Source organism: Neopelma chrysocephalum, unplaced genomic scaffold, assembly GCF_003984885.1.
Source record: "Neopelma chrysocephalum unplaced genomic scaffold, ASM398488v2 Primary Assembly neopelma1_45, whole genome shotgun sequence".
Lineage (NCBI taxonomy): Eukaryota > Metazoa > Chordata > Aves > Passeriformes > Pipridae > Neopelma > Neopelma chrysocephalum.
The window spans coordinates 20,139,680-20,200,627 of NW_020897704.1; the positions used below are offsets into that span (position 1 = coordinate 20,139,680).

Here is a 60,948-nt window from a genome sequence, read left to right on the forward strand (position 1 = left end):
CCCTGTTGTAGTTTCTGTAGAAACAAAAAGCAACGTGGGAACACGGCCTTGTGTGAAAAGACAAAGGGCAAAATCCCTTATTCTGGGTTTTTAAGGCAAGCTCTTTCACACCAACCTGCTCTTTGGCTTTGAGCAAATCACTTCGCTTGCTTAAGTTTGTTGTTTTTTTAAATTAATACCGAAAATGGGTTTCGACACATTTTTCCTCACGGGGGTGTTGGGAGGCTGAGTTAATAAATGCTTGCCAAGCAGTAGGAGATTCTGAGATGAATCTCACTTCCCCTGGATGTGTACCATGCTCATTGTGGCCGTGTCTGAACGCTTACGCACGTATAATTAAGAAGGACCATGATAACAGAAAGTGCAAAGCGCTGCTCCTTTCTCACTGCATAATCATGTCTTGGAGGTGGGTGGCCCAAGAGGGAAGCATTGCATCAGGTGCGACAGAGTTTGCTGCTGAGGTATGTTCTGAGAACAGTCGTTTTTTTGTCTTTCCCCAAATTGGGGCTAGGTATAACCTTTAGATTTTTCACTATATGCTAATTAAACCTTCCCTGGGCATTCAGCTATTCCCTCCAGCCCCTGCTTGCTTTCTGTGCGCAAACCTTCTGCAAGCCTACACAAGCACCCATCAGCTTTCATTATAATTTACCTGCAAAATCCACACACTCCTGCTTTCATGTAAAAAAAACACTAAAAAAAAAAAGCCTAAGATATAAAAACCATCGTGAAAGCCAGTGAAATAATCTGTTGCCTACAAATCAGGTCTGTGATGGTAGGAATTAGACCTCCCACATCACGTTAGCTTGGAGGGTTCTCCCTTCCACTTTGCCTGCAGTGGAATTCCCATTCCTACCACCATGGTGGAAGCCAGCCCTGGCCCGGTGTCTGCATACCACCCTTCCTGTAGCTACAGCATGTTTACTTCAGAATTAAAAAATCAGGAGTGGGGGAAATGGTTGTGAACTAACAGCAGCCTCTTTGTTGTGTGTGGTATAGGCAGGGCAGGTGGAAGAATCCTGCCTTGGTTAGAGGCCAAGCTGCATGGCCCTGATCTGTTGTCACCAAGAGCTGAGTGAGCTCAGGTGAGTAAACACATTACAAAGAAGGAAAAGGCAGACTGGGTAAAGGCAGTCCAGCAAGGTGGGATTGATACTTTCTCAGACCAAAATACTCTCTATGGCATAGTCCCCACTTTTCTAAGATAACTCTTCCACTGCCCTTTATGATATGTAGGTTCAACCTGAGCTCAACTTTGCCTCATCACTGGTTATTATAATGTGTAGCTGTGACACTGTATCATCTCATTGCTGTTGGTTTCCCATTTTGCTTTGCCAGAGATAACCCTGCACACATGTAGACAGCTCTAGATAGTTATCATGACATGCTTGCAAAGTGGAGATAACTCCCAGCCAAGTGGTATAATTCAAGCCCATGACGTCCTCTCAGAGATGACGGCCTCGCATGGCCCAGTGGCCATGCCAGTGCTGGGAGCACTGGGTTGTTCTCTCCATCTGGGTGTTGTTTCCTTTTCCTCACTTGTGTCTCACCCCATCAGCCAAGATGGTCACCATCAGAATGGCTCCTGTCACCATCCTGGGCACTCGTGCACCAGCATCCTTGATGAAGAGAGGAAGGAGGATGAGAAGGACTGTGAGCAGAGCCAGTGCGCCAGGTTCCACCATCTGCAAAGCTGAGGGCTTGAAAATACTGACTCAAGTCAGTGGCTGCCAACTCACCATAGCCTGTACCGCACCCTCTCTTTTTGGCATACCCTAAGCAAACACTGAGGAGCCTTCAAAAAGAGGGCTGTGCAGTCATTAGGACCTACAAAATGACTTGCAGCACTCTGCCAAACTGGGTGCTGCAGCAAGAGTTTGGGGAAGGCTGGAGTCAGCACAACGTTTTCAGAGAAGAGATACAGTAGGATCTCGGATATTTGGGCATTTCACTCACTGAGGCTTCCAAGGGAGTATGTCAAGGACTAGGTGAAGAGAGAGACAGGCAGTAGACATAACCACATGCACTCATTGCCTCCTGCACATTCATCCACCACACATGCAACTTAGCAACAAAACCATGAGATGGGCATTCAATGGTGAAGCCAGTTAACCCCCCAAAACTCTCACTCCAAATACTCCCCTAAAAATACAGCTATATAGATACACTGTAAGTTCAATAGTAGCTTTCTTTCTGGGATCCTGTCCTAAAGAAAGGAAGACTGAAGAAAATGGAGCAGGAGCACCCAAAGAAGGACAAATAATTCAGTTTCAGAGGCGAAATGGGGTATAGAAGAAACCCAGTAAAGGAATAGTCTGATCAAGTTTCAGACTCCCTGAGCTAAGTGGGGACCCCACTCAATGAGGAACAGGCCATGCAGAGACACAGGTTCCCATCCAGACCCATCAAGCATTTTCCAAAGGACTTGAAGGGGATTTTGGATAACATGCTACAAAAGTGTTTACAACTCTACTGAACCCTGTTGTGTTCATTAGTGCAGTAGTAGGGAATTGTTTCACAGAATCAGAAAATATGTCAAGAATGTAATATTATAATCAGTGTGATATACTAAAATCAGTAGATTTCTGTTTTCCCGTTGCACACATTCGCATCTTGAGGGGGAAGACAACACACCACCACCACATGCAGGAGAAAAACAAACAAATGGACAGATGTCCTCTCCTTGGGAATTACTGGGTAGAGAGGGCATACAGAACTTGACCATGTAGAACATCACTTATAAAAATGGCAGACACTCATTTCCCTTGGATATGATGGGTCTGCAAGAGTAAAGATGCCTGTTAGCTTTTTTTGCATGGCTAAAGACTTTGGTAAATAAGATTATGTTTTAAAAAAAGCAGTACTGTGAAAAGCAGTACTCATAGACCTGTCAACAAGGCAAAGTTTTATCATTCTTCCCATTGAAGATTCAAGTCCTCACTCTCACTATGATTGCATTCAGAGTTTATATCTCTTTGGCCTCATTGGATTTTCCATAGGGTAGGAGGCCAGAGGGCTACCAATGCCCAGTGGAAAAGCAGCAACCCCAGCTATGAACCCAGGTTCATGAACCCCTTTCATAGCTGCATATTTTTCCCTTGTGGTTTGCTGGCAAAAGAGACACCTTCTCTGCCATTCCCAGCTATTAAAGGGTTGCCAGTTCTCTGACAAATTGAGTTCCTTGCTCATGATCCTCCTCTTTTCAGTTATCCAAAAATCAGATCATTATTTTCCATAATGGGTAACGGCTGCTTGCCCAAGGGGCAACTTGTGATCTCCTGGGCTTGCCATGTAACTAATAAGTAATTGGTGGTTTAGGAATACTATGAAGTCTTGTGTTTTTCCTTGGAGACATCAGACAAGACAAGAAATTATTTCTAATGATGAGAGTATTAATGGGAGGAAGAGGAGGTTTTAAGAACTGCTGACGAATATCAGCCCATATGGAAAAGAGATGAACCTGTCTTCAGAAACCTTGAGGTCAGAGGGAAGGATTGACTTCCTTTACCTCTGAAGTTTCTTCCCATGTTATTTACCGCATTTTCTACTTTTTAATGAAAATATTATATTTGCTCTCTGAGCATCCCAGTGCCACCTCCATCTGGAGATGTTCAGACACCTTTCGGTAACGCTGGCAGGATCATGACCAGTATCTCCTCCTTGAGTGGCACGAGCCAGAAGCAAGCTAATGGTAGGCAGCAAAGGCAACTGCCTTCGTAGACACCCAGCTCAGCAACCTGGGGGGTTCCCATAACCTCCAGCTGGAAACACTGCGACATTTCTGAGCCACCCAGGACCTCGTCTACCGGGACCAGTTTGCTGTGGTCTCTTGCCACCTAGCTGCACATAAATCAAACATAATTAAAGACATAATCAAACAGATTCCTGAAAACAAGCCCTGACTGTAAAGTCTCGTTACAACCCCTAACACACCTGCTAGTGCAGCTATCGCCGGGCTGTGCACTATCAAAGGTGTAATAACACGGCCGTATCCTGCTAAAGCTCCAGGGGAAAGCTGGAACAGAAAAGCCTTCATAGTCTTAAGGCAAGGAAAATATTATTGCACTTCCACAAAGCAGCTTCCCTTCCTCCAGAGCAACCACCTCAGGTCTTTCATCTCAGCGAGCTCTTGGCATTTATTATTTTAGAGCTTTTTCGCATCGAGAAGCGATTATTTTTGTTCTTGCTACGAGATCACTCTTTATTGTTAGTTAAATAAATCAAATTGTTGGAGAAAATAGAAAATGCTTAGCAAAAGTGTATTTCATCAAACTGTCTGATCCTGGGGATCCCAGGTATTTATTCAACATGGAAAACCTACTCAGCTGGATTTATATATGCATATATATATATATACACACACATATGCACACTTACACATAGGTGTGTGTACATTAATGTGATGGTTAGTATCAAGTCTCTCTCTCTTTGCTGCTGAAGTGATCATGTTTCTTGAGTACAGACCCAAAGTCTGCCTCTTTCATGGGTAACAAAGAGGGAAAGTCCCAGAGACTTCCATTGATTTCATTTCCCCTGAGAAATTTAAGTTTTGTCTGCAAGAGTGGCAAGCACTTCACTGGGAAAGGAAAGGAAATGAGATCATGTTCCCATTTGCCTCACTCTGTGCTTCTCCAGCAAAACTCTGACAAACTCTGGGAAGATTTATATGGGTGGTGAACCCTGAAAAAAGATAATTATCCTAGGTTTCGCAGGAACCTCAAAAAATCCTGCGTATGTCCCTGGATATACCATGACTTCTGGAGCATCCTTTTGTGCCAGGTGGCTCCCTGCTCCCTTTCAAACCCAAGGGTTCTGATTTCATGGAGCAGATGAATATTTGCTTTTTATTCACCCTTTGATCAAGACCAGCTCCAGCAGCAGCCAGTGGGCTCTGACAGCTTCCCTTTTGGATATGACCCATTTTGGGTACTGGTTTCTGCAGTAACCATCCGTGCATGCTTTAAGGCATGTTTTTGTTTCTTGTCTATCTACTCACTTAACAAATTAGCACAGTCTAGTCTTATGCAAATCGGAGGTTCGATTTCCTTGTGTACGTTGAAACTCTTCCTCTGCCTTCACCAGCCAATGCACAGCCTCTGTTATTTCCCTGCTCGGATGGGTTTTCATTGCTCGCTGCAGGCTGTAGGAGTTAATACATGGGAATACAATCCAAGTAAGCTAAGCATGTGTTTTACTATACACGGAGAGTAAAACACAGGGACAGCAGAGAGAGAAGGGATGGGGTGGAGAAGAGAAAGGGTCACATTTGTTTTCTTTCATGTGACAGAAAGCAAAAAAAACATTCAAAAAGTAGAAAATTTGGTAGTTGGAGAGGAGAGAGTACAACCAATTAACTGCACTCAAATGCAAATGCAAAATGGCAGCTCCAGGCTCAATGGCTTTAAAGAGAGATGGTGGGTCCCTTTCACGTGTGAGGGCAGAGTATGGGGAAAATAAGATGTTATTTCCTTTCAGTAGCACCGAGAGATCACAGAATCATAGAATCATTTCGGTTGGAAAAGACTTCTAAGATCGTCCAGTCCAATCATTAACCTAGAACTGCCAAGTCCCACAAAAACGTCTCTGAGTGCCACATCTACGTGTACCACAAAGTCCACAGGTCTGTTTTCTAGACAAAAAAAAAGCAGAAACCTGCTTATAGTGCTCACAGAAGACCTGGAGATCATAGAAATGAGGAAAAATGAGGAAAACTTTATTAGTACAGGAGAGACATTGCAAGGAAATAATCCCACAGCAGACCATGGACTAGATCCCACAGTCCCCAAACTCCAGCTTCAAGCTCTGACCACTGACAGTAAAATGTGCCACCCAAATGTTGTTTTCACTTGATTTTAGTCTAGTTAAAAACTGTAATTTTTTCAGGGAACTGTGATGTGTCCTTTGCCAGCACAGTTAAAGCTCCCTGATAGAAGCTATTCTGATGACAGACGTCAAAATAAGTAGATAGATTAACTGACAGATAGACAGAAAGAGTTTGAAATAAGGAAGATACATACAGGGAGAGAGTGAGAGAGATGGATAGATAGATGAGCAGGAAGAACTGGGAATATAAAAGATTATATAGATAGATAGACAGATCTTGGCATAAAGCACTCGCATCAAGGTGCAGTTGGCAGCCCTGATTTAATGCATCATTTGCTCAAAGTGCTCGTCTCCCTCCCTCTGAGTAAAATGAAGTTGTTTGTTATGTGTTACGGAACAAATCTGTGTGTGGGCTCCCTCGGGGTCATAGGATTGCACGAGGTGAAGGGCCTCATCCTGCCAAGTTCCCAGCACCCTTTCCTCCCTCTGAAACACAGGAGGAAGGGATGATGCTCAGCGCCAGCACTCAAAACGCCAAATGCCCTGAGAGCCCTGGCCAGTGGTGGAAGGAGCGCCAGGACATAAGGATGAAGGAAGGAGGGTGGGTTATGACTTACCCACATCATCTCATAACCTGCCTCAAGATGTATTCAAATTATAAATAAGTAGTAAGATTCCTTCTGTCAACACATTTCAATTTAGGACTTCTGGTTTGGCAAACAGTTTCACAAGAAAGCTTCTTACAATACCCAAGACAGTGTGAACACAGAAGACTCATGGCCACTCTTCTGCATCACAGAGCACCCTTTCCAATTTCACCTTAGAAATACTTCTTGTAATTTGTTTAAATTTTGAGGCTCTCGGGGGGCTGCCTACTCTTGACTTTCATTTAAAGTAACTATACCTTTTTTTTGTGCTGCATTAAACTCCAGCATAAAGATCTTTTTTTTCAATCCAAAACTGTAGCCCAACACAATGTTATAACAAAGACAGCTTTATGCAAAGCTTGGAGTTGGGGAAAAGAAACAATGCAAATAAAAGACTGTAATTCTCCTATTAAATAATCTTGGTTTATCCTCCCTGACTCCTCTGCTGCTGGTCCCTATCTGCTAGCCCACCTCTGCTCTGTTTTAAGGTAGGCGTAAAATTTACCTTGATTTCATTGAAAACAGAAATTCTCACAGCCTCAGTAAGGACTTGACCAGTGACTGGACTGAACTCTAAAATTAATTCTTCACTCAGAGAGTGGTTGGGCACTGGAACAGGTTACCTGGGGAAGTGGTCACAGCACCAACCCTGCCAGAGCTCAAGGAGCATTTGGGCAACAGTTTCAGGCACATGGTGGGATTCTTGAGGTTGTCCTGGGCAAGGTCAGGAGCTGAAGTCAATGATCCTTGTGGATCCCTTCCAACTCAGGATACTCTAGGATTTTATGGTTCTAGTTTAGGAGTGAAGATTTTATTTTGCCCTCTTTATATCCATAAGCCAGAACCATTCTCAGTCACCCACAACAGAGATTCAATTCTTACACCAAGGATGGTGAGGCTGGGGGGACGTTTCGACTCACGGGAAAGGCCCCACCTCCAAACCCACTCATGAACAAGAGCCATCCTGAGCTCTGCAGAAGTGTGCTGGAAACCTACCCAGACCAGACGACCCGTTGTGGTATTTCAGCACATCCTGCTTCTTGCCCTACCTTGGAGGAGTGAAAATGAAAATATGAATATACTTTCCAAAACCTCAACATAGTTTTGGTGCAAGGGTGGGGAAGGCAAAGCTGTGGTTTCATTTGCATTGCACATCCACAGAAAGTTCAGTCTTTTTTTTTTTTCCTTTATTTTTGCGCTGGTGCCTGATTACCCTTTGTGAAGTGTCCCAGACAAGGGACACTGGGGCTTGGAGTGTGTCATTTATCCATAGAAAAAAAAAACATAATTTCTTAACCAACATTACCTGTGGCTGCAGTCTTGACCACTTTACATGGACAGACAACCTCAATAGTGATGCGGAATCACCTATCATAGTTTGAGGAGGAAACAAACACTCCAAGAATTTCAGGTTAACTCCTTGCTGGGAAAAATTATGGTCCTGATATCTCCAACAAGGTCACATAAAATCCTGCATTTATTTAATGGTAATAGCTTTTTCCCTTGGCACTGTGTGGCAATGCTTAATTAACAAATGCTCAGACCTGAGGAAAGACGTGAAAGATTGGAGATGTTTGAGGTGTATCACCAAAATTGTTTTCAAAGAGGTCACCAGTGGTGATTCACTTCAGAGAATTACTGCATTTTCCAGCAGCAGAGCCAAGCATAATAAGTGCAGAGGAAAGAAAATGACAAGAGTCAAAGCAAAGCAAAACGGGAAGTTTAAAGGTTTTCATTTGGTTCTAATGAAACAAACAACAAAAAAGAAAAAATCGTTTGAGTCAGCCCAAAACATTTTCTTAATCTGAAAATGACATGTTGAGTATCATTTGGAAGTCATTTAAAAGTTTTCTTTCTTATCTTTATTTTTCTGAATTAGGTCAATCCTTCAAAGAAAATGCCATTTGGAAATGAAAAATGGAAAAAGCTTCAGTTTAAAAAAGTCAAATCCAATTGTTATTTTTCATAAAGGAAGCATTTTACCCCAAAAAATACCCATGTGCCATGATTTTTAAACACTTCCCTTATTTATTTTGGTGACAAATTTCTTTAGCAAATTCAACTAGTGTATAGTCCCTGGTAAAAATGTACTATTTATTAAAATGTATATATTGCTCTCCACACCATAGATTACAAAGTGCTAATTGCTTGTCACCAAAAGCTGAATTCAGTAAGCAACCATGAGATAAGACAGAGTTTCAAATCATCACCAGTACTCTGGTAAAAATACCCAACAATTAACAGGGTCTGTATTAAACCAGACCACAACTAGAGAGGGTTTTGTGGTCCTTATCTTAGGGAAGGGGCTCACAGACAGTGTAATGCCCAATGGCAGAAATTCAGGATCACCACTGAGCTTATACAATAATATCTGCACTCTGGTCAAGTGTCAAGCCCATGACCCTCACATTTTCTGTAGTGTCCTCACAGCATTAAGGGCCACAGGAGGCCCTGAGGATGACCAGAGGGATGAAACACCTCTCCTATGAGGAAAGATTGAGACAATTGAGTTTTTTCAGGCTGGAGAAGAGAAGGCTCAAGGCTGACCTTATTGTGGCCTTTTGGTACCTGAAGGGGCTTACAAGAGAGCTGGAGAGGGACTGTTTACAAAGGCATGGAGTCATAGGACAAGGGAGAATGGCTTTAAAGTGACAGAGAGCAGGGCTTAGATTAGATATTAGGAGGACAATCTTTCCTGTGAGGGTGGTGAGGCTCTGAAACAGATTTCCCACTGAGATTGTGGTAGTCCCAGCCCTGGAAGTGTTCAAGGCCAGGCTGGATGGGGCTTTGAGCAACTTGGTCTAGTGGAAAGTGACCCTGCCCATGGCAAGGAGACTGGAACTAGATGATCTTTAAGGCACCTTCCAACCCAAACCCTTCTATGAATGTTTGGAAATGTAACCAAAAAATCACTCGTCTAGTGGTCAGTTGGACATTTCTCCTAACTGAAGAAGCTCTCAGTTTAGTATCTGGGTATTTGCCTACCTAAAAGAGTGGTGATGGGTAGGGGAAATATTGGAGTGTTGGGGTTTTTTAACTTTTCCTTGAAACCTTGGGGTCAAATCGTGCATGTCCCACTTAGGAATATATGCCAATTTAAAAAAATATTTTTTAATAGAAAATGCTGCTACTCTGAAAGTGCTGTACAAAGTATGATTTATTCTTCCTAAAGGCTTTGGAGTGCTTTTGGCTGAACGTCCACGTGTGTGTGTGTCATGCTGGATGCTGGATATTTTGCCCCCAGGGCAAGGGGCACAACCCACGTGTTTATGCGTGTGCTGAAGCGCAGTTACCCTGACCACCCTATCAGCCTATCTCGCTATCAGCACCTCCATCTGCCCGTGTACTTTATCTCATCGTTCTCTATTTATTTATATTGCCATGATATCTGAGATCCTGCCTACACTTCAGCTGCCAATGTCTAGAGCTCGTGTGCTGCATGGGAGGGGAAGGCACGAGGAGAGGGTGCACGGCTCAGCCTGGCCAGACACAGTTGTATAACGAAGGCAGATTTGCCTCTACAAAGTGCAAAATCTGTGTGGGTTTGCCCTTTTCTTTTTTTTTTTTTTCTTGGCTGAGGGGTTGTTTTTCTGCAAGGTGATTGTGTGGGGAGGTGCAAAAAGATATTCAACTCGCTTCCAAACAAGCTCAAATTCACCCAAGTAGTGTCAGAGTTGGTTGGGTTGTTGGGGTTTTTTTCTCTCTGATATTTGTTTTTCAAACATTCGCTCCCCAGACGTGTTCTTTGCTCGACTCTGAGTGTTAAATACAGGGAGGCAACATCTAATTGTGGCTTTCCTGAGGGTGCTGAAACATTTAAAATGTGTATGGGCTCGAGGTCAGCATCCTGGAAGTGTCAGCTTTCTCCCTCAGAGGAAGCCGGGGCGAGTGGTACCTCGTGAATCACTCCTCCCAAGGCTGTATACCTGGGATTCTCGAATTCTGCCTGAAGGAGGGGAGAAACGTGGCTCAAATGCTATTCATCACCCCTGTCTTTCAACAGCACTAGCAGAGTCATCCAACATCTGCAACACTGCTGAGAGACTCCTGTCCATGTTTGCAGGGAAGGTCACGCAGAGGTAACTGAGCACTGCTGCACTTAACCATTTCTCTTGACCTGATGAGTTGTTCCCCTTTTAAATCAAACTTTAGACTTGACTTGATTATGTTCCCAAGGGATTTATTCTTTTTTTACTAGTCTTTCTAGAAATGGGAGATTAAAAGTAACATGAAAAAATATATGTGCATTCTCTTCTGGGGCTCTTCTGTCAGGAACCTCAGTTCCAGACCAGCAAGACCCCTAATAGCAAAAATCAGAAATGTCAGCATTGTTTTTACTGCAGAATGTTTGATTCATACTGTATCTTACTGGTAAGACCCAGATGGCCTCACAAATGTCAGTGAGTTATGCCCCATGTCTAGTAGGTGGAGCTATTATTAGTAGAAGAACAAACATAACCGAGATATTAGATTGGGATTTACACCCCTACACTCATGGATTATAGGGGAGCAGCTGAAGGACTTGTGAAAATATTGAGCTTTGGCTCATCTGGGCTGACTTAACTTTCCCTACCAGTACATGATGCCTTGGAAGAATCCATTGCATCAACATATCTTAGCAACCTTCCAAAAGTCTGTCCTAAAAAAGTAAAACAATGCACAACCCATGAACCTGCCAAGACACCTACCCTTCAGGATGAGCTTTCTGAAACCATTTGAGACTAATTCCCTGCATTGAACAGAACCTACTGCTGTTCTTGGAGTCTCTGTTTGAGATACACAACTTGTCTTGGAAAGACAGTGGTGAAATGTTGCTCCTTTGTTTATTTTGGGGGAAAGCCCACATGGGTCTGTCATACCCCAAAGGGGAGGAGAAAGGGAAGGCAAGGCAAGACAAGGCAAGGCAAGGGAACAGATGCAAACTCTCATCTCTTCTACATATTAATGCTCTTCTGGCAAGACGACAGATCTTCCAAAAATCCAGTGGGCAGTGGTATAATTATTTGACAGCTGAATTGATAACTATGTAGTTCAAAGCCTTTAGATTTATATGCTCAGCCAAGAAGAAGTCCAGCCCTTCACTCTCTGTGTGTGTGTGCACATGTTTTTTTTACATGGTGCCATTACTATTGTTCCTAGTTCTGCCTGGACAGAAATGTGCAATCTCATTCATGGGTACTGGTCAGTATGTCAGTCATAGGTAAAATAAAGCTTTTCTTACACAGGATATCTCTATTAGGTGTCTAAAAAGAGCAGTAAAATGTCACCATCCCTGTTAATGATGGGATTTCTGAAGTCAGGCTGTGTTGTCCTAGCTTGATTATTGATCACAAAGAGAGCAGATTAAATCCAAGAATGACCTGGGGAGAAAAAAAAATTACCCTTTGCTAGAAGGAGGGGATGGGTTCGATTCAGAAGCTGAATAAAAGAAATTAAGTAGAGTTAGCATTGATTTTTTTATTTTGTGCTGAATTTTTTTTTAATGCATTATAGGTCAAGGCAAAATACTGTGTTCAACTTGACCCTCAAATTTTCACATTAATTTGCCATATTAATATATTTTTCTCTCTTTTTTTTAGCTTGTTTGTGGGGGGGTTTTAAAGTAAGTCATGTTTTTACGAAGAGTGTCTGTACAAAATAAAAAAATCAAAACTTTTTTGCTTTGGAAACATGATAGCAAATACATTTCCATAGGAGAAACATTTTAAAAATGTAGAAGTTATACATTTGGGGATTAATTTCCCCACAGCTTTTTTCTGTCACCTTCAAGGTTTTGAAATGAGTCTCCACCCCTTTCATATGTTATTTTTTTAGTAAAGCTGATTTAGAAAAAAAACCTAGCTTCAGGGGGACTACAAACTTATTCAATTCACCACAAGCTTATCTCCTTCAAGATGAACCCAAAGCAGTACCACAGTCTAACACCACTTTTAGTAGCCAAAATTATTTTTCATGTTATTAGTCTCTAACTTTCTTAAGATTGGCAACTGAAACAACCACTGACTTTTGCACAGCCATGCTGAGTGTGTGGGCATGCTTGTAGGAGAACTATCAGGACTTTATCCCCAGAAAACAATATTTCTCAGGCAGAGCATCACCTAGTTCGTGCCATGGCAAAGTACTGCAGTATTAAGTAGGTTTATTGTAAAGGGGGTTTTGGCATTTCTGAGGTCACTAATTGGAGTTGGATGGGTCAGTATTGTTATGGTATCCACATTTTTAGCTTTGGAGCTCTTAACATCACACTCAGAAGTGCATTGTAATTCTGCATAATGAAAACGACACAACACTTTGCATGTCAAATGTTTGATTACATGAGGCTAATTAGCTTCGTTTTTCAGATCTACAGTAAATTGAGAACCTAACAGTTTACAGCAATAGGCATTGGAGTCTAAACCTGTCTTCCACCAATCCAGATAAATTCTTTAAAGCTAACAAGGGCAAGGGGAAAAAAGATATATAATTATTTAAGGGCCACTTCATAGATTTCTGTCTACATCACCACAATTTTTTGACTAGATAAACACACAAGTTAAAATAGACGTCAGGAGCACTGACTTGATTTTAGTGCTTTAACGATGCTTTAACAGTGAAATAACACCCCCTTAAGATGTGTGAAGCTTTAATTCTGTGTAGCTGAGAATCAAAGTATTTATGTGTTTGTTTATTTACATATACAATGGCATTTCAAGCTCCTTTAACATTATTGCTGTGTCTGGGTGCCCTCCAAACACATGCTTAGATGTTAGATAAGATAAATATTAAAATAATTTGTGTCTATAATTATTGCTGCTGCTGCCAGAAGCCCTTTTGATACGAAAAAGAAAACCTGATTAATGCAAATTAGTTGATCATAATAAACATACAGAAGAATCACTGCAGCAATGAACACAGTTTTGACATAAAAACAAAGATGCCCAGATCTAAAAAGGTTTGGGCATCAGAGACTTTGCTGGGATACCGTTTTAGGAAGAGGTTTTTAGGAGACGAGCAATAAGAGTCTCTCTTCTAATCTAGCTACTGTATTCCTTATAAAATCCCTTGCTGTCAAATGGTGCACAGGCACTTCCAAACTAACCAGTAAATCTTCTGTGCAAAGGTTAGGGGCCAACAAAGTCATCCTTGCTTTGCATGAGGTCAGTTCTTGCACATTTTGCACTGATGTCTGGGTGGGACTTATGTCTCTCACCTCCAGGTACTGGCAAAGCCCACATCTTCAGTAGAGGTACTCCATGAAAAGAAATGGCCACTTCCAGGGTGTGGGCGACATCCTAAAATGGCTGACTAAAATATGTATAACATTTAAACTTTAAAAGTGCCTTTTTCTCTCCCTTTACTGTCGAGAAACTCCAGACAACTGCCGGTAACTAAACCTCTTATTTGTAGCATCCAAAGTTGTCTGGGAAGAACCTTAAGCTTGATGACACAGGATTTGATTAGATATATCTGAAAAGGCATTTCCCAGGTGGATATTTAGCCTAGTCTAAGGACCTAATTCCAAGCATGAGGAGGTAGAGGAAAATACAAAATGGTCCAGGTAACACAGTAAGTACAGTCAGAAATCTGTTGTAAGAGACCTCAGCGGGAAAACTCAGTTATTTTCAGTGTTTCCAGTGAGTCACTGGCCAGCTCCTACAAACACCAATGAGGGTTTTGGGGATCAGAGGACTCTAGATACAAGCCTATTTTCAGAGACAGGAATATTGTTACTGGATACTCACTGCAAAGATAGCTTGAACACAAATGTTATTCCTATTTCACGCAGCTCAGCTAGTGGGTATAATTCAGATATAACTTCCTGGATTGATTCCAGGCTTAGTTTCACAGTTCTGACTCCACCAAAACCAATTACATTGATGCACCTGAGGACAGAGATAGACTTCTCCTGACCACCCAAAATTTTTAAGGACCAGCCCAAATGCTGACCCCTGTCCAGCATAAATAAGGTATAACTCCACCTTAGGTATAAAGGAGGAAAAAAGGTACCAGGATAATGGTACAAAAAAGGAGCAGTGACAGAGAAGGATTGGATGACCTCTTTCCCATCTGTTTTTTCATTGCCTGAGGCACATGTGCTGTAAACATTTGAAGGAAGACTGCCACCATCATAACCACCTCTCACTGAATGTCAGCTGAGTGTGGCCAAGATTACATCCCAGGCTTGAGTCTCCTCCTGGGAGTTCCTTTTTGAAAAGCCTCACATTCCAGGGCAGGCAATGGCATCTATTGATCACCTCTGACAGGTTGTCTGTTCCTTTGAGGATCGAGAATGGCTGACATCCCAGGAAATCCAACCCTCACTCAGGGCTGATCCAAAGCTGACAAATGAGGTGGGAGGCTTTGCATCAACACCAGTGGTTCTGGAGATGGATCTCAAGGGAGAGGAGAGGGACTTTTCAGAAGCAATCCCTTCCATAAGATCAGGATTTGAGTTGACCCACGTTTCTGAATCAACTTCTGAATCAACCGAATCTATCCTGCTGCACTTACTGCTGCAAGATGTGACTGCTTTGCTGAACACAGGTACCAAATCATTACTTGGGCAAAGACTAGAGGCCAGGAGAAAGTCTTAAGCATAGAGTACATAAGACAAGGGAATGGACCCAGAAACTAAGAAACAGACACTTGAGTGCAGGGTCTTTTGAAATGAAATTATGCATTTTTGTACACAGGAAAAGTTTGGCTTTGGTTTAGCAGAAGGGATGCAGAATAAATTATTTTGCAGGTCAATCTGATTGATATTTGTGGGTGCTCACCCACCTGGCATATCCTCTGATGTGCTAGAGCTCCTGTAGACTCACGTGTGAGCATTTCACATGTATCACTGCTCCAGATCCAATACTGCAGTTGGTGGGAACACAAAGGTCTCTATACCCATAAGGTGTGGAAAGGGCACATCCCTCACACAGGTAATCTAATCCACCCATGTTCCTAAGCCAGAGGCTGTAATCAAATCTGAAAATGGTCAAAGATTGTGTTTAAAATATATTAGAGAACTATCTGAAAGCACCTGCAAATCTTTGTGATTATTCTGCAACAGCAGGAATATGTTTATCTGGATCAATCAGATCAGGCACTTATCAAAATCAATAAACTTCTATAGGCACAATAGATGTTTTCCCTTCCATGTCACTGGATTGCCATTGACTGCAGACTTCCACTGCCTAAGAGGAAAAATGGATCATGTTCCTAACCCAGTAGATTTATGCTGGAGAAGAGAGAAAATTTCGTTATCCAATAGCCTGAAGGGAGAACTTAGTCAAAGGAACTCAGTAATCCCTGAGACTGAGCAGAAAATAAGACCTGGCAATTGATTTTAGCAATACTGGAATGAAGACCAGGTCGTCTAAGTTTGAAGACATTTTTGAGTTGGAGAGTTATTCCCTCTACATACGTAGCAAAGATGCATGACATCATGTCAAAGAGATAGATCAAGTAGACCAGAGGGAATGGAAAGAAAATTCAGTGAAAACACGGGATTTCCTCATCTCTCCAAACATCATAAATCATGTCTGAGCTGCTGACTCACTCCATGCTGATCTATCATACTCAAGTAAAGCAATCACTTACATGCTTGACCGTCTTGAGATCTTTGAGAATCCAAGAGGTTTGAAAAGCCTGTTGCCTCCTACCTGTCTTCTATCTCAATTCTCAAAAAAAAAAGAAGGAAATCTCCCAGAGACCAGCTGCTTCCACTCAGACAAGACAGGTCAGGAACAGTTTGAGCAGATTTCCTCTGGACCGTGGGCAAGTGAAATCTGAGACACACTGCTAAAACCAGAAGCCAAGGAAGACATGGGTGTTGTCCCCTCCAAGGGCAAGAGCTGAGAAACAGGAAACTGAAACAGTGAGTCAGAGGAGAGATGCTGAATTTGACGCTCCAGGTTTGTGTGATAAAACTTCAAGTCAATTTTCCAATGAAGTGACAAGGAGAGATGTTCTTACCAGAGTCTGCACCCTGGTTTGACATCCCCTGATGCAAAAGGACAACAATGTAGGGCAAACATAACAGCTATTCCTGTGGGACATCTTTGAAGTACCTACACATAGACAACAGGGACAGAAATACGTCATCAATTCCATAGGCTTTCACCTTCCTCTCCCATGACCCTTTTGGAAAAGGTCTACTAAATACAAACAAGGCTGCCAGCCACACATGGAAGCATAACTCCTTTTTCATGTCAAGGATTTTATAGAAAAGTCACCCCACAGAAATTAATAGACAAGAATATCCCTATTATGTCCATGCATACAGTGCACGGAACAAAAATCCTTATAGAAAGGTTATCAGTGCCTGACAAACTAATCGGGTTTTCATAAATGAAAACATCCTGCCTGCTATTAATGGAAAGACCCTGGGTGACTGTTCAGAAATCCATCATAGGTTCAGTCCCTCCTTCCTCATTTCTGACTTTCCCATGGGTCTTGTTCAATTCGTACTCGAGGATCCTCCTTTCTCTGGGCTCAGCATAATTTTATATTCCCCTCCACTTCCTGTCTCATACTGGTACTTTTAAAAAAAGTCTATTATAAAGCAGCTGCAATCAAGAATCACAGTTCAAGACCTGTGCCTATTCATTACTGTTTCCTCAGAGTCCCTAAATATAGTTTAAAATTTATCACAGAATCTATAAATCTACTCCAGTGCAACTCTGCAGGAAGTAAATTCATCAGCCATCATTTCTGTACTCATGGAGAAAAGGGGTGGCCTGCAATTGGCTTGAGGTTTTGCAAGGGGGACAACTTCACCTCTCACAGAGGGGGTTCCTCTGCCCTCCCTGGCCACGGAAAAGAAACCAACAGTCTCAAAAACAACACCCATGAACACCTGTCTGCATTCACAGCAGTTCATACTGCTTTCTTCTGAGTTCCTATGAACTTCCTGTGGACAATTGTTCATAATGGTTGCAGCTGAGAGAGGAAGCTCTTCTATGGCTGGTCAATATTAGGGAAGGGTGCAATTAAAGGCAGAATTGGAGCTGAAGGATTGTATTCTGACTTGGAATAAAGCAACCAAGATCTGCAAACAGCAGTGCTCCTTGCAGCCATGGGACCACCCCAGGTTACACACAGGGTGCTTTGTGGCTTAGAAAGAAAAGAGTTATCCAGTCAAGTAGTGTAAGAAGGTTAATGTGATTCTGACAGAGAAATAGTGAAGCAAACAGTTGCACTGTAATATTGCAATATAATATTAATTGGGAACTAAATTGGTCGTGGGCCAAATTTAAATACACACGCAGAAGGTCGGCTAATTATCCACTTTAGCATGAACACCAGCATGTGAAGCTCACAAACAAGCTTTCCCTGAGAATTTTAGTCATTTCTGTCTTCCAAGAGGACAGGTTTTCATTAATTATTACAGTGCCTCTGGAGTCGACAGTAACCCAGAGTGGAAATGTAAAAGGACAGGTTAAATAACCAGGTGTTTTGTACCTTGAAAGAAAAAAAAATGAGTTGAGCTTCAGGTCAAAGCCTTAATTTAAACTTATAACAAAGGAAATATACTTCTAAGATAGAGTGATCCAACATCCACCCGGGAGTCTGCGTAGCCTCAGGGAATTGTGTGAAACAGGTATAAATTTTCTATACATTTGTGTTGTGTCTTGGTTTCTGTAGAGCTGAAGGTTAGATATCCACACAGGCTCACACAAAGGCAGTGAAGACTCATAGGTGACAACAGGCATCATCCAGGTCCCTGGGTACTGACATAATTATGCATAGGCATGACACACATTGCATTTCCTTTGATGGCAAGGTATGGAGTCCATACCATCCATAAGCACCCATCTATACCTATATGTATATATTTATACAGAGGAATGCAACCAAAGTATGGATTAAAAAAAAAAAACAAACAGCGAGAATATTAAAAAATCAACCACTGACATGCTGGGAAACACCAGCTTGAATTATTCACTCTTCCTCCACCTCTATCGTTCCTTCTACATATGACAATCACACCTCGTGTTCTTATTCCTTTGCCTCATTCAGGACACAGGGAGGACATTGCCCTTCCTGAATCATGGACCTGTATTTTGCTTACTCCTGCTTTTCTGCAGACCTGCTGAAGCTGATGGGTTTTCCATGGTGCTCATCAACCTGCATTCAAGCTCTGCACAAGTGATGGATTTGTCTTCACAACACATCTTTGAGGAGGGAAGGAATTGTTTTCTGTTCTCCAGATTTAGGAATGGAAGGAGTGGAAGAAATGAAGCACTGGATTTGCAGTTCAGGTTGAGATAAACCCTGTATTTCTAAAGAATTTGGTATTCTGAAGGATTAATGCAGGCATGAGATTCTCTGGCTTAAAATGCCACTAAGAGTACTGCACATTTCTGCAAAGCAGACTTCAGAGTGTGAAATTTGGCATCTCCAAAGGGGATGATCACACATTTAGCACCTGTTCCCATGTAACAAGACTAGGTTGAGTTTTCCCATGCCATATAGAAAACCTTTGTGAAAGAAGTAAATATAAACAGGACATTTTAAAAGGTTTAGTTTGCGGGTTCTTTCAATGAGAACTCCTTCTGGTCATTTATCCCAAACATCTCTCAAGTTCTACAAAGAACAAAACAGGTTCCCTCCAGTCCCTTCATCACCCACTCAGATTATTCCCTTCACTACAAGTATTGAGTGAATCAAGAGTTTCAGTGACCAAAAAGGTGTATGACAACATGTGGTCTATGTCTATGTGTGCACTAGGAATACAAGTTATTCTGAAAGGAAAAACAACCTGTGCTGAGAACCCAAAGACCATATTTTGGGGGGTTGCTTCAGTGTAGTTTTAGTCTAGCCCTATGACCTGAGTTCCCATGAACATAGTAGCTGGAGGTCCAAGGAAACCATGCTGCATGAGTCAAGTTAAAATCTCACCAGTCTAAGGTGGAACTACTGGGAAATCACTTCACCCTGCTAAGCTGAATCTAAATGCAGGTCTAGATACATCCTAGGAGAACTCACAATTCAAAAGCACGGGAGAAAAATTGAAGTTTTGAAGGTTGTGTTAACTACAGCATTTCTGTTTTCTTCAATCTAAAAGCAATGAGGTTGATCATCTTAGAAATATCCCTTCAACACCATGTGTGTGCCTGTGTGAGGACATGTGTGCTGCCACAGGACCAGTGCAGCCAAAAAAATTAACTAAGATCACAGAATCCTAGAATATCCTGAGTTGGAAGGGACCCAGATGGATCATCAAGTCCAGCTCCTGCCTCTGCACAAGACACCCCAGGAATCACACCATGTGCTTGGGAGCATTGTCCAAAGGCTACTTAAACTCAGGCTTGGTGCTGTGGCCACTTACCTGTGAGCCTGTCCCAGTGCTCAACCACCCTCTGGGTGAAGAACTTTTTCCTAATATCCAACCTAAACCTCTCCTGACTCAGCTTCATGCCATTCCCTCAGGTCCTATCACAGGTCACCAGAGAGGAAAGATCAGTTCTTGCCCCTGCACTTCCCCTCCTGAGGAAGCTGTAGGCTATGATGAGGTCTCCCCTCAGCCTCCTCTGCTCTAGGTTGGATAAATCAAGGTGATAATGCCGAAAATAATACTTAGGATGTCTTGATTCAAGTCTTATTGCGTTATTCATGAGGAGCCTTTCCATTGATGTCAGTGGTTTTGCTTGGATCTTGAGTAAAATGTAGCTACCACGAACACATCAACACGGCAGCTATTACTCACTCACTTAGAGTACCAGAAGGAATTCTGCCTGCAAAAAGACCACAAGATTTGACACCACTAATGGCTTCCATGGTGTTTTCTTCACAATACAGATTACTGAAGTAGAGCCATGACTCTGAGGGGTTTCCTGCTCCAACCTGCCTATCATCAGCTCTCCCCTGCAATTTCAGCAATGAAGAAAGGCAGAGGTGCCATTCACAAGATATTTGCCCAGGAACAGAAGTTCTCAGTCTTTTCTGTAAGCCAGATTTTACTCATTAAAAGGAAGGGGGAAAAAAAAGCACCCAAGCAAACAAACAAAACAAAGCACACAAAAAACATAACAAATACAAACACACAAACAAAACCCTTCAAGACATTAAAATTCTGGAATATTTGCTAAAGGAGATTAAATTAAAAAAAAATAACTGAGAAACTGGTAGAACATTCATTAATTTAGCATCTCATGCAGCAGTTGGGGGGGATGTGATCTGAGGGATTCTGTTCATCCTCCTCCTGACATCAAAATATAAGATAACTGATGTAAGAACTCTCTAGACAAACTGTATATGTTTCCTAGAGTATATACAGACAGAGTGTCTCCATTTGTGTCCTTTTCAGGATGCTCATTCTCTGGGCTGGCCCCAATCCTGCTTCATCTCACTCAATGCCCCTAAGACCTGTGAAACAACATCAGAAGGAAACTGCAAGAAAGTGTTTCCACTTTTCAGGAAAAAAAGCATTAGAGAGTAAAACTCAAGAGCCAGTTTCATCTAAAGTAAATGGAAAAATAAAACACAACAATAGATGAGTGCAAATTCTGTTCTGAAAATCCTGCTCTTATTTTCACCATTGTTGAGGTCCTGGAATCAATATCTTAGTCCAACTGCAATCTGTTGATGAGTGAAAGGAGGGAAAGTTTGTAGCATCACGAATTAAAAAATAATAATCTCTCAAGCTTAATATCAGCAAAGATGATTATTTCCTTTGATTTGTCAGACTAATTGAAAATAGCTTTATAGTTCGCAGATGATTAATTAGGAGCCAACAAGATCTCCATTTGCATCTCAGTAATTCTTCACTCTGTTTTATTTCAACATTTAGTCTTTATGCTTAAAATATTAACTGAGAAAGCAGAAAGGTGATTAACATAGGATTTTAAATGTGTGCCATTTGTTCTGACTTTTTTTTTTACACATTTTTGTCAACAGAGAAGAAAGGAAAGAATATACAACATAACAAAACGATTACTGCCTGTTCCGCTTCCATCTGCTAAATGCTCCTTTATGGCAGACATGGTTTAAGTAAGTTCATTTTGAAACAGGGGAGAAAAAGCCCAAATAAAGGGCAGTTCTCTGCCCCTCCTCCCCCACTCCCAAATCATTGGCCATTTGACCTCATAGTCATCCTGAAAGTTTTGAAGTGACCTTTCTTACATGAAACACCCTCACTCATGAGCCATCCTGCAGCATAACATTAGACCATGCCACTGCTACCCCTTCAGATATCACCCAAGAGAGAGCGGGTTCAAAATAGCATCTGATAAATATAATGATAATTCTCCATCCACCTGGCACTGAAAGGCAGGAGTACACATGCTTCTGGTGGAAAGAACTCGGTTATTTCACTTGGCATTAAAAAAAAAAGTAATAATAATTTGCATGTCAAGTCTGTGGAGGTTTTCACATTTGGGGGTTGTATTTTTATTTGGGATTTTTCAAGCAGTTTATCACAGCCTTGGCAACCTCTGTCTTATCACAACACACTTAAATCTCCAGCAAATGGAGTGGGGTGATAAAACTCTTAATTTAGGAGGTGAATGCTCAACCCTTATGACGGTATATAAAGAAGCTGGATAAGAAAATTCTGAAAACTAAGAGAAGGATGGATTTCTAAGGATTAAACCACTAGAAATCAAATTATAAGAGCCCAACTTTGCTGTTATCAGCAATAATATTAATTAAAATTCCACTATTTCAAAGAAAGTTCTTGCAGGGAAGGACTGGCTGATGGCCTTTGAATTTTTGTGAATTTTCATCTATCACCAAATCCAGCCTTTTGAACCATAAGGTTCTGCCCATTCCTCAAAGCACAGGGACAGATCTGGTCCATCCTGATTTCATATCATGATCTCAGCTGTAGACTAATCATTACATCACTGAGTAGCCAAGGAGACAGAGCGGAAAGCGCTTTTCCAGATTCTGTCCAAAATCTTGGGGTCTTTCCTAGCACTGCCCAAAAAGCATCCAGGATCACAAGAGCTCTGCTGTACCTTTGCATTTATCTCAGTCTCATATTTCCCTCAACTCCAGTTTGGCCATGGTTGCCTGAGACCCAAAGGGACCCATTCCACGTGGGAACCCAACATCGCACAGGGGCAGCGGCTGGGCTGCGATTTGAGGGTCAGGGAGCACACACTGGACAGTGGGGTTACACTAACATGCAGTCCATTTATTTTTGAGGGGTTTTTTTCCTTTGTTCTGTGATATATCTTTTTTTTTATCAAGCCACTGCAAACATTGCTTTGGCCGTCAGCATGAGCGCAGAGACACACATTCCCATACCCGTGGTAACTATGCAATAAATACCATCCAAACAAACGTTAAGAAAAATCAGTAAAGAAAGAAAAATATTCCTTTTCCCACCCCCAAGCACAAAACACTGTTAAGTCAACAGAATTTAATCTAGTTTATTCTCCAAAAAAAAAAAAAGGAGGAAAAAATATGAAAACAAAACGAAAACAAAAAAAAAAAAAGCAGGTCTTATCACTAGCAGTAAATAAATTTGTACAACCATTCAGTCTGTATAATAGGATGAAATAAATCTACATCTTTCTTATTTTGGTGCGTTGAATTATACATACAAACAACAATTACAGGAACTTGTTCACAATGCGTATAGACCTGGAGAATGGCTATCTGAAACCCCCTTGTTGGCAATGTCCGCATGTTAACACTGATTGCCTGACACCATTGGTACTTCCTATGTAAAAGGCCCGTGGCCCCAAAAATGAATTATCTCCCTACAGCTTTTATTTATTTAGTTATTTAGTTAGTTAGTTAGTTAATGCATCATCAAAACCGTTCTAGCCAGCCCCCTCCCCCTCCCCGGAAACAAAGAAACCGAAAAGAAAACCAACAGAAAAAAAATAAAACCAAAATAAAAATAAAATAAAAGGAGAAGACATGACTGGCAGTTGGTCCATTTGTTCGTAAGACCGCGTTTCCTCTTGGTCTGCATTGTTTGTTTTTCTGGTTTTTAAATTGTCCTCCCATCTTCTTTTTTTTTTTTCTTTTCCTTTAAAAAAAAAATTCTCTCGGAGTCCTTCATGCCTTTTTTTTTCTTTACAGCTCCTCAGATGCAATAAAGTCTTCCTCAAATGTACAGTATTTCTTACAATATAAGTTATATGCAATGTTCAGCGTTTTTTATTTTATTTTATTTTATTTTTTTCACAGCACTAGAGATCCTGTCCAATAGGGAATGCAAGTTCTGAATGGCTTATTCACAAATGGTATCCAGATTCAGTGGGTAAGAATACATAGACGCCATAGTGAGTTCCTTTAAAAAGTGGCAAACATCACTTTTTTAAAACTTTTTTTTTTGCTTTTTCTCTTTTTTTCTTTTTTTCCTTTTTTGTGCTTTTTGTAGTTTTTTTCTGCGTTTTTAATTTTTTCTCTCTCTTATGCCTTCAAATAACTTTTTTTTTATTTTATTTTTTTTTAATCCTTTTTTTTCCCCCTCCCATTTGATTCAGGACGTCAGACCCATAACCACACGCCTGCAAAAATGCAAGTATATAAAGTAAATCTCATTTTGAGACTGTAAGCATTCAGCAGGGGAGTCTCTTGCTAACCCATGGCAGTGACCATACTGGAAGGATGGTGAGGTCCAAAGGAGAGGCTGGATGGAGGATGCATCGGTGTCGGTGTAGTCAGCATGTGGCTGGAGTGACTGAAAGGTGAAATGTGGCTGATGGAGGACATGTGTCTGGAGAGGGCGGCGGGGTTAAAGGAGCTGCTCTTGGGAAAGTCTTCGAGGTTGTCATGGACCTTTTTGCACTTTTTGGATTTGCTAGACATTTTTCGGTTTCTGGTCTGAATTCCTTCCTTCTTCATAGTCAGGGGTCTGTTAATCTAAACAAAAATCAATTATTTTTTTTGTGCTTCCATCCCTTCTCCCCAAATCACCACAGGATCCGTGTACCCCATGCCCCGTGTCCTGGGGGTGTGTCGTCAGCCCCCCCTCCCTGTACATCCCATTTGCCATCGTTACACAACCTCTTCCCCTGTGCCGTGGTTGCACAAACACTCCCCATCCATCCCAAAATTCAGATCCCACCAGAACAGGAGCAAAACATACCCAAATAACTCACAACGGATGAAAAATTTAAACTATCTGCACATTAGGTAATTGCAACATGTTTAGGAACAAAACCAATCATTATCACCTAGAAATATTCCCCACAGACACCATCTCACCCCGAGGCTTCCTGTCTGATCTAAAACCATTATCAGCAAGAGTTACTGGGATTTCAGTGCCACGAGAGGTCTCAAACTTTCACAGTGACATTAGGGAGTTGGGTAACTCTTCAAAAAAAGGTCAGGTCTTTGTCTTATTTTTCTGCTTTCCAAAGACTTTTCTCTAATCATCCTTTCTGGTTTACTTTAGTCAATCTGATTTTACTTCTAAAGCCTTCCAAGGTTTTTTGGGGGGCTGAAACAGGTATCTGTGCTGCCCAGCAGAGCATTTTCTACTTGCATACAGACATATCTGTAGTAAAATTAAACATTAAATTCTCCTACATGGATCTACACAGCAGCAATTATCATCCAGCAATTATCCATCAGGGTTAGGAAGGGGTAGCAAAAATCTGTTGGACCTCCTGTAAGAAACACTTATTACTCGAGGTTGTTCTGTGCAGGGATAGGATTTGGACTTTGATGATCCTAATGGGTCCCTTCCAGCTCAGGCTATTCCATGATTCTGTGACTCTGTGCTGCACAGAGAGACAGCATCACAACATGCACTAGCACATGTGACGTGAAACCCCCACAAACCACACTTGGGAAGGGATTTATGCATCCAATATCCGTAAACAAACTTAAAAATATGGACTTGGGGGTCTATGTGGGTGTTGCACTGGCTCCCCTGCAGGATTTCACCTATAGCAGAAGGCAGAGGAGCCCAGCAAACCACCCTGAGGCTGAACCATCTTTCTTAATAAATGTGAGCACATGATGGCACGAGGGGCATTCTGCAAGAGGGAGAAAAGGGAGAAAAGATGAACCTCCTATCCACCAGGATCTACTGTCTCAGACCCAGCAAAGGACAATGGAAAAATCTGCCTGCAAGGGTCCTGAGCAGCTCTTCACCCATAAGACCTTAAATCAGCACAAGGAGCAAAGCATTCCCTTCTTCCAGAACACAGCAAAGTTTCGCTTGTTGCTCCTCATTCCTGGTCCCTTTTCCCACAGCATGTGAATCATTCTTGTATTTCTCTCCCCAGGGAAGCCAGGAAACAATAACTCCCTGTTACATGCAGAAATAGAGGCACAGGAAGAGGAAAGACAAGGCTCATCTCCAGTTTAGGCATCCCAAAGTTCATCATGCCAGTCTGAATTTGTGACCCCAGGCTCTCTGTACCGGCAGTGATAGGAACCTTCACCTCACCTAAAAATGGGTGAATTTTTACGTGATTCCTCTGCCTCAGGATTCCTCTACCTCAGGATAAAGGGATCGGGAAGGAGCAGCCCTGCTTGCCAGCAGCTAAAGTTAGGAAGGATCTGCCCATGTGCAGCCCAACAAGAGCCCTGGGGCAGCAACAAGCAAAACTTCAAATGTGATGGGCTCCAAATGCAACACCACCTGTCTCCCTGGGTTCCTGTCCTCACTGAGGGAATGGAGATCCACACAAAGCAAGGCCCTTTGCTCCAGATCAGTGACTGGGATGGGAAAGATTTGTCTGGCCTGTTTTAAGTCAGCCAGCAGGGATGTGTTGCCCAGGTTCAAAATCAGGAAGAAGTACCAAGTGAGTCCCACCAGGCAGCAATGCTGGAAGGAACCAGGAATTGTGAATCCCTGATGAATTCCAGCTCAGATTTGGGGAGGCCCACACAGCCCCCAGCCTCCCCAGCTTCTAATGAGGATTTGTATCATGACACAAAGACCCAGGAGCAGCCAGAACTAATTTGCAGGTGAAGCAGCAAAGGTGCAAGCTCAGGAGCTGGTGGTGGCAAAGTGACATAAGCCTGGTGCTGGACTGGGGCTGTGCTGGGTCTTGGAGCAAGCATGTGGTCCTGACCCTGTGTTGCTTGGTGTCATGTCCCACAGGACAGTGAACACCTCCCCAGAGCAACATTTCTCATGTTTCACTCAGTCTCTCAGAACAGGTTGGCCCAGGCCATGATTTGACATAAAACTCAAGGATGGGAATACCGGTTTTGTTCAGGATGGTGGCAAAGCCATGGCCAGCCCCACCGCTGGGGTCAGAGCTGCCATCCAAGCTGTTGGCTGGACACATCATCCCAGTGTGCATGGTCTCACACTCCTGGCAGGTAACCAATCCAAGTGCAAATAGATAAGAACTCTGATAAATGCAAGAAAGCGTGAGACCGGCACAGCCAAAGCAGTAAGCTGGAAAATTTTTCCAGTGACTTCAAAGACCAGTCACAAGCAGGGTTAAAGTGGTCCCCAAAACATCAAAGCCATGGACCCATCTTTGTTTCTGGGGTAGAGAAATGAAAGACCCAGAGGGAAGACCTTGTCTGTGAAAATTCATTCTGATAAAAATGACAAACACATGCTAAATTAAAATTAAACCAGCCCAACGCATGTATATGAAATTCATTAATTTCGGATGGAGCCAATTAATTATGGGCAGGAATTATGCTCTTTGTTTTATCATATGCAAAATACTGACTGCTCTGCTCTTGGGACACACAGCTCTACTTTAGGGTATTGTGAAAGGGGCCTTTTATGATGAATTTTGCCAAAAACAGTGGCAAATCACTCACTTCTATGGGCACAGGTCAGTTTGCTGTGCACCTCCAGCAAGGTACACACTCCCACCCATCCCTGAAGTGCACAAAGGCTCATCCCGCTTCTAAGGACTGAAATAACAAGGATGAGAACCTCATATTCAACAGATCAAATGCAGGGGATAGTCTTAACCATTATAGGTCTGATCTTGCTCTGACTGAAGACAATGGGATTTTGCCATTGACCTCAATAAGGTCCTGTCAGTGAAGCGGATTTATCCTTCAGACATAGTCATTACAATGTTGGGTTAATCTTCCAGGCTGGCTGTATCTTAGAAAGCACTCTGGGATGCCACAGGATGAAAGGCACCGTATCAATGTGAAATATTAGTCATTGTTAATACTGGTGTTAATGGAGCCGGCTCTTGTTGAAGTCAGTGGGAGGAATGCCAACAGCTCCACTAAATGCACCCCAAGACTATTATGATTATTGCTTATATCCTACTGACAAATGGGTTTGCTTAAGCTGTGGGAATCAACAGTAAAACAAACTGATATAGCTCCGTGAAAAAAATGAACACCACAGAAAAAAATAGCCTTTTCACTGCAGTCATTCCCGGTGTGGACATAAAATCTGGGTAAGTTTCAACTGCGGATCAATCCGTGAAAATATCCTAATGATGTTAAGGTCCAAGAAAATTTCATTAAACCGAAAGAAAAGAAAAAAATGGGGAGGGGAATGGATAAAAAAGCAGCCAGGAATTTGCTACAGCCTAGCCTGAAACAGGTTTAAGGCATCTTCTGAGCACCCAGATATTCCACTGGCATTGGCACAACATCTATGCCGACACTCAGGTGCTTGGGAGGACATGCTACAGTCAGCCTCTCTATTCCTGACACCTCTCCTGATGTAAAACCCACACAGAAAAGATACACGTGGGGAGGAGAATGACACTTCTCACTGCAGTTATAACTAAATATTTGAAGAATTTCTTTTTTTTAAAAAGGATCTACCCACTCATATCTAGATTTTAGTACCCTTGCCTACTTATACTACTGCACACAGGATCTAAGTCCTCTGGGGGTTTCATTTAAACAGGTCCCATTAATGGAGTTGCTCATGAGGCAAGATACTACTTGACTTGGTAAGTAGCTCTGCTGAGCTTTTAAGCAGCTGTTGGAGTTTTTAATGAACATGAAAATGGTTCCAATGTGCTCAAGGCCTGCCCCATGTCACAAATTTCACAGCTGGATCTGCGTTTCCCTAAACAGTGGATCTAGGGGTCAAGTCAGGCCAACCAGGTTTGCAATGTCAGTGCGAAAAAGAAAAGGATGTGCTCTTGCAGGCACATTAGTGGAGAGCCCCAGCATTCAGACACCATTCCAGACACCTTAGGAGGGATTCCTCCAGTCAGATGTCTACAATGCAGGTAGACACATCGTAACTCATCATCCTGCCCTCTTTTTGGGGAGAAACTACATCATTTTCAAGGGCCCAAGTCATCTCACTCAAACACAGGCATCAACCAGTGCCATCTGGGAAGAGCCTATTTTCTACAAAAGGCTTTGCTGGATACAGGAGGAGTAGCTCAGGTATAGGTCTCCCAATAAATTTCCCAAACTACACATAATTTAAGTCCTACCACTGGTGGCTACAAGACCAAAATGAAAACAGAGCACAAGCACAGACTCCCCCAGTGAAGCTGGCTGACCTTGCTCCCTTCTTGCCAAGGAAATAGCAAACAGAATATTTTCTTGTGATATTCTGAGAGCTTTCACTCTGGGTCCAGCCTGTTTATTTGCAGTGATCACACTGAGAGTTTGATGACAAGCTTTGCTTGCTACATGGGACTCAAAACGTGCTGGGACACCTGCCTGCTAAAGGGTAAACACATTTTCCTTTTTTCCAAGAGAGATGCCTCCCATGAAACAGGTGAAAAATTAGCTTGGTTGTTTGCTGGCTTTTTTTTCTACTTAATCCAAACTTGTTTACTCTTCCTAAGAAACCAAAGAGCTTGAAATAACAAATGGAAGAGACTGAGACACAACATGGGTTGGGTGCCCCATGAAACACAGTATGTCTTTGATGTGTTTGCATGGGTGGACATAAGGGCAAAACACAACCCCATATTTCTAAACCAAATATAAAACAATCGACCACTTGGGAAAAAAAAAATAAAACAAAACTTTGTCAAAGCAGAGAAATTGCAAGCCTTTTCCTTCTTCTGACATAATTATTCTAATGCCACATATGGAATGAGAGTAACAGGAGTAGCCTTAAGTGTCCTTTATTAGTAGTATTATTCAGCAGAAAATTTTTCAGGTCCCTTTAGTTCTTTCCCTGGGGCACATATCCCTGGTTCCTGCAAGCTGGCTTTGCAGGGAGATATTAGATTAAATCTGCCAGCCATTTCATTTCATTTCTCCTTCCCTTCCATGACAGATGCTTTAAAATTCACATCACAGGTTGAGCAGACTCCGCAACCCACTAACTAAATCAAGTCCTTTTTTGGTTTAGGAATTGCTTGCGTCAAAGAGGGCAAACACAAGACCGAAATAAATCATCTTTGGGGACTGGACAAAGGCAGCCACAAACCCAAGAATGATCTAAATGCTGGCACATTTTGCTTTTCTCTCCGGAGTTTGTATTTGCTGGAGGAACCAAGCTACACATAGTAGGGGTATCAGCTTGCAGGACGGCGTGTTGTCTTTTCCAACCCTCTGAGCCCAATCAGCAACAGATAATGTCTCTCTGTGTTGATCCACCCCTCCTTTCTTGGCTCAGACATGGGAAAGCTCTAACATTACCCATGTATAGCCCTGTTTTATACCTTCCCAAGTTGGACAGGCTATGTTTGAAAGGCTGACGACTCATCCCTCCAACCACCAAGGTCCTCAAAGGGATAACAGGGGTCTCTTCCACCCAAGACCGGAAATCCTTAAGTCAAGGAAGAGTTTGGACCATCAAGCACTGGAGCTGAGGTCCTGTTATTGAGTGTTACAGTCACACTTACATTGTGCAGCTTGTAGTAGAGCCCGCAGGCGTTACAGACGGGATCGCCGTTGGCATTTCTCCTCCACAGGGTGGTAGTGGTGGTCTGACAGTTTGCACAGGACGTGCCCGCCCTCCTGGCTGCAGACTGTGGGAAGGAGGGAGAGAGACAGGGGAAGAGAAGGAGAGAAAGAGGAAAACACCCGTGTTAAAAAAAAAAAAAAAATTCAAATAAATGCAATCAGCAAAATTTCTGAGAAAGAAAACATCAACCCTGCAAGACTGACGCACATCGGCAGAGGCCTCCAGAAACTGACTTGTGAGAACAAATAATAATTGTGAAAAAAATCCCCGAGGTACTTTAATCCCAAATTATATGTGAACTGAATCAGGTGCCAAAGGGCATCCCAAAAGTGAGTGCTAAAACCTCTGATAGAACTCATCAAAATTAGCAGCGCTGGCACAGCCCATTCCAGAGGGGAAAATGTTATTTAAATGCCAACGTGTCTTTCCATCTTAACTCTCCCAGACCCCCCCAGGGGTCTAATTCTGCAGTCAGGGCCTGAACAGTCAGCGGGCATGAGTCACGGCGGCTCCGGCGAGCGCCGGGTGAGACCCGGGTGGGCAGCTGCTCGCCGGGACCGACCGCAGGCACAGCCCGGTCCTGCAAATTCAGCTCAGCTTCAAAGGATACAGGATCCAGATCGGAAATAACACTGTGGCAAAGAGCAAGAATCCCAACTTTTTTAATTACACCCTTTTTTGCAGCCCAAACCTTCATGTTTATTTAAGAACTGGTAAAGAGCCCGAGAGCAGAATTTACCATTTAAAAAAAGGGGTAGGAACGAGAAAAAAAAGTCTGCGTGTCAAAGTGTATAGAGAAGCTTTTTCTTTTAGCTGTGATAATGATTTAGCAAAGTCAAATTTAGTAAAGTCGCTCTCCTTTCACATGCATGAATTTGTGTTATCATTTAAAAATTGTAACTTTAGAAAACAAATTGCCCTTCTGCCACTGAAGGAGGAACAGGAGTTTTCGGACTGCTGTGTGAGCGCGTACGAGTTTTTGCGTGTGTGCAAGTGCCTACAGCTCCTAAAAAAAAAAAAAAGCCTCTATATCCCATCCTATCTCTTCTTCATCAATATGACACAGTCCCAGAGCTCTGATTTCATCCCAATGCATTGCTTTCAATGGGACTGCTCATGTGCTTAAAGTTAAAACATGTGCTTAAGCGATTTGCCAGATCATAGCAATGCTTGGCACCTTGCAGAACTGAGCCTTTAATGCTCTCTTTTGTGCTCTTACTGTTTCAAATTTACCCCTCACCCCACACAGCCGCACACTGTGGTGCATCCAACATTTAAAAAAAAAAAAAAAAGAAACAAAATACCACATCTTTGGATACCGTACAACAAACCCAAAATGCAAACATGGACACTGGCACAGCGTTAGCGTTAATACCAACTCTTGTTAGGTCATGTTGCAATTTTAATCATAATTGAATGCGGCGTAGGTGGAGAGAGAACGGGTTGGTTTTGCTTTAGATAGAGGAGGATTTTTTTTTCTTTTAATTAGACAAAAAGGACTGTCTAAAAAATAAATAAGACAATGCCCACGAGCATTAGGAAGCATCACAGAGGGCCTGGTCTGGCAGCAAGTGGCTCTCCTGGGCTGCCCGTGGGGACAGTTCCATTTTGCCTGAACATAAACCACTCTGAGCTGAGCCAATCCCAAGCCTGAGGAGGCCTTTAACTGACTTCTCCATGCTGATGACCAGCAGGAGCTGGGAACAGCAAATGGGTCTTTGGCTGCAAAAATCCCAGTGCCAGAAGATAAAGCATCCCACCATGAGAACAGCAGAGCCCCAAATTGATGTGTAGCACACACAGTTCAGTCCTGCCTTCCACCCGACCATACCATAGACCCAGATTTGGTTCCCATTAAAATCACCAGGATAATGAATGTGCTTTAAAAGCAGCTCAGAGACAACACCTTGCAGAGTTGAGTTCTCATTGAGAACTGGGGGATGAGTCTGCAGGTCTCACTCAACTCCCGCCAGGAAGCACGTGTGGCTCCGAGGGGCACGAGTGGCTCTGAGCTTGGATTGAGCCTTTCGGTGGCAGCTTTGCCCTTATCAGACCCAAAAATCGAGCCTAAGGAAATTTCTAAAAACCAGTGATATTTGACTCAGCCCACACAGGGGAAACATCCCCTTTGAAGATATTTGGGGTTTCTACATGGTGCTCACCGTAATTTCTCTTACTGCGAGCGCATTCAAAAGACACGCCTGGTCACCACCTTGCTGCCTTCAAACAAACTCTGACATTAAATAAGCAAATAAATCACAACATCCACTGTCTTCTCTAAAACCTCCTTCAACTCCTGTGTTTCCCCTACAAAAATTCAGCATCATTAGCTGAATATTTTAAGCTCTTTCAGTCCCAGACTGTACCTTTTATGCTGTACCAACTTCTACCGGAGACACCGGCAGTGGCCAGGAAACAATGAATAATAACACTATTGTAAAGCTCCCAGGAATGGCATCCACTGAGCTAATCACCGACCAGGGGCCTGGCCACGTCAGTAATGGGATGACTAATTAGCTGCCCCATATCATCTGCAGGACCAGACCCCATGGCCCAGATGCCTGTGAGTCCACAACTTCAGAAGTACTGGCACTGATGAGAAGGTGGAATTGAGGAGGGTGCAGTAGGGACCAAATGCTGATAAGGACGATAAATTAAGGGGCATTTTCAGTGTCTGGATTTATCCACAAAGCCACAAGCATCAGTTTCCTAAAATATGATTCCATGTGCATGGGCCTGCTGAGAAATTGGCTGTAATCCTTCCAAAACCAGCGTGACTGGACATGGAAATGGAGAGTTCTGCATCCACACGGGAAGGGAAAGGGAGAAAAACTAAAGGAAAGTTTTCTCAGCAGTGACAAGGCTATCACTGGCTGTGAGAGGGACAGGAATGGTCTCCAAGTAGGGTTGTAGACCTTTTACACAGAGTGGTGGTACCATCTGCCTGTTCTTGATCCCCCCACCAAAATCTCCACATCTTCCACCTTCCCCCAAGATGAAGCAGAGTTGTCTGAGCCCCCTCACCCAGCAAGGCTCCATCCATCTCACCTAAAGGACACCCTTGCAAAAACACTCATTGAATTTAACAAGGCTTGGGCTCCGTTCTCAGCACTTCAGAATTTCTTTGCCTCCTCTCTCCCACCCATTGAATCCAATCATTAGTTTCAGCTAATCATCAGCTGTGACCAGAGCCTACAAAACCAGCCCAAGGTCGTGCAGGAAACTTGAGGCAGAGAGAAGGAGCTGGATGCCCATCTTGAGCCTCCATCCACACGCTGCCTTCTGCCTACCATCACAAGGCAGGAGAGATCCAGTCAAGCCACAGCCACATGCACATCCAGGCGCACAAAACGCAAACACGAGCCCAACTTTGGTGCCTTCTGATTGTTTTTTTTATCAGTGGTTAGTGAGAGAAATAAATACAGATGCAAACAGCATTAGGGATGTTTTTCTTTCTTTTTCCCAGACAGTGCGAAGTGAAAAAAAAATGTAGAAAAATCAAATTTCACGGGAACTTTTTGTAACTTAAACTTTGACTAAAATGCCGAAAGATTGGAGTGATTATGCAAGACAAGGTCTCTCTTTACTTCTTTTCTTTCTCTCTCTTTTTTTTCCCCCAAGAATGACCTTTTACTATGTATTTATTTATATAGTTCATTTTACATGTGCCGGGCTCGGGGTGACTCGGGACATTCTTTCGTGGTTCCATCAGACACTTTTTGAAAGCTCTCCCCCCCTTTTCCAGCCGCTTTCCTATTCTGCCTCCCCCTCTGCTTGTTTGGATACGCTCAAGCTCCTGTGTGTTTGGGCTGGGGAAACGGAGCTGTTGTTTAGGAGTTATCTCCAGGGCTCAGATATCCGGCAGCTTTTTCCTAGGAAGTTAACTTTACACATAAAGAGAGAACGAGGAAAAAAAAATAAAGAAATAAAGAAAACGAGGGCTGTGTGTTTAAGACAGAAGGGCTAGGGGGGGGAGGAGGAGAAGAGAACAAGAGAGCTGCCCCAAAAAAAAAAAAAAAAATCAAAATTCCAGCCTGTACTTCCCTCCCTAGAAAGCTTTTCCTTTTTTCTAACAAGGCTATGAAAGATGAGGGAGACAGATATTTTCCTATATGGGAAAAGCCCATGGAGAGGTTTTGTACGCAGGAAGTTTGGGGGATAGAGCAACAAAACCACAACTTCCCCAAAACTCACACGACCAGACAGAGCTGTCACTGCTGCCCCCCCCCAGCGTAACCCCCCCTGGGAATGTACCCTGCAAACGAATCCCGGTGCCAGAGGGAATAAAGCAAATCCAATTTTATGGGCATCTCCCAGGTGAGGAAGCTGATCCACACCTAAGAGCTGCCGGACAGAGGCCGTGAGCACCTTCACGGGGAACGTGAAGCCAATGAACCAGCCCTCTCCTGCCTGCAGGGTCTGTCCATGCCAGGCACAAGCCTCACACAACTGGCCAGACCATCCATCAGCTCAGAAATTCCATGGAGAGGTGAAAGCCACTTTTCCTCCACATTTTGAGCAGCCTCCAGGAGCCCTTCCACATCTTTAATCCTAACAAAACCAAACGTGCCTCAATTCGAAACATTCAGTAACTTCACAAGTAGTGACCATAATTTTTTCCCCCTCTTGATATACTTTTTTCCCCTTGTGGTCTGTCTGATTATTTGCCAAATATACTTCAGCATATTTATTAGCCATGCCCACAGCTTCCAGACCTTTTTGTGGCTTCCAGGGAATTGCATTAATAGATCGCTGAGGATGCTGTAATGTGTTGCCTGTTGTAGAACAGTTACCAGGCTTGCAACTATTATTTCAAATGTTTACCCACACATTTCATCTTCCTCCAGCTTCTGTGGCCTGGGCACACACTCGGCTTTGCACACCCCCCATCCCCTGCCCTGTGTCCTCGCTCACACCAGCTTGGAGGGGAATGACACAATTTGAGACCCAGATGGCACAGGCACAAAAGACCACATTGGGTACCAGTGGCACCAGGACCTAATAGTTCAAGATCTTTGCAGGATCAAGGTCTGTCTCACACCCCACTGGCACCTGGGATCCAGTTTGGGTCCCTTCTCCATGACACCACCAGCCAAGGGGGATGGAGACACACGTAAGAAGGTGGAGGCAGCAGTCTGGAGAGCCCAGCAGAAATCCTGTTCTCCTGATAATCTCTTTGGTCACTAGGAAAGTATTATTCTGCCCTTAGGCCCTGGTAAGAGCCGCTCTCCATGGCTCATCATCCAGAAGCACTGTGTGGAGGTATCTATCCCATTGTGATCTGGGAGAAAACTCAATTCTGGTTTGCAAGAAGCCCTGGATCTTGATTTTTTTAACCTGTTTTGCAGTTTGCAAGAGGACCAGACAACTGAGGCCCACAGCATCTGGGATCATCTCTCACAGCATCCCTTCCTCACAGCCCTCTGACGCAGTGAGACCAGTGGGAGCTGGTTGAGATTCCCTGTCCATCCCAAGCTGCAGACAGGAAGCAAAAGTTGCAGAAGAAGAAAAAGAAAGAATTAAATAGAAGGAGACTCACCAGCCTTCTCTTGGGTTTGATCAGGGGCCGGTTCTGCCCGTTCATTTTGTGATAGAGTCCGCAGGCGTTACACAAATAGTGCCCGGTGCCGTCTCTTCTCCACAGGGGGGTTGAGGTAGCCCCACAATTTACACACTCCCTGCCTTCTGGAAACAAGAGAGCACATAGTTCACTTAGGGAAACCAGAAGTGAAATGAGCTGGGGAAAGCCCTCCTCCCCCCAAAACAGCTCACGGTCTCCCAAGAGACCCAGCCATGCCCGCCCCTGCCAGTCTTCCCCAAGATCAAGGATGTCCAAGCGAAGGTCCAAGGCCATGACTGAATGATGTCCCTGGCACAGGGGAATCTGGTGGGTTCTGATCCTGTTCCCTTCCCCAGCACCACTGTGCAGGCAGCACCAGGCCTGTGTCCCAGCAGCAGGAAAGAGGGATGGTGACAATGACAATCCAAATGCTGTGGTGGCTCAAGGGGCTCTCTGGAGAAGCTCTCACTCCTCCTACAGGTCCCTCCTTTTATGGGGGGAGGGGGACTGACAGTTTCCCCTCACCTTTAGATTAAGGACTTCTACAACTCTCCAGTCCCCATGTTGCCATATGGACCAGACAAACTTTGGTAGGCTTTGCAAGAAGCCTCCAACCCTCTACCCTTGTTTGGATACAGAATTTAAGTCCATGACCCTCTTTCTGACGTGTATGAGGACCCTGGTGCCATCCCTTGAGCTCCAGGGGTGTGCATGAGCCTGGGGGGCTCTACCTCTGACCTCAGGTCAAACCACATCAAGGATCCCCAAAATAATCTCAGATCAACAACCAAAACATCTCCCTAGCTCCAGCCAGCGCACAAAAACTCTGCCAATATCTGCTATTGATTAATTTGCAGTTAAGCTTCCATCACCCAAAACTTGCAGAAACCCTTCTGGCTTCCCTACAGCATCCACAGCCTGGTGGTCCATCCCTGCTGTCTGGGATAGCTAACAGCCCCAAGCCCTCATTAAGGTCTTTCCCTCCTTCTTCTCCTGCTTTTGGGCACCGCTTTAAACTCTCCCTGGTTATTGCAGGGGGTAATCTCCCCCAGCCCACCAGTTCCCAGTTTGGGGGAAGGAACTGAGAGGTTGAGGACGTGCCTCTCAGCTACTTCCAGAGGATTGAGGGGTTTTTCGTTGGGTCTTTGGTTTATTGGGGGAGGTTTTCTTGTACCTAATGCCACTTGTGGCCCACCTGAGAGCAGAAGCAGACCTCAGCCGGGCAGAGCAGAGTGAACTCAACAGAGCCAACTCCCTGCTGCCCGAGCCTGTGCTGCCTTCGAGCAAGAGGCTAACCACAAACAGCAACCGTCTTTCCAGAGCCTTTGCACTGAACCCTTCTCCTCTCACCCCCCCAACAACAAAAAAATAAAATACTTTTGCAGCCATTTCTCCCTCTTCCATCCTGGAAGAACACCCTCTCCCTCCTTTTTCTCCGGCTCTAACCCTTTTTGTCTGCGAGCTTCCAGCTCGATAAAATCAACTTTTAAAGGGGGGGGAAGAAAAAAAAAAAGAAAGAAAAAAAATAGGTGTTGCTGCTAGGGTTGGTTTATCACGAACCGCAGATGTCTTTCTAGAAGGTAAAGTAACAGAAAGTGGCAAAAGGAAAACAAGAGGGGAGGGTGGAGGGGGGCCAAGACGGTTTGAAAATACCGCGCAGCCGGTACCCCGGCGGGAGCTGCGGCTCGGCGGGCGCCGGGACGGCCGGGGGATGCTCAGGACCGCCCGGGGCGAGAATAAACCGGTCCCTACCCCGGACATAGCACCCGGTCCATACTGGGGCCAGGCGGGGAGCCGCTCCCGTTAATACCCAGGTCGTTTTGTTCCCCTCCGGTTAAACGGGGCAGCCGCTCCGGGGCTGTTTGAGTCTCTGTCCCTCTCTTTTGTTTCACTCCATCTCTCTCTCTCTCTTGCTTTCATGTACAAAACATACAGGTCTGGGTTTTTTTGTCACTCTAACCGCATCCGGACTCTATTAAAGTTCCTGGCGCTGGATAAACAATGCAACTGTCGCGTGCAGCAGTCTGAAAATAATTGGATTAGCTCAAACATATCAGCTAAATAGAGACAGTCCCTGCTCAGACAGACAGAGTAAATGTCACCCTGGAAAAACCCTGAAAACTGATCTCATTCATGCCAGGCAACCCTGCAGCAGCCTCCTCGGAAAAAAAGAAAAAAAAATAGAGGGGGGGGGGAGAAAAAGAAAAATTTTTAAAAAAAAAGAGTTTTGACTAATCGCCCTTTCCTCTGCACACACACAGACACACACCCCTCGGCTCACACCCCTCGGTGCACACAGAGTTGCAAGCCCGGAGTGTCCAGCCGCCGGGAGCCGGAGCCGCGCAGCCCCTCACTCCCCACCCCGCGGGGCGCGCTCCCCCCGAGAAAGGCAGACAGGCGGACACTTTTGGGGTCTTTCATTGGGGGTGATCCAAAGCCCCAGGCACGGAGTTGGCTGGAGCTGGGGGCTGCGTGGGCGAGCTCCCCGCACTGCCCCGGGGAAAACCCTCTCCGCATCCCCGGGCGCCGCATGGGAAGAGGCCCTGGGAAGAGCGAGGCGGAGGGCAGGCGGGGGAAGTTGGCCGGGATTTAGCACCATTATTAAAATACAGAGAGATCGCTAATGCTGCGGTTCCCTCGGTTTCGCTTCCTCCCCGGGCGCCGCAGATGAGCGCACCGTGGGCGCTGGAGGGGCCGGGTCGCCCCCGGGGCAGGAGCCCCGCGGCACCGGGTGGGTGGTTTGGGCTCCTGGGCCGGGTTCTACCCCCCCAGCCTGCGTTGGACGAGGGAATTTGGTTATAAACCCAGCAGAGCCACCTGTGGGGAAGGTAAAGTGTGTGTCTCCCCCACGAGGGCTTCAGCCCCCGCTGCTCGTCACACGGATGCTTCTGCAACTCTCTGCATGCGGAGAGGAGCGAGGGGCGCAGCCTCATCCCTTTGCCCCCCCGCTTTCCCCCCACAGCTTCCTCTTCCGAGCAACGGGGATGAAGAAGCCAAAAGCCCTACCTGTGCTTGACCGTGCTTTCGGTCGCGATTTACACCCAAACCCGGTTGGCGATCCTCCTAAGAGGCTACTGGGGGGAAAAAGTCCAGAGCCATATTCTGGGACATACGGTGGGTAGGTAGTGATGGGGTGATGAGCGGAGGAGGTGGCTCCTCCTAAAGAGGCCATGCTGCTCCGAGAGTGAGAGGACTCCAGCTTCATGGTGTCGGCCAGGGACACCTGGTATTTGATGCATTCCTTCTCGTCCTGCCGGGTGGAGCCAGTGGAGCCAGGGGTGGAGATGGACGGATCCGGGGACACATCTTTAGGAGGGGTCGGCGGGAAGGTGAAAAGATGCGGGCTGGAGTGACCGGCGGATAAAGTGGAAGAGGAGGCGGGTGGGTAGACGGAAAGGGGTCCTGGTGAGCTGTGGTGGATGGAGGTCTTGGAGAAGGGGCTGAGGTTCCAAGGGGAAGCGCTGTGGTGGCTGCTCAGCGCCTTGCTCCCGTCCAGCCAGGGCAGCGAGCCGTGCAGCAGCGGGGGGCGGCACACCTGGCTCCCTGCTCGGAGAAAACACAGATACATGTCGGCCTCATCCCTCTGCCACCCTGGCAAAGCCCCACGTGGGGGTCCCGGGACGTTCCCCCCTCTTCCTTCCCAAAGAGCTCAGCATGCGGCGGAGCAAGCAAAATCACATCTGATGCGAAACCCCGCTCCTCTTTAAAAATAAAATTTAAAAGCTACAAGAGCCCGAGGTGGCAGCCCCGGTCCTGCTCAGGAACAGGTCTCCGGGTCGGGACCCTCTGAGCAGGGGTACCAGCCCTGTGACACGGGATTTGGCGAGTCCTGCTTCACTGTCTCCCTTTTCCAGGCAATCCCATGAAGACTTTGAAGCAGAGATCCTGCGTGAAATTGCCAAGCCCCGACTGCAGAAATCATGTTTTTCGTAGCTGGAAAATTATTTCCCGAACGCAGCCGTGGGCTATAGACCCTAGGAATTTTCTGGCCAAACGAAGAAGACCAGACGATGCCCACAGATATGTAATAACCTTTCCTATAGGGCTGATAAACTTTGCAAACTGCTCAGTTTGTCTTTTCTTATTCCATGAGTCTGCACAGAAATGTTAGATGGCTTTTTCGTGGTGATATGGCACATGCAGAGGGTACCAACTGCCTCAAAAGAAACACTCCATCCCCTTCTTGTGACAAGAGACATTTCACTTGTCTTTTAAAATACAGACCTGGACTTTGTAAAAAAAAAAATCCACCAGATTTACACAGTCAATTTTGTTCCCCTTTGGTTACAAATATTCTTAAGGACTTGTACTTAATATTTTAAATTCATCTCGGCCCTTGCTAAACAAATAGAAAAATACATCTAAATAATCCAATCTACCCAAATCCACAGCAACTTGAACAAATTGCTCTAGGCTGGAAAACACAGTTATTCAACTGGAAGAGAGCAAGTTTGTGCCTGCTAATAAAGCCCTGGAAACTCACTGACATCTAGAGAGCCTTAACCTCTGTACGTATCGTGATCTGTGTATAGAGACTGCTAAATATACAGGAGAGATGCAAACACAGATGTATAGAGGCACAGATAGTTAAAGAGCTGATGCACTGTGGACACGTATGTTTGCATGGGAGCTCGTGTGTGTCTAGAAAAGCTCCAAACTGGTTTTCACCGTACCAGACATTTGTGAACAATACTGAAAGTAGCTGCTCGAAAGGAAGGGAAGGTGGGTTATACGAATAGAAAGGGTCAAGATTCATTATCTTCTCCAGGAAGTAGCATAGTAAATAATATTCAGGCTAGATCAGAGAGACCGCATTTCCACTTTCTGCTGATATATTGGAAAAAAGAAATGAAAAGGAAAGAAAAGAAAGGACGGACAAAGGCTGCTGATCCTTAGAAATAATTGTTTTAAAGGGACTAATAGCAGAACAATGCAGTTACTGAGCGGAGCCTAATGCAGGCTCGCACTCAACAAGTTGCTGAGGGCTGGGAGCAGCCCCCTGAATCGGCTCGGCTCCATCTCCACTCGCTCATCGCACTTTCTTCTCCTTGATTTTGGGGTGATTTCCACTGCAAACCTCGGGGATTTGGACTTCACCACGACAGAGGTCACAGTCCGGTTTCACGAACCAGCATTTGTTCTTTTCCTTCCTTTTTTATTTTTATCTTTTCCCTATTTTTTTAACCATAAAGGTAAACTCAAGTCAATAAAGACTGAATCTCTCCAATTCTTCATAAAAGGTGGTACGAAAGTACTCATCCCTCCACTGACCTGGGCCCCATCGGCCTCAGGTATTTCACCTCCTTTCTAAAAGCTGTGACCCAGGAACAAACTTCACATCGTGGATCATTACCTTCCTGCAGAACCCTCAGGAAAACACACCAGGTCTGATAACTAATTACACTACAGGCTATATTTTCTTTCTTACTTTCTTATTTTTAGCCCACGCCATGGCGCTGCCGGGGGTGAGTGCGCAAAACTTTCGACCCAAGCCTAACAAGCTCACCGAGTGCGAATGAAATAGCCCAAGCGTGAGGACAGCGGGGTCATTTTCACACCCCTGCTCTCCAGCTTGCTTTTCTTCCACAGAGCAGCTTAATCGTGCAAAAACTAAACACAGTATGAAAACACTAACTGTTAACCTAATTAAACAGAGGGGGGAGAAACCGAAGCGAAAGAGAGAGAGCGAAAGGAAGAAAACAAGAGAAAGATGAAAGGGAGAGAAATAGAAGGAAGGAGAGCAAGAGAGAGAGAGGAAAAAGAGGGAAGAGGGATGGGAGAGAAAGAGAGGACGAAGAAAAAAGTAAGTAGAAAGAAAGAAAGAAAGAAAGAAAGAACGAAGGATTAAAAAGAAAGAAAAAAGAAAGATGAAAAAGAAATAAAGAAAGTGAAAGAAAGGAAGTAAGCCTGAATTTTTATTTATTTCCAATAAGCCAGCCCCAAAATCCACCCGTGACGTAGCTTCCCCGCCGGCAGGAGAGGGTCTGTCCGACAGGAGTGGGGCCGGTGGGGCTCAGGGCAGCGCGGAGTCGCCGGGACCGGCACCGGGAGCGGGGCAGGACCGGGTCAGCCCCGGGGGAGCCGGGTCTCGGCTCGGGCACTCACCGTGGTGGGCCGTGGGGTATCTCTGCACGGTGGCTCTCACGGAGTTGCCGTAGTACGGAGGGACGGGGTTGCCTTGTCCGTCGATATTAAAAAGTACATCCACTTCCTCGGCGAGAGGATACTGCGTGGGGTCCATGTAGGTATGGCCAAGCGTGGGGTGATGCGAGTCCGGGTGCTGCCCATTGAGCACGGCCGGGTGGTGGTGGCTCACCCACCGCGGCTGGTCCGTGGAGACCTCCATCTTCCGCGCTCGCTGCTCCGCCGCTGCTCTTCCTCCTCCTCCTCCTCCTCCTCAGCAAGGCGCGGAGGGCTTGAGATCGGAGGGGGAGACGCTGCTGGAGTTAATGCAGGGCGGGGAAAAGTGCTCGGCGAGTTTGGGGGATGTTTCTGGTTAGGTTTGTTTTAAAGCGGAGGAAGGGGAGGTTATGGTGATAAACGATCGATTCCAAAAGAAAAAATTAAAAAAAAAAAAAAAAAAGAAAAAAATCGGGAAATAATAAAATTTAAAAAGGACAAAAAAAAAAATCGGGGAAAAAAGTTCTCTGCGAAGTGAGGTCCCCTCGTATCTTCCGCTCTGTTGCAGATGTTTGTCTTCTTTGATCACCTGTAACGAGAGAGAGGAAAGGGAAGGAGCAGAGAGAGAGAGAGAGAGAGAGAGAGAGGTAGGGAGAGAAACGTGCTTGAGAAGTTCTGAACTTTAGCACCTGACTTTTTAGGCAGGAGAAAACCCATCCCATCCCTCGGCAGCCATCCCTGGGAAGCGCCTGCTCTGCCCTGGACCCACCTCTCCCAGCGCCTCTTTCTCTTTCGCTCTCTCCCGGCTCGGAGCGGAGCCCAGCAGCTCCCACCGCGCTCCTACAGCCCAGCTCTTACTCTTCCTTGGGTTTGGTGGGGGAGTTTTGGCTTTTTTTTTTTTTTTTTTGGTCGTCACCGCTGTTTGTTTATTTGTTTATTTGCTCCATTTACACCTGAGAAGCTCCAGTGGCTTAAGTCGGTGAGAACTTGTGCCATTCGCTGCTCCGCAGCCCGGAGTCACTTTGATTGCTCATTAATTATTATGCAACCGAGAAAGGGGGGAACGGGGGGAAAAGAGAAGGGAGGGAGGGGGCTAAATCAAGGAGGGGGTAAAGCGATGGAGAAGAGGGTAGGGGTGAAGGGAAAGAGAGAGGAGAAAAGGAGGGTGGGGAGAGGGGGGGGGAAAGAAAAAAAGCGAGAAGTTGCTAAAGAAATTCCGCACAAACCTTGGTGGAGAAGCAGTATGTGACCCAGGAGGGATGAAGCTGAAAGTGCTTGATCAGATCAGATTGTGCTCTCTCGCTCGCCCAATTTTTTTTCTCTATTTTTTTTCCTCTCTCTCTTTTTTTTTTTCTTTCTCTCTCTTTTTCTTTTTTTATTTTTTTTTTACAGGGAAGGCATTCTTTCTGAAAGGAGCAGGATGGCGCCAGCCGGCTCAGTGCTTACAGACAGCTGTGGCGAGACGCAACTTAAGGAGGTTCCAGTGTCATAAGCCCGGAGGAGGCGGAGCCTGTCCCCGCCTGAGGAGGGGACCGGCGGGGCGCTCCGGCCGCCCCCGCGCTGCCCCCACGGGAACCCCCCGGCGACAACTTCTTTTCATTCCTCCCCGCCTTTTATTTTATTTTTTTTTTTAATTCTCTGTTTTTAAGGGGGAAGTTAAGTTTTCCCGCTGTCCCAGAAACTCCGCGAGCGTCCACCCCGGGAGGTGGTGCGTGGATGGGACGCGCTGGGTTATCCCGCTGATTCCCGGGGGGGATGCGAGGTGGATCGGAGCCCCCCAGGAGAGGGGATGCGCCGGCAGGTGCGGGACCTCGGGGGCCGTCCCCCGCCCCCCGAAATAAACCCGCCTCTCCTCCTCTTTAGAGCGGCCTCACGCAGGACTGAATTATTGTTATTTTTAAGGACGCAAGCGCAGAGAAACGGCCGCGCGTTCGGAAATAACACGGTTTTTGGGGGTGTTCGAGGTGGGTTTGTTCCCCCCCTTCTCGTTCCGCTGGGCACGTCGGGGGCGGTCAGGTAGAGATGGGGGGGTCAGTGCGGGAGTCGGGAGGGGACGGGGGGGCTCATCCCTTGGGTCTGGGAGACTCCATCCCTTGGGGATCCACTAATCCCTTGGGGATCCATCAATCCCTTGGGGGGCTCCGGGACGGGACCGACGAGACCCCCGGGAGCCCCGGCCGGCCACGCCCCCCCGCGGGCTCGGCCAATGGGCGACCGGCAGGAACTGGGGAGCCGGCCGCGGGCGGCGCTGATTGGCTGCTCGCCCGGCCCCCGGAGGCGCTGATTGGCTGCCCCTCCGCGCCCCTCCGGGCCGGCCCGGGCGCTGCGTTGAGCCAGGGCATCCCCTAGCGGTGCCCAGGGGGCATCCCACCGGGAATGGGGTGGGAACGGGGCACAGGGACACAGGGGACACAGGGGAGGGGGAGAAGGGAAAGGGAGAATGAGGGAGAGCGGGTGGAAAGAGAGAGACAAAGGACGCGAGGAGAAAGGAAAGGTAGGAAGATGGGGAAAAAATGAAAGATGGAAAGAAGGAAGGGGAAAAAAAAGGAAGGAAGAAAAGAAGGAAGGAAAGAAGTAAAGAAAGTGAAAGAGAGGAAAGAAAGAAAGAAAAAAAGAAAGAAAAAGAAATAAAGAAAGAAAGAAAGAAAAGGGGAAAAGGGAGAAAAGAAAAGAAAAATAAGAAAAAAGTAAGAAAAGAGAAAGAGGAAAAGGGAGCAGAAAAGAGGGGAAAGAAATGAGAGGAGAAGAGAAAAGAAAAGAAAAAGGAAAAGGAAAAGAAAAAGAAAAAAAAGAAAAAGAAAGAGAAAAAGAAAAGAAAAAGAAGGGAAAGGGTGGGGAGTGAAAGGAAAAATGAAGGGGAAACGGAAAAAAAAAAAAGATAATATTATTTTTTTGAAAAAGCACTAGAACAAGTCACTCACTGGGTGCCTCTGTCTCTCCGCACTGGCAGGAGCGCAGCCCGGCTGGGAAGGAAGTGCCTCTGAGGAGTTTTTATACCGGGAGGGTCTCGTTAAAGCCGGGGCTCCGCAGCGGTTGTGCCGGTGGCGGTGTCCCGGCGGTGCCGCCGGGGCGGTCCCCGCTCAGTGGGACCGGACTGGGCTCAGCCTCCGGAGCCGGCTCCGCTCGACGACCGGCGGAGCTGAGCCTCCCGACGGCGGGATGGATGGATGGATGGATGGATGGATGGATGGATGCCCCGCGTCCTCGAGGGCGCCCATTTTTAAGCCTGATTTTAAGCCCCCGGCGCAGCCCATCGGCGCTGGGCGTGGGGACAGGGCAGCAGCGCTGCGGTTTCACGCGTGAAGGATGCGCCGTGTGGATGCACATACATGTATTTATTTTATTTTTTAAAAAGTCACCTTCCGGGGCAGGTATAAAAACCGAGAATCAGCCATACGTTGGGGTCGGCGTAGCCCGGGCAGGGGGGAACCCGGGAAACGTGCCGGATTGGGAGCGCCGAGGAGGGTGGACGAGCCGAGATGGGAGTGGCAGCTCCCCCTCCCAGAACTGTCCGGGGGATGGGGATCGACGCTCCCCAGCCCTGCCCAGCCTCGCCGACGCCGCCAGGACCGAGCCCCGCCGCCCGGAGGGAGCGGGCACCGCTCCCGGCATCCTATCGGGGGCACGGGAGGGAAGGGGGAGACAGGAGCGGGATGACCCTCCCCGAGCCGGGGGCTTTAACTCGCTCCGAGAAAACTCGTGTTTCCTCTCTCCCCCCCCACTCAGAGAACCCGCTTTGCCCGTAGCTTTTTTATTTTGAGGGGTGACCCCTCCTTTACACACCCCAGGAGTTGGGGTGCGCTCTGAGGGGGGGAAACAGAAGGGAAAACAGCGCGATCTCTCCTGATGCACTTCCCAGGTTGACCCGCCGGGTCCCTCCGCACCAGGCGGCCCCATGGCCTCTATCCCCGCGGCGTGGGGGTGTTTTGAGGTGTTTAAGGTGCCCCAGAACCGAGGTGGGCCCTCCTTTGGGGAGGTATTTCTTTGAGAGGAGGAGGACGGTAAAGAGGGGAGCAACGTCCAAGAGCACAAACTTTCCGCTTCCTGCCCTCCCCAGCTTTAAGCGTTTTATGGATGTGAGGGCGAAGTCTCCCCGGGATTTGCCCCTTTATTCCGCCTCCCCAAATTCCCCCGCACCCCAAGAATATCCTGCGGGCCAGAGTGGTCTCCAGAGCTTGGGAAAAGTCACCTTCTCTCTTTTAACATTTGGGGGGCGTCTGGTGCCGAGTTGGGATCTTTGGGCAGGTGAGCTGAGATTCCCACCCCCCCTCCCTCCGGCAGTTACAGCCCTCAGACCTACAGCCGTGGGATCACAGGAGGGGAATTTCCATCCAGAGGTCACAAAATTGCTAAGCCATTTTAAAACGTGCCGCCTTTAGCCTGTCCAGAGGCACTGGGGAAACCGCTTTCCTTCAACTGTTTGGCGGACACGAAATGATTAATGCAAAATAAAATTAATAAAGCAAAAATGAAATAAATTAAAAATTAAAATAAGTAAAATAAAATAATAAATCAGCAGCTACACCAAGTCCCATCAGTGGCGGGAGGAAAAGAAGTGGCCCCGTCCTGCCCCTGTGAAGGACAACAGGGGTGTCACGATGGGACCCTGTCCCCCGCCTGCCCCTCGCAGCCACAGCCCCAGTAATGGGAGAAGGACCCCGCTTTCAATCTAGTTTTCTCAGACTGTCCCTTTATTTTCAACCCATGCTGGATAGACTCGATCATCCCATCCCTTTCGCAGCCGGGGGGAAGTCGTGGTGGGGAGGGTAAAATCTAACCCCACCAAAAGACCAAAAGAAAAAAAAAAGGAAAAGAAAAAAATAAAAAAAAAAAAAAAAAAAAAAAAAAAAAGAGAGAGAGTAAACCCATCATTTTCCTCCTCTCCTCGGATTATCCTGGGATCCCCGGGGGTTTTGCGAGGAGCGCTGGCCTTGACCGTCCTTTTCCCAGGCTGTGGCTGCAGATCCATCACCTCGCCCCCCCGCGGCAGCCCCCAGCAGGGTTTCCAGTGACAGCTCGGCGTTAATAGGAGCCCATTGTTGGAGCAATTAGCCCCAAGCTCGCCACCAGCCGCCAGATAAGGGTCGGGGGCTCGGGGGTTAGTTCTGCTGGGAGGGGGGAAGGGGGCCCTCGGGGAGGGGGGCCCCAGCATCCCCCCGGGTTGGGGAAGGGAGGGGGGGGGGGGGAATGGGGTTAACTCTGGCTCTAAAAGGTCACGAGGAAACGCTTTTAGCACAAGTCACTTACAATCCCAAAAAGGAGGGAATTAAATAATAATAAAATCAACAACAACAAAATCCTGAACTGGGTGGGATGGGGCGGTCACACAACCTACCGCTCCCCAAAAAATGATCAGTCAAAGGGCATTAAAGCTGCCGGGGCCCCCCGCTTTTATTTTTTTTTCCTTCAGGTCTTCCTGTTAAAATAGATACAGGGAAGGTTGCTGTGGAGCCGGGACCCGGGGCCACCCCACTCTTCCGTCCTCGTTGGTGCCCACCGCAGCGACTGGCACCTCGGGGCGGGGACAGGCAGACCCCCCCTCCCCCTTCTCCCCCCCTTCTCCTTTAGCCCCCTTTTAAACGACAATTGACTGAAAGGGGATTAAGTTACGTTTGTCGGGCTGCCTTTTTTTTTTCTTCCAGGGTACCAGAATAGTACAGGTAAAGCTGTACAAACAGCCGGGAGCGAGGAATTGGGGGGTTATGGAGAGGACACGGCCCAGGGCAGAGCTCCGAAGATTATTATTAATTTTTTTTGCCTGTGTACAGCAACTTGCCGAGAGAGAGGGACCCGGGGCTGTGAGTGGCGTTGCCGCCTTCCCGGCTGGGGCAGCCCCTCCCGGGGCACGGATCCTGCCAGCCCCCGGGACGGGACGGTGCTGGGCCCTGGTAAAGCTGCTGAGATAATCTCGGGTTAAACAAAGGTGGAGAGAAGAGGGAATTTTTTTTTTTCCTCTTCCCCCCCCCCTTCGTGAATCAGGCAGAAATTATGATTCGTTTCCCCAAGGCCCCCCCCCCCCCGGCCTTTATCACTAAAACGATGACCACCATCCCTCCAGTTAGAAGCTGGAAATTTATTATTATTATTATTATTATTAATAATAATAATAATAATAATAATAGTGGTTGAAGTGAAAGAGAGACTGCATTTCTGCATCTTCCCTTTCTCATCCCAGATGAGCCTTCCCCTTCGCTTCAAAACCAGACACATGAATGTTTCATTCTTTTTTTTTCCCTCTCTCACTCTTCTTTTTTTTTTTTTTTAACATATGCGTATATATTTCCGTTCTATTCTTATAATTCATTTATCTCCCCTTCACGGAGATCTGGAGGAAACGTAAACACACGCACATAAAGAAGTGCCGAGCCATGCAAATTCAGAGAGAGAACAAATCATCGGCTGATTACACCGGGTCCAATTTTTTCTCCCTTCGTGCACCACCACCCACTCCAGACGCACACAATTTTTTTTTGTTTCAGCGCAAATGATGCTATTTGATGGAGGGGGAGGAAGAGAGGGGGAAAACCCTGCTCTGCCGCAGAAAAGAAATTCGAAGAATTAAAACTGGGAGGAGAGAAACTGGGACTTTTCTTTCCCCTCCTCCCCTCCGCTTCTTTGAAGCTGAGAGGAGGGCGACTGCCCCGGGACACTGCAGGAGTTTAAAAAAAAAAAAAAAAAGTCTGAGAAAGATCAAAAACCGGCTCCGCAAGTCCCAGGGGCGACCTCTTCCCCCAACACATTCCCCAAACTGCGCGGCTGAGGCGCGGAGAGGAGCCGGGCAAAGGGGAGAAGGGGAGGGGGGGAGTCGTGTCAACCCTTCTGCCGGTGCCCCGTCCTGCTGCGGGATGGCAGGCAGAATCCAGCTCCCTTCCCTCCTTCCTTCTCTCCCTCCCTGCTTTGCTTCCTTACTTCCCTCCGCAGCACAGCCACGGTTTTACGCTCAGCCCGGTAAGTCTCTTTTCTCCCTCCCCCACGCACTTTTTCCTTTCTCAGACAGCAGAAGTGTACTTGGACAAGGGGTTCTGCTTCTCCTTTTTTCCCGTTCTCTCCTTTTTATCCCTCTCTCCGGGCTGGGCGAGAGGCTCCCGACCCTGGAGTGGGTCCTCGCCGGGCACGGTGCCGGGCAGGGGCGGGCGGGCGGCGCTCCGGGGAGAATTCGACCCCACAGAATTGAAAAATAAGAGCAGAAAAACCCAGAAAACCGCCTGAATAACCACTCCATATTACGGCGAGGTTAAAGACGTGCATTAAGAGGGAGAAATTAGAAAAAAAAAGAAAAAAAAGAGGGAGGGGGAATCAGTTTATTTCGTATTTCTCGGGTTTGCTTTATCTCCCAGGAACGTTTTGAGCCATAGATTTGAAGGCGTACTGAAGCATCTTGCAGGCTGTAAAGCCGACAAGCGCCGTTTTCCTCGAACCCCACGGAGAAGGTGAAGCTGCCGTCGTGTTTAAGGATTTTTTTTCTTTTCTTTTCTTTTCTTTTTTTTTCCTGAAAGCAGAAATTACCCCGGGACTTAGATAAAGAAGAAAGCACAAATCGCCAGGCTGCTGGCGCGAGAGGAGGCGGCAGAATTAACACCAGCTCCTTGGTGAGACGCAGGGGCATATCCCGACCTCCCGGGATTAAAGCCGGAGCGATTTGCTCCGGGAAGCGTCTGGCTGCTGCTCGTTTAAAGCCGTCCCTGCACGCCCCAAAACAAACACCCCTTGTCCACAGACCCCACCGGGGGTAACCCCGCAAGACGCGGCCGCCCCGCATAGTGTCAAGCCACTCCGTAAACGCGGGGCTCTACCGTCAGAAGCTACAAAATTCAAATAGTACCGAGGATGTCGGAATCCACACGATTTCTTTTCGCTCTAAAGAGCCGACTACGGCATCCCAAATTCCCCTGAGAAGCCCATACAAGCTCCCCGAGGTGCTGTCCCCCGCCCCTCGTCCAAGCACAAGGCGATGCCCTGCTCATCCCAGGGGGCGAGCGGAGCCCCCAGACGAGACTTCCCCCTCCCTCGCATCGCACTCCCTACCTGACCCTGCGGGGAAACACCTTCTCGTCTTATTTCCCCACCTGAAATTAAAACACCCCCTTCGGCTCTGTGAAAAAAAAAAATTCACATCCCCGGGGAGAAGGAAGCGCTTTGTCCCAGCCGGGAGTAAAACGCCGCGGGTGCAGTAGAGCTTCCCTCTCCCCTCCTTCCTTTCCGAGAGCCTGTTTCGCCTTTCCCGTGGCCCTCAGGTTGCCGGGACCCTGACTGTCCCCCCTGTCTGTCCGGGATACACCCCAGTACTCCCGGGGAAGGGGGATCGGTGTCCGCCCTGTCGGAGCAGCAGCTCCTGCCCGCGGCACCGCCGGGTCCCGGCTCCCCCGCTCCGCACCTGCGGCCCATAAATAATGGAGAAAACAAGCCGGGCCCGTGGTTATTAATTATCCGGTTGCATTAAAATCTGTCACCCGGAGCCCGCTGCCTGTGTACGGACACGTGAAGGTAAGAGAGCTTGGATGGATGGATGGATGGATGGATAGATAGATAGACAGATAGATAGATAGATAGATAGATAGATAGATAATTTTCTCCCTTTTCTATTCTGAAGACGTTCAATGACAGCTAACGCGGATTTCTGTACAGCCCGAGCCATTTCCAGGTTCCCTCCTGAAACATCCTCCGCCCGGTGTGGGGGGTGGAAAATTTTCCGACAAGAGGGCAAGGAGGAGGGAGACTTAAATCCAGGGATACCAGGAAAGAGGGGAAGCTCTCCTCCCGCCCCGCGGCCCCCAGGCTTGTCGGAGCCCAGAACGGCCCGGCCCGGGGATCCCCCCGGCGGGACTGGGAACCGCGGGAAGGTGCGGGGTCCGGCCCCGGAGCGGAGCCATCTCCCTCCTCATCTCAGCCTACCTTAATTACACGTCTCTGCGGTAGCTCTGGTTTGGGTTTACAAGGTATAAAAAGGAGAAATATCTACGAAAAGCGGTGGAGGATCACCCTAAATGGATTCTGTCAGAATTATAGTATTCCTATTACGTGTTATATATTAGATATTTTTAACGTGGATGTATAGAGTACTACACATATAGTACATATTAGGCACTATAGAGCACAGATCAATCTCACAGAATCAAATCAAATCGGTATTTGTGGGAATAGTACAGAACCACAGCCATCGGCAGATGCCTGCCCGCGTGAATATCGCTGTACACAGAGTCATACGACTAGGTCCGTATATACAAAGTATATATATTTATATATATATTTGCACATAGGTACTAAGACGGAACGGAAAGGCCCCGATTCCGCATATCCCGTAGGTATCTACCTACCCCTTCCCGTCCTGAGATTAATATTTCACATCCCAGCTATGACAGCGCCGTGTCTCATCTCCCACCCCCCGCCATCCCAGCCTCACTCCTTTGCCTCTTAACACTCAGGGGTAAAACAGCTTCTTCTCACCCGCTTCCAAAATTTCGGCTCCCTCCCGGATCGGGGTGGTGGGGCTTTCCCCAAGGTCACCGGGAAAACTAAATTTCCCCCCATGCACCCCAAGCAATGAGGGAGGGTCGGGTTGAGTTTCAAGCCCTTTGAGCCGAGCTCCCCATCCTAATGCCCTCCACGTGGAGAAGGAATAAAAATGGGAAGAATTTAAAAAGAAAAAAAAAAAAAGGAAGAAGAAAATAGTAGGAGGGTGAGGGGAACACACGAACAGGCAAATCGGTGTTCACTGACCTGGGCAGACGCTTTTGATTTTGGCCGGTTCCGCTGGAGCGCTCAGGGCAGGAGTGCGGGAGGAGCGGAGCCGCTGCTGGCATGTCGCAAGCTCCCACCGAGGGGGAAAACCTGGGGGAGCCGCATCCTCCGAACGCCCACCCTTGCCCTCCTCCTCCTCCTCCGGGCTGGGCTGAAGATCAGAGCTCTTCCGGGTTGGGAAAGGGCAGAGAAGGAGTGAGAGGAATATGATGGGCCATTTCTTTACACACCCATCGATGGGGCGGGGAGGTGGAGGCGGGGGGGGGGCAGGGGCAGGGCCAGGGCCGGGGGGACGCGCCAGGTACTGGGGCTCGCAGCGGTGTGAGCGTGATGTAACCCGTCCCGGGAGCAACTGTCAGCGCCGTGAGCCTGGAACAGCGGGAAGAGAGAGAGGGGGAAATATAATTAAGCGTATGATCACGCAAATAACGCCGGGGCTCGCTCCGCTGCATCGAAAGCTTTCAAGGAAAAGCGGTGACATTAACGGGGAGGGGCTGGTTCTTCTCGTCTACCCCCCCTTCTCCTCGGGAGTGGGGGAGGGAGGACGGACACACCTTTAACGACCCTATTTTCCTTTATTTATTTGCTTTTAGTCATCGCTAATTTAGTTTTATTTTGTATGTGTATCTGTGTAAGGCTCCAGGATCTAGACAGGAAAAAAAAAATAATAATAATTCACACGCATGTCTTGGCCCTCCGAGAGTGGGGGGTGAGACGACAGTGCCCCTGTATCCCCTGTCCCCCAGTCTTCTTCGGGACGAGGAAGGCTCCCGGCCACGGACAGGAGCGCGGCAGGGACCGACCTAGGGGTAGGTCCCAGCCCTGGGGGTCTGTGTGTCCCCTTCTCTGTCCCCTCAGAGCTGGACTGGCTTAAGCCCAGGGCCAGTGCGGAGCGAAAGGGGCGGGCGAGGGGGGATCTTCAGTCTCCTGCCCGCTCCTCAATCTCCCCTCCCCGTGAACACCTGGGGGTTTTCGAGGGCTGGGGAGTGGAGGGAAGATAAAAACCCTTCTTAAACTGCTGTAGGGGGAGGAGAAGCCAGGGAGCCGGGCTGTGGCCATGCTACAGGCTCTCGGGGATGTCCCAAATCTTTCAGCGATGAGAAGATGGAGGAACTGACGGGGGCAAGCGGGGGAAGGTGCTGATTCTCCATACTTAACCCCTCATTCGTGTCATTCCCCAAAACCTAATGCCGCAGCCTCAGTGTGTCCCCCCGTTACACTCGATCCACCGGCAGATTTTGCTTGCAAGAAAACTTCCCCACGGTTTGGTGATGATCTTTTTATTTGTTAAGGGTGGGTGCTCATTTCGGGGGGGAGGGAATTGGGGGCGGGAGGGGGTGTCCTACCAGCAAAACCAGACAAGACAAGGAGGACCAGCTGGGGAGGACTTATCCACGGAAAACGCTTCGCCGAGTGGTCACGCTCTTTTACCAGGATGGGCAGCCACGTCCGAGCGGGAAAAGTCGGGAGGGGGAAAAACGCTCCCCCACCTCATCATTTAACATCAACTCCCACATCCACCACTGGCGTGGAATGCTACCACGGGAAGGAACCAGAAATGCTTTAATCCCAGAACTAAACACGGTGCATGGAGCAGACCCCAGGCCCACGAGTGGGAGACCCACTCGTGCTGGAGGGATGCAGAGCCGCCCTCCTCGGCCCGACTCTGGTACCCGGTAGAGACCCCGACAACGCATCCCGGCGGTGTTGAGTCCCTGAGCTCCAGAAAGTGGGGCAAATTTTGATAATTGATCACTTAGTGAGGGAAAAAAATTAAATATATGTATATACACACACACTCCTGGTCCTGGAGGGATATTGTTGGGTTTTTCTGCTGACGTTGGGAGTTCGCTATCGCTGCTTCTAGAGTGACTCTCTGTGAGGTGAAAGGTAACGCGATCGCCTCCCAATTCTATCTTTAGAAAACACATTCAATTAAGGTAATAACTTAAAGCTCATTAGGGCTGCTAAGGGAACCTTCCTACAGCCAAACACCGACGGAAACAGCTCGGGCACCCCAAAAGCGGAGGGAGGAGGGTTGAGCCCGTCTACCTTCGCCGAGAATTGTGCCTTTTGCTAAGGAAAAGCTTCGGGGGGAAAAAAAAAAAAAAAAAAAAAAGAGGATTTTATAGCCACGAGGCTTGTGTGGTTTGCACTGAGCCGAGTGGAGGAGCCGGGGATAAATCCTTGCGCGGTATGGGATAACAAAAAAGGAGAATGCAGCTGAAATCACTCGGGGTGTGTGTTCCCCATCATCGGGCTGGGAAAATCCCTGGGAAATCTTCTACTCCCCAAAACAGTTCTGCGGGAAGGAGGTGAGATCAACCTGGAAGGTGTTGCCCGGAATCCCTTCAAAACTGCCCAGAAAAAAGAAAAAATGAAAAAGGCGGGGGGGGGGGGGGGGGGGGGGGGGGAGGGAGCTGGATCTGGGCTGCCTAAGCACATCGTGAAAGTGGGGGGCGAGGTGGGGAAACGAAAAATCAAGAATCCTCCTGCCAAAACCGCTCGGGAAGCCCACGGAGATGGAGTCCCCGCACTATTGTCTCTATTCCTCTGGCCGGGGCTTGCTGGGGTGGAGGGAGAGAGAATTTGGGCACAGGCGCAGGCGCATCCACATCAATCCCCCCCCTCCCGCATCCACCCCGCACCGTGAAGTTCATTTCTAGCTACGATGGCTGGTGATTCAAAGGTTAAACATAACTAATGAGGCTTTAAATGGCACCCGGGGTTTATCATAAATATCACAGACCTGCCTCGATGCCTGCAGTTTAGGTCCGAATATACATTAAAAGCAATAGTCAGATACCCAGAGATCATTAAAATAAATAAATACATGAAAAAAATTATATATATATATATATATATGCGCACACATACATATTTTTCCTTGTGTGTGTGTGTATATATATATATACATGGAATATATATACGCAGAATATATATATGGTGTGTGTGTATGTATATATATATTCCATATTTTTTCCATATATATATATGGAATAAATTTTTTCCTTGTGTTTTCCAGCTTACTAGGGGAGCCTGTGATTCTCACAGCTCGTGTGGCTGACCCCACCTCTTGCTCTCCTCCTGGCACAAAGTTAGACGCGTATACATCGAAATAAATACCTACACACACACACACACACAATCGATTTCAGCTCCGCCTGTACCAAGATTTGCAGTCGGACCCTCCATAAATAAAATCCATATGTTATTGTTAGGGATAACCGCTCTGCCTGCTGCAGAGGGGAGGTTGAGGATGTTTTATTCGCTATAATTAAACTGCCTTGTCTGCTCTGGAGAAAAAAAAAAAACATCCTCTCTCCCCCCAGCCCGGAGAAAAGTTGTCGATAATCAATAATTCCCCCTTCCCCAGCTGTGAAAACACAGTCTCAGAGAGGTTATTTTTTTATTATCATCGCTGCAATCTTCGTTTCCAAGGAGGGGGAGAAAGCACCCTCCGTCTTGATCTCCCCAAATCAGCCGCTTTGGCATTGATCCTGCGCTTTGTGTGCGCAGAGTATATTCGCTTTAAAACGATTTCCATTAAACGCGGCCGCCTACATTGGTAGGATCGACCTAATGACTTTGTGGGGGCGCTGGGGAGGGACAGTGGGGATGGGGGGGAACCTCGGAAATTAAAATAATCCTCCCCTTTTTCCCCCTTCGTCCACATCTTCCATTCACCCAAATCGGGGGCTTGGGAATAAAGTCAAAGCCAGACCCCAACAAATAGCCTCAGTTGTAAATTCCTATCCATTACAGCCAAGGTGCAAAATGTATTTATAAAAATATATAAAGCACGTGGAAGAGGAGAATTTTAATTAAATCTTACTGCGGCTCTAACAACATCGAAGTGATATTTCATTCGGAGCCCGCCTCTTGCTTGTGTTTTATAGCGTTTTCTTGCCTCTGACTTTTTTTAAAATATTAGACGAGGTACAGAATTATAAATGACTCTTTCCTTATCTGTGCTGCTCACATATCCAGGATCAGAGGAGCTGATTAAGAAAGAAGTCAGAGGCAACGTTGGATTCATAATGATTCGGAATAATGAATCCTTATCTCTGCTTTCCAGATTATCACCCTTTCAGCTCCCAATGTTTTGTTACATGGGATAATTTATTGCATCTAATACATCACAATGAATCTGATGGCGGAAAGCGATGGGCAACGTTGGGGGAAAAAAATCGTGGGTCCTTATTTTAGTTTAGTTTTATCCTGGGGGCAGCGCGAAACTGATTTTTTTTTTAATTGGGAAAATATAAGGTAAATCTGATAATAATAATAAAAAGAAGTTGGAGGGGGAGATGATGAGGCGCTTTAATTAGTGTGTCACTTTCAGACTGAAATTAAGAAAATCGACCGGAGATTCTCCTCTCGGTGGCTCTGAGATCCTAATTTTACATGATTTATTTTTTATTTAAGGGGGAGATAATGCATCATAAACATTGAATAAAGCACGGAGCCGGGCTAAGAGAAAACACAATTTGCATCTCTCTTCCCCCCCCCCTTTTTTTAAAGGGAGGGCTGCCAATAATGTTCATTTTTTCTCCCCGCCCCGTTGCCAAATAAATACATGCACAGCAAAAAATCGATAAGGTTTCTGCGAGGAGTCTCTCCCCTCTCTCTCCCTGTGTCTCTGCCTCCTTTTTTTTTTTTTTTTAAGGCATTTCTCATAAACTGGAGAAACTCCGCGTGTTGCTTTGTATGCAAATGAACGCTGCGCTGTGTTTCTGGCTGCAGAAATGAAATAGGGGATGGAGGGCGGGGGGGAAAACATTCACCTGAAATTATTGATATTCGTGTGCCTGAGGAGGGGAAGATCTGCTGATATTTTGCTAGATTTGAATGTATTCGTTTGAATCCTTGAAGGGAAGCAGCAGCCGGGCTCTGCCTCCTCACCTGCACAGGGAAAAGCTGCATCTCAAACATTTTCTGTGGCGAATAAAACCCCCTTTGCTCCATTCTGAGGGATGGGGTGGGGGAGGGAGGGATTCCCACAGCAATAACAACTCAGCCCAAAACTTCATCTCAGCTGAGTCACGGCATGGGTCAAACCCGATAACGGGATTTGGGATAACCCCCCCAAAACCCTGCGAGGGGCTGGGGAATGATCCCGACCCGCGCTGGAGCATCCCCGCCTCTGAATTTCTTGGGCAGTACAGAAGAGAAAATGGTGCCTAAAATCCTTTTCGTGGTCAATTTGCTGCGTCTTGATTGTGCTTTGGGTTTTTTGTTTAGGTTTTTTTCCCCTTTTTTTTTTTCTTTCTTTGTGTGCAGACACTCCTGATGATAAAATTTCTGGGGACAGGTGCTGGCGGTTCTATTCTGCCTTGGTTTAAGTTTCCCTGGCTCCCTCTCATACCTTCTTGGCTCTCACGGCACAGGGACGGTGTTTAATCATTAACCACGTCTAGCATGGTCCTTTTTTTCCAGGAAGGGAGAGACGTTTCTAAAATGAGGTTGAAAAATAACTTGGTTTTCCCCTTTGCCTAAAGGGAAAGGCTCCCACCTGGGGTCTTGAGTGGGGGAGACCTTCCACCCCACCCCCTCTCCACGTCTCCCCGCTATAGGTTCATCGTTTTGTATGCGGTGTTTCACAAATCCCATCCAAACGCTAATCTCGGCTTCCCTACTCTTCCTCCACCGTATATTCCGTGCAATATTTGTCAAGGAATTTCAAGTATCAATTATAACCGCAATTTTTGATACCCACCCCCCCAATCTGAAGTGTAGATGATTTGATAGGAATATACATATATATAATACCGGTTCTCCCTCAGATGAATTTATTGGACCGCGTCCCACCCTTAGCTGAACATTCAATATTCCAGCATTATCTCCACACTTAAACTCGCTTTCTCCATTTCTGTGCCAAGATAAATTTGCATAATATTTGCAGTTGTAATTAGCTGATGAACATCTCCCAGCCTTCCCCTTTGTTTTCCGCGCGTTTGGTCTTCAATTGATGCCACTTTTGATCTTTAATATTACAGTATCCCGATAGAGCATTTTATATCTTATCTGCAGCGCATGAAAGTCGCGCAGAAAGGGAGCGAGAAGGGGAGAAAAATGGGGAGAAAGGAGAGGGAGGAAAAGGCACTGAACGAAGCTGAACTAATCAGAGTTTCGAAAGGTTGTTTCAGATGCCTGAATCCGCAGTTACGGGCCAAACGCGACAAATAGTGAAATTAGAGCCATTTAAAATAATATAGGGCTCGATCAGGTGAGGTACCGCCAGCATCTCCAGCACCTCCGCGTCACCAGAGAAGGGCGCCGGGGGCTCCGGCGGCAGAGCCGGGGCTGGGGACACGAGGCGCGGGGTGAGGGTGGCAGCGTGTGTGTGTCCCCCTCCAGGTTTGGGGACCCCGGGGGAAGGCGTCCCGCGGACTTTTAGAGACTCGAGCACTAAAGTTGAGCTTTTCTTTTTTTTCTTTTTTTTTTTTTTTTTTCCTGCGCGGGGGTGGGAGGGTGTGTGTGTGGAAGATGCTTTTTCCTCATCCAACAACTGCATCAGGAGTAGCCGGTACCCCCCGACCCCCCGCCTCCCGGAGCATCTCGAGTGAGCAGCCCCCCCCCAGGGTCACCTCCGCTCGCAGAGCCGGGAGTAAAGGATGTTATCACGTCGGGAGGGTTATTAAACTGCTAATGAATGAGTGTCTGTGAGACTCTGGACGGGCTGGAGAGACTGCGGGAGGGGGGGTCGGGCGGGAGAGGAGGCAGAAAGGCTCGATCTTCATGCCAATCTCTGGAACAAATAGCTAACATTTAACGTTTACACCCTGCTTGGCGACGAACTGGCGCTCCACGGACCCCTGATCCAGGCTAAAATGTCCAGAAAGCCTTTGGAGAGAACGAGTTCCTAGCTATCAGGTTCTTCTGATCTCTCTCCTCCTTTCATAGGGCTTTGGTTTCAGGCTGGACTTGTCCAATGTCTGCTTTACCGCTGCGCGCTCCTAAATGAGTGTCAAGGAGGCGAATATCAAATAGCAGAGAGGTCAAGGCGATTTGGTTAACCGTTGGCTGGGCTGATGGCTTTAAACTTGTGTGGGAGGCTGGGGACGTGGCAGGGGGGAGGGAAGTAGAGGGGGGAAGGAGTGGGAGCGGAGGGGAAATAAACCCGAGAGAAGGGAAAGCGAGGAGGGGGGAAGGAAGAGGGTGGCGTCTCAGAGAGCCCCCCAAAAGCTGGGGTCAAGGGTCTCACCATGGTGGAGGGCTGTGGAAACCCTTGGTACAGAGTTTATTGGTGGCCCTGGGTAGGCTAGGGTGTCTCTGTCCCTTAAAGGGGAGTGTGTGTGTTTGGGATCATTTGGAAAATGGGTGAGTTTTGATGGCACCCACATTTGGGCTTGTGTGTGCTTGATCCCCGGTGTTTGCTGTGGGAAGCTGCAGGGAGTGGGTGGGTGCACCCCAGATGAGAGGGTGCAGCCATAGGGATTTGAAAACAGGGGGGATTTTGTAGCGTGTGGGTGGAGGGGTCACACTGTGTTTGTGTTGGGGGAAAACCAAAGGTGCACCTGAGAAGGTGCAGTTGTGCAGGGTTGGCTGGGAGGGCTGAGCGCCCGGGAGGGGTTTGTCACCCTGGAGTGACGCAGGGCACGAGGCTCTGAGGGCAGGTGGGACAATGCCATGTGTGTCTGTGTGCCAGGAAAAAGAGGGATGTGTGGAAGAGTTTGCCTGTGGTGATGGGGGTATGGTAGGGTGGGGGCAGGTGAAGAGTCCGTGCACGTATGGAACGTATAGGGATGGTTTTGAAGGGACTGTAGCTGAAGTGTTAATCGGCTGTGGGTGTGGGATGAGCTGTGCAGGGCCTCATGCAGGGAGGTAGGACTGTGGGTTTGAGGGGCCAACAAGCAGGTGTGAGTGGGACATGCTGGGCCATGAGCACAGGGAGAACCCGGGGCTGTGGAGGGCTGGGTGGAGGGCAATGCTTTCAGGGGGCAAATCCCCTCCGTGAGTGCTCTTGCACTTCCCAGCATGAGGGCGGGCTGGATGGCTCAGCAGTCAGTGACGAAACCAAAGAGAAATTTTACTTTGCCCATAACAATCATTTGCTTAGAAAAAAAAAAGAGGGAGAGAGAATTTCCTGGAAGAAAAACTTTTCTATTACTGAAGTGGCCAATGAACAGAACAAATACTCAAGGCCTTTTCCAGCCACACTCCTCAGCTCCAGCCCTCCCTTCCCAGCAATCACATTTTGCTCCTGACATTAGCAGAAAACTCACTCCGGTCCCAGGTAATGTAAAGCTCGTCAGCTGAATCAAGGCAAACAATCGCCATAGGAAATGTGTGCACAGCCACACACGGCTGAGCAGCGCCAGGGTTGTAACCACCACAGAGTTTGCAGGAGCTAAAACCAAGAGGGAGTTAATCGTGGGTTTAATTCCCATGCCCTTGACCTACAAGTTGCAGAGCTCAGGAGTGCGGCGCTGGAGGAAGAAATTCAGGTGAAGCCACCGAGGCTCCCAGGCTAAAGCTGAAGTCTCCATATTGCCCTGGATGTTGCATTTTGAGCATCTTCTAGGGCATCTCTTCCCTTCTGTTCTCCCTTTTGGAGGTGCATGAAGGGCCTCAGGAGGTGAAGTCTCAAAAGAGATGTCATCAGGGGCATTTCACTGAAGGCTGGTGAGGACTGGAGAGAGGATGAGGAAGTTTCAGGATCAAATGTGCATTTTGGATTATTTAAAATTTTCTTTTTTAAATTATTAGGGGTTTCACTGGCTTGGTTGTTCAGGGCAGCATGGAGCCCAGCAAATATGGGCATCGCAAAGGTGTGTCCTTATGGAGAGGTGCCTCATGTGTGTGTTGGGACAGGAATGTGTAAGCAATGTGTGTGCAGGGGCTGGTTGTGCACATACACACCAGTGATCTCAGATATTCTGTGTTATATACATATAAAAATATATATATTCCATAGGAGGCTCAGAGCTATACGTCTCCCCATCACGCCTGCATACATCCACATACATACACCCACCGAGGGTGCGTTTCCGGAGACATTCTCAAATAGAGCAGTGTAATTTCTCCGCTGATTTTGATTGACATGCTGTCCCTGGGATCATGTGTTAATCCCTTCTTCACTCAAGCCTTTTCATAACTCATTTCTCTCTGCTAGATGGAGACTCTGATGGTTACCGAGGCAACGATGATAGCACTAAGCCATTTCCCTCTCTGCACGGAGACCATTATTCCGCATGCATAGGCCATTTGCAACAAAGGTCGCCACAAAGTCATCCACAACACAGCACACGTTTATTAAACTTTTATTATTTTATTTTTTTATTTTCTTTCCCTCCCCCTAACAGAGAAACTAGCCAGCAGGTGTGCAATATCTCCCCCCC

General features: G+C 46.7%; 1 protein-coding gene across 3 annotated transcripts; it reads right to left on the bottom strand.

Annotated features, from left to right (window-relative positions):
• Positions 1-22,799: 22,799 nt before the first annotated feature.
• GATA3 (GATA binding protein 3) lies at positions 22,800-51,777 on the bottom strand. 3 transcript variants are annotated; one of them, XM_027679574.1, is made up of 6 exons: positions 51,584-51,777; positions 41,852-42,455; positions 38,753-39,289; positions 35,726-35,868; positions 30,125-30,250; positions 22,800-24,266 (listed from the first exon to the last, which is right to left on the bottom strand). In XM_027679574.1, the coding sequence occupies exons 2-6, from the start codon at positions 42,090-42,092 to the stop codon at positions 23,982-23,984; spliced, it is 1,332 nt and encodes a 443-aa protein (XP_027535375.1). In that variant the 5' UTR covers positions 42,093-42,455; positions 51,584-51,777; the 3' UTR covers positions 22,800-23,981. The 3 variants fall into 3 exon arrangements, with proteins under 3 accessions (XP_027535375.1, XP_027535373.1, XP_027535374.1); XM_027679572.1 differs by having other exon boundaries at positions 35,726-35,871; XM_027679573.1 differs by lacking the exon at positions 51,584-51,777 and adding an exon at positions 43,093-43,609 and having other exon boundaries at positions 35,726-35,871.
• Between the last annotated feature and the right edge of the window lie 9,171 nt (positions 51,778-60,948).

What these genes read in the sequence shown, in the direction of transcription:
- GATA3 (XM_027679572.1), bottom strand. Translation starts at nt 42,092, where the DNA reads ATGGAGGTCTCCACGGACCAGCCGCGGTGGGTGAGCCACCACCACCCG. An exon ending in ATACCCCACGGCCCACCACG is followed by an intron (nt 39,290 to 41,851) that starts GTGAGTGCCCGA and finishes TTCTCCGAGCAG; the next exon opens with GGAGCCAGGTGTGCCGCCCC. An exon ending in TCTACTACAAGCTGCACAAT is followed by an intron (nt 24,267 to 30,124) that starts GTAAGTGTGACT and finishes ATTTTTGTTTAG; the next exon opens with ATTAACAGACCCCTGACTAT.